Here is a 72,089-nt window from a genome sequence, read left to right as displayed (position 1 = left end):
GACACAAATGTAAATACACTTTAAATGAGAAAGCTGTTTTCCCATTGAGAAAAACACTTTCATTTTTGTAAAAACTGGATCAATGAAACCATTATGCCTGAAGGTTCACACTGCCAGAAGATCTCTTGCGTCCTTCAACATTCTTTGATCCCTCCACTAATTCCCTCCACTTTAAGCTCTTTTTGTGTAACTGATCACAATAAGTGCTTCTGAGTCCAGCAGCTTTGAAAATAGCTGACATTTTTGTTTGTTTATTTGTTTGTGTATGTTTCCCTGCATGTTTCATGACTTGAAGCACTTTTCCACCATTGGGCCGAACAGTTCTTGTTGTGGAACCGTGCCGTTTCAATCCGATGCTTTTGGAAAAGGCAGCCCAGAATGGTTCTCTGTCCTGAAAACCATTAGCTAACCATGCTGATAATTCCAGGCCAGGAACGGTTTGTAATATAACAATAACGAACCCTACTCAAATGGAAATGCTAGTTGAACTGTTACTCACCATACACCTTCGCCTGACATTATTATAAATTTGAGTAGTAATTAAATGAAAATGCTTTTAACCCTAAATCAAACTTTAACAGAACTGAGACCAATACAATGTTGCTTTACTTACTGCTTTGCAAATGTTGTATCTTTCTAGCCAGAGATCAAAAGGGATGTGATGTCAAAGGCACAGCACGGTCGATTTTCAGGGCATGACCATTCACCACATGGTGTCGCTTATCCGGCATTTGGCACATCAGGTCCAAATGTGGATGAAAAAATTTCAGCACTAACGGCAGTTTCCTGTGAGATCATGTTTAATTACAGTTGGGTCCAAAATTACAGTGGTGGTGACATTTTTTTACTTATTTGTCATCAAAACAATGTCTTTTCTGGAAATAACGAGATATTATGTCATAAAAACTACATCTTTTCAAGTAATAATGAGATATTGTGTCAAAAAAATGACATCTTTTCTTGTAAAAATGAAATGGGTATGTTATAAAAATGACTTAAGTTTTCTCGTAATAACCACATTAAGTTATTACAGTTTGTACTGCATTTGTAATTTAACACTTTGTGCACTTGTCGATGGTACAGTTGCTGCTCTGCAGCCTATACATACAGTATATGTAGCCATATATATATATATATATATATATATATATATATATATATATATGGGTAGTTGACAAATATGCAGTAAAAATGTTTTTTTTTTTTTTTTTTTTTTTTGTAAAGCACAATTTTTGAAAAAAAAAATAAATACATCCATTTATGTAGTGTAAAGTCTGATATTTAAGAAAATATAAGGGGTCACTAACTTTGTCAGTTCTTTCACTGGTTTTTTAACATTTTCACTGAACTGCACTGTAAATGTGTCATATGGTGTGACATAACAAAAATGAAGAAAATTAATTCAAGGATGTTTCAGCCTTTTGTGTGAGTTAATGACCTTGCTATTCTTAGCTAATATGTCATTAGCAGTTAGCAAGACACATTTGCACAATTTTCCATAATTTTGCAGTTTAACATAGTTTTTAGTAAAAAAAAAAAAAATATATATATATATATATATGTAATTTAGGGGTGTCACACCAAAGGTAAACACTTTTAGAGCTTTGAAACAAGTTAAATTTTTGAACAATTTAGAGACAAAAACTTACCATGTGCACATGTCCTGGCCTTAACAGGGGGCTTCAGAAACATGACCTTGAATGGGGTTATTGCCCGATTTAACATGAGGATATGGTGTCACACCAGAGGACGTGGTTTTCAGTGACAAAATGTATCAATTCCTACGCTTTTAGAAATATATGGATGAAAAAACAAATTGCCATTTACTAAAATAGACACTTGTAAAATTATGCCAGTGGTATTTATCAACATTTTTAAGCTTTTCTTTTTAATTGATAAAAGTCAGAATTTATTGAACCTTGCTTGAGACAGTCACATCATAGGACAATTTTGAGATTTGGCTCAAAAAATAAAAAAAAATCTAATGACAATGCAGTTTGTATAATAACAGGTCGATGTAAAGCAAATACATTTTCAATCATTTAATGCATTTTTAAATGATGACAATACTATTTATTATTTTTTATCTTGTGTGACAGTGAAAATGCCATGTCATGTCAACAACCCATATATATATATATATATATATATATATATATATATATATATATATATATATATATATATATATTAAATGAATTCAACATATGGTAACCACTGCACAGTTATTTGAAATTATTTATCTTTATTTTCTTCTGTTTACGACATAAAGACATTTTACAACGTGAAATTAAACAATAACACAAAAAAATATGACTTTTGCTTTTATGAATTCAATGTTGAACAGTAATTCTCAAAAAAATTCTCAACAAAAAAAACAAACTTTTAAAATTTGTGCATTTCAGTTTTTATAACAAAATTCAATCAAACTGAACTGAGTAATCTTTAATACAATAAAAATAAAATAAATAGGCTAAAATATTTTTTGCATGTGTAAGTTTAGTTTCAGCATATGCATAGAAATATTGATGTACAATATAGCTTTAATTTAACAGTTTTGAATGAAAAAGTTTTTTCATTGCAGACTTTAAGTGGCAAATAAAATGTCAACCAAAAACAAAATTGTATTTTATTATTGTCATTATATTGCCTCTGTAGTTTTATTTGTTTCAATGCATGACAAAGCAATTGATTGCATATATATTATATATTCATTGTTTAAAGAATAATTGATGTTAGACATGTTAGACAGTTCACGACACATTTAATTTATTTATCATATGCTATAATTTTTTAATATGATCTGTTTGATAAGTGTCTGATGAAATTCTTGCATAATTATCTGATTGTCATTAAAATAGCTACTTTTACAATTTTACACTATCACAGCTTTTTTAAGGTCAGTTTGTGTTAGAATGTTGTCAAAACTCCCAAGGGTTACATAAAGTCTATTCAAATATTATTGTAATTTGATTAATTATATTAAATTCAATATAAAATAAATATTATATTCTTGTCCTTTTTGCAAGCTCTCCAAAACTTGCAGACATGGTTCAGAAAACAAAGGCCATGTCCAGCTTACTTTTTTAATATTTTCCTCTGAAACCTCGCGGTTCTGGAGAAAAATCCCAAAATCCATGCTGACTTTAAAAAATGTTACAAAATAAAACAGTTTTACGTGTAGGATTCATTTACTGCTGATTAGCCTACACTATACTCTAAGAACAGGTGTGCTGGGACATAAAAAGTAACATGTTAATTGTCAGATGCTCAAAGCATGTCACTAAAATGATAGAAGATGTAGTTTTTATGACATGACATCTTGTTATTGCAAGAAAAGATGTCGTTTTTATCACATAATATCTCATTATTACTAGAAAAGATGTCGTTTTTATGACATATCTTGTTATTACAAGAAAATATGTTGTTTTTATGACATAACATCTTGTTATTACAAGAAAAGATGTTGTTTTCATGTCATAATATCTTGGTATTTCACTTGGAGTGAAAAAAATAAAATAATAATAAAAAATAATAAAAAATAGCTGCATTGCGCCACAATAGAAAACACTTGAGACCACTAGTGAACTTATATGATGCATTCTTACTTAATTTTATAATAATAATAATAATCATTACAAAATATATTATCTATATAACAATTTGAGTGAAAAGTTTCAGAATTTATCAATACTTGATTTGTCCCCCTTTTCCTTTAATGACAGTATTTACTCGAGCTGTCTTGTACTCCACAAGTTTATGCAAATCCTTTTTCCTCAAAAAAAAGATTTGAGAATGTTTCAAAGAGCATTTTGTGTGCTTCAATAAAAATGCATATTTTAACCATATGTCCTAACCCAAATTACAACCCTAAAAAGAATCAGTTGACGGTCGGTAAAACTTTAATCTTACAGGGAAAATGCAACCTGAAAATTGAACTCATCGTTGATTATGTGAACATGATTACTTCTAGGTTGCCATGGAACCAGTACTGATGTCTCAGATGCTGCTCACATAAATCTCAATCAGTAGCTCTGAACGAAAAGGGAAACATGTTAGAATTAATGTCTAATGGGAGGTAGCGCTTGTATGTAACTTGGCAGAATGGGGTCGATGACAGGGTACCAGAATGTGATGAGGAGGAGGGCGTGGCTGGGCCGTGATGGAGCACAGCTGGCCCTGAATCAGCTGATCAGCGGGAGAGTGAGTTAAGGGGCAGCCGGAGATGCCGGTTCGAGAGAGAGAGACGCACACGGCCATGTTGCATGTGTGTCTGTGTTTGTTTATGTTTGTTAAAGTTGAGTTTTGCATAAAAACTTCATGTCGACTGTTTAGTTGGTTCCTGCCTCCTCCTTGCCCATCCTTATACTGTTACAGTGGTGCCGAAACCCGGGAGGGAGGAGGGATGTGCTGTCGCGGAGTCCTTTCCGCTGCCATCCACCAGGGGAGCAGCCGTGGCCATCTACCTGGGGACGGTGGGGTCGCTGCCGGCCGCCGAGAGCCAGAGGAACCGTGGACATCTGCCGAGAAGGGGAGGAGTGGTTCTATCTGCCAGGGGCCGGAGCACTCGCTGACGTCTGCTGGGGGAGGAGGGAGCTGGCGTCCGCCAGAGAACGGAGGAGCAGTTGAGGACTGGGCGACAGCGCGTCCGGGAGCCAGCGAGCAAGTTCTTCTCTCTCTCTCTCTCTCTCTCTCTCTCTCTCTCTCTCTCTCTCTCTCTGTGTGTCTCTGCTCGCCCTTTCCCTCTCCCCATACCTTCCTTCGTCTCTCCCCCAGGTTCACAGGAGGTGGGGTGGACCACCAGCTGACAGAATGGCCGGAAGGGCAGCGTCTCCCCCCAGAGATGGGGGGGAGTTAGTCAGACCAGTGGCGCCCCAACCTGAATCGGGCGGGGGAGGAGTGTGATGAGGAAGAAGGCGTGGCCGGGCCGTGATGGAGCACAGCTGGCGCTGAATCAGCTGATCAGCAGGAGAGCGAGATAAGGGGCAGCCGGAGACACCGGTTCGAGAGAGAGAGACGTACGCAGCTGCGTTGCATGTGTGTCTGTGTTTGTTTATGTTTAAGTTGAGTTTTGCATTAAAACTTTATGTTGACTGTTCAGCTGGTTCCCGCCTCCTTGCTGCCCATCCTTAGTCTGTTACACGGAACATTCGGTAGCAACATGTCGAGTTCCAATATCACAAATTTGATTACTATTAATTAGTGGACTATAAACCTTAGTGAGCAGAATCTTAAATATGTCTTTTTCATTTTAAGTCATAACATTTGTCTAGTCCACAGTGTTCAAAAATCCTAATTCTTTCTGTTCACTTCCAGATTTAATTAAAAAAAGTCCAAGATTTTCAGCATGGACTTTTGGACTCATGTTAAATTGGAACATTGTAAAATGCACTATTTGCTATCATTATTTGTATGCAGTAACAGCCATAATTTGCTACTTTCATGCCTGACTGTCTTTCCCATGTGAAAAAAAATGTGCTTTAGGATTCCCTAAACTCAAGAAGAAATTGGGTTTTAAGAAATTATGATGGGAACAGTAATACAATGCTTAGCACACTAGATCCTCAAAGGCCTGAACACAAAAGAGGGAACAAACCTAAGAAGATAGACACACAAACTCATTAGCTTAGTGGCCCCCAGTCGAAGAGCATAATATGGTGAGCAATTCTCTGTTCGCCCGTCGCCTACTATCACTTATTTGTAGTACTTCAAAGCCACAGCTGTCTCCAGGAGTCATTCTGAATTCTACGTCCTGCTGGCTGTGTTTGGGGAATGAGAGGAATCACTAGTTTAACATACTCTCTCTACTTGCAAATCATGAATTGTGGCTCAACTCACCAAACAAGTGCAGAAGTGCATCACTCAGTTCCATTTCAAAGAGAGCCCAGAATGAAAGATTATTATGCATGGATAGATCTGTAGTTTGTATGCATGCAAGTTTTTCGTGAAATGTGCATGAATATTGACTGGGACTTGATACACACTGTCATGAACCCCAGAGAGCAAAGGCAAAGAGATCAGTTCATCAACTATTTAGCACTACAAAGCAAATGTCAGGGTTATTCTACATTTCAGAACAGGAAGATGTGAGGCTTTAACTTTTCACTTGTTTCGTTTGATTAGTTTTGGGGCATGTCGCCGGAAATAAACCCAATATGCTTTTGATCACTCCAGAAAAGACCTGAGCAAAAATTTTGAAGACCTATTACTACAAAGTGACTTACGCAAATATGCTTTCTTTGTAGTGCAAATTATGCCCTTGTTCACAAATTCCCTTTTGACTTATCACAGCAGAACAGATTGTCCTCTTGCTCCAACCTAGTGCGCTAGTTTTCAAGTCAACTGTGACCACTCAGAGGATGTCTAATCTATTGGTGAAAATATTTAGGTAAATAATTGCTTATTACTGGAGGACCAACAACTGCTACCTGTGTCAGTTTAAACTGCCCACTCTCTCTATTTATTATCTCTTTACTCCTCTTCACCATTTCTCACAGCTATACAGCTAAGCTGTTGGTTGAGTGGTTGATTTAAAATGCAGCAGTGATCACAAAGCATCCCAGTGTGAAATACTTTCCCTTTAGATAAAACCATTGATTCTGTGTTAATACTTATAGCTGCTATGATCTTGCGTCATACTACTTCCTCAGACTAACAATGCATAGAAAGAGTGTCCTCTGTTGGCACTTCCTGTTGAAGGGTTGTGAAGAGGCATCAATAATTTTCTAAACCAATGCAAAGTAATTTTTTTTTTTTTTTTTTGTTACAGTAATTTTTCCCCAGGGGAAAAAGTCAGTTTGTTATTAGCATGGTAACAGCATTTACAAAGAGCTAACACTATCTCTACAGGAGTCCTGAGTTTGCATTCATTATGCAGCCTTGTTTCTGAACACAGAGTCAAAGTCCCAATCACTGCAAGCAGATGCCTTAAGTAGCTCCACTTTGGCAACTGCAGTCTGTCGAGGCCCTTGGGAAGCTTGTCTCTTGATGCGTCCCAAGTTCATAAGAAGTGCTTCACCGAAGCAGAGCTGTCGATTGAGCATGTATGCATAACATTTGCACACTAATAGTGATACACTGTTGACTGATTGCAGTTTATAGCTTTTCAGTTTACTGCCATCCATGGTCTGCAAATATATGGCAGCTGTTCGGGATATATTTTTATAATATATTTAAATATTATATTTATAGTGAAAGAGATAATAGAATGCCAGGTGGTGGTTTACAAAGACAATGTTGCTATTTTTAATATCTTTGTATTTGCTTTGCTTTGCAAGGAGATAGGAAGGAGCAAACTGTGATAACTGTGTCTGCTCCCCCTCCCTGTCATTCTCTTTTATTTATTATTTTATATACACTGGCGGCCAAAAGTTTGGAAAAATTTACAGATTTTGCTCTTATGGAAAAAAATTGGTACTTTTATTCACCAAAGTGGTATTCAACTGATCACAATGTATAGTCACAGCTTCATTGAATTCTACCCACTCAACACCAGTTTCATGTACAACAGTAAAGAAAAGACTCAGGGGTGCAGGCATTATGGGAAGAATTGCAAATAAAAAGCCACTTTTGAAACAGAAAAAACAAAAAGAAAAGGTTAGAGTGAGCAAAGAAACACAGACAATGAACAACAGATAATTGGAAAAGAGTGTTATGGATCTTAACCCCATTGAGCTTTTGTGGGATCAGCTAGACTATAAGGTGCATGAGAAGTGCCCGACAAGACAGCCACATCTATGGCAAGTGCTACAGGAAGTGTGGGGTGAAATGTCACCTGACACCGTTTACATACACTAAGTTAACTGTGCCTTTAAGCAGCTTGGAAAATTCCAGAAAATGATGTCAAGCCTTTAGGCAATTAGCTAATTAGCTTCTGATAGGCTAATTGGAGTCAATTGGAGGTGTACCTGTGGATGTATTATAAGACCTACCTTCAAAATCAGTGCCTCTTTGCTTGACATCATGGGAAAATCAAAAGAAATCAGCCAAGATCTCCAGAAAAAATTGTGGACCTCCACAAGTCTGGTTCATCCTTGGGAGCAATTTCTGAACACCTGAAGGTACCACATTCATCTGTTCAAACAATAGTACACAAGTATAAACACCATAGGACCATGCAGCCATCATACCGCTCAGGAAGGAGACGCATTCTGTCTCCTAGAGATGAACATAGTTTGGTGTGAATAGTGCCAATCAATTCCAGAACAACAGCAAAGGACCTTGTGAAGATGCTGGAAGAAAACAGGTAGACAAGTATCTATATCCACAGTAAAACGAGACCTATATCGACATAGCCTGAAAGGCTGCTCAACAAGGAAGAAGCTACTGCTCCAAAATCACCATAATAAAGCCAGACTACAGTTTGCAAGTGCACAGAGATCTTACTTTTTGGAGAAATGTCTTCTGGACTGATGAAACAAAAATGTAATTGTTTGGCCATAATGACCATTGTTATGTTTGGAGGAAAAAGGGTGAGGCTTGTAAGCCGAAGAACACCATCCCAACCATGAAGCATGGGGGTGGCAGCATCATGTTGTGGAGATGATTTGCTGCAGGAGTTACTGGTGCACTTAACAAAATCCTTCCATCATCATGAGGAAGGAAAATTATGTGGATTTAATGAAGTAACATCTCAAGACATCAGTCAGAAAGTTAAAATTCAGTCACAAATGGGTCTTCCAAACGGACAATACCCCCAAAGTTGTGGCAAAATGGCTAAAGGACAACAAAGTCAAGGTAATGGAGTGGTCATCACAAAGCCCTAACCTCATTCCGATAGAAAATTTGTGGGCAGAACTGAAAAAGCGTGTGCGTGCAAGGAGGCCTAAAAACCTGTCTCTGTTACACCAGTTCTGTCTGGAGGAATTGGCCAAAATTCCAGCAACTTATTGTCAAAAGCTTGTGAAAGGCTACCCAAAACATTTGACCCAAGTTAAACAATTTAAAGGCAATGCTACCAAATACTAACAAAGTGTATGTAAACTTCTGACCCACTGGGAATGTCATGAAAGAAATAAAAGCTGAAATAAATAATTCTCTCTACTATTATTCTGACATTTCACATTCTTAAAATAAAGTAGTGATCCTAACTGACCTAAGACAGGGAATGTTTTCTGCAATTAAATGTCAGGAATTGTGAAAAGCTGAGTTTAAATGTATTTGGCTAAGGTGTTTGTAAACTTCTGACTTCAGCTGTGTGTGTGTATATATATATATATATATATATATATATATATATATATATATATATATATATATATATATTATTAGTCACACCTCCATCAGACTCTCAGCCTCATTCCACTATATTATTAGTATATATATATATATATATATATATATTATTAGTCACACCTCCATCAGACTCTCAGCCTCATTCCACTCTCCGCCCCCTCTCACCAGAGTTCTAATTACACATGTCTGGACACAATCAACTAGGCAACCACAGTCTCTATATATACTCACATCGTGCTTACCCTCAGTGTCTAGTCTCAACAAGGACTTCTAAAACTGTGCTGCTCTCCTGCAGTGTTCCTTCTTCTTCTTCTAAAGATTACCCACTCAAGATCCTCGTCGAGTGTGGTATTATACCTCACAGTGTTTGTTATTCCACTGCTCTGATCTGCTACACCATTGCATTGAAGTTCATCTATCTGTTTATCTGTTGTCTCCTGCGAGTGTGCATTGTTTATTATCCATCTTGCAATCTGCTGTATCTTCAATAAAATTCCCAGCAATTGGGGTCATCATCTTCATCTTTGTACGCTTCCTGACAGAAGACTAGACCGAAAGACATGAATCCAGCGGAATCAGGAATCCAGCAGGCCACAGACACGCTTGAAGCCCTGTTTCAGCAGATGCGCCGATCACTCACAGCTCACCCACAGCCTCCACAAGACATGCCCAAGGTGAGCAGTTTAAAGCTCATACCTCCAATGATACCTCAGGGAAACTCTCCACTATTCCAATGTCACCATCCTCACCCAGTGATCGTTCATCCTGTCCCATAGCGACTCCTGCTAATTATTCCGGATTGGCTGAGGAATGTCTTGGCTTTCTACTACAGTGCTCACTGGCCATCGAGATGCAACTGCACTGGTTCTTCACTGAACAATTGAAAGCCTTCATCATTTCCCTTTTGTCCAGGCAAGCATTATAGTGGGCCACAACCATCTGAGAACAGAGGCCCGGTAAACCAATCCATTGATTCCTTTATGGCACATTTCCGGGAAATCTTCGCTTGTCCTGTTGTACATCTACTCCGACAGGGTAAACAAACCATTATGGATTACGCTCTCACCTTCTGCACCCTCACTGCTGCCAGCAGATAGAACGAAGCTGCGCTCCTTACATCATATCGACAGGGTCTCAACCCTGCTCTGAGAATGCAGCATTCTGGGTACGACGATAAGATGGGGCTCGAACACTTCATTCAGCTCTCCATCCAGGTTTCCAACCGCATGCAGGCGTGCCTTAGTTAACCCAATTCACCTCTGACAGAGTCTCATACTTCCCCATTCACTACTCCCCACTCCTCTGAACCCTCAAGGAACCTATGCAGCTCGGTTCCTCCCATCTTTCTCAGGCAGAGCATCAGAGGCATATCGAGTGACATCTCTGCCTATATTGTGGAGCCTCTGATCATCTGGTGCCCGATCAGTACACCCCTGTGATTCACTCACCATTAAGTACTAACATATTGATTTCCTCTGCAGACACTTCTGTCATGGTAGAGGCCCTTGTCGACTATGGTTCAGTGGGAAATTTCATCTCCCGAACACTCTGCACTCTGCACCAAAAATAATCAGTACCCTTCATACTGAATGCCTTCCACTTCTCGTCCATGAAGGCTCCACCTCCGACATTGTTCTTGGCAGGCCCTGGCTGGTTCAGCACTCCCCTGTCCTGGACCTCCGGTGAGATCCAAGCATGGGGAAATCGATGTTTTTCTCTCCCTCTGCATTGTCAAGCTACTCCACACCCCTCTCCCTCCTCAGTCACTCTGTCTGTCTGCACCAACTCCATCGAGAGTCCAACCACAAACCACCCCAGTTCCATACCTCCTGAGTACAGCCACTTGAGCATTTGTTTTCAGTCCCCAATGAGCCTCTCCGCTACCTCCTCACCACGCCTGAGACTGTGCTATCGACTTAATGCTGGGCGCACCAATAACCGGGGAAGGGTCTATCCATTGTCCTTACCTGAACAAAAGGCCATGGAGGAGTATATCGATGAAGCACTCCAACAGGGTTACATTCGTCCATCCACTTCCCCCACGGCTTCCAGTTTCTTCTTTGTGGCTAAGAAAGACAGTGGATTGAGGCCCTGTATTGACAATCGCTCACTCAATGACATCACAATGAAATATCTGATATTTTCTCCTCTTGGTACCTGCTGCTCTAGAGACCCTGAGAGGTGCTACCATCTTCAAGAAGCTTGACCTAAGGAGTGCATATAATATCATTCGCATCTGAGAGGGGGACAGGTGGAAGACTGCCTTCATCACCCCTACAGGCCACTATGAATATCGGGTGATGCCGTATGGGCTGGCCAACGCCCCCCTTCAGTCTTCCAAGATTTCAAGAATGAGATCTTTCATGAGTATCTCCACTGATTTGTCATTATCTACATTGATAATATTCTTCCAGTCTAGCAGATCACTCCCACCATGTAAAATTAGTCCTTCAATGTCTCCGTAAGCACCAACTATTCCTCAAGGTGGAGAAATGCTTTCAGTTCAATTCCTGGGCTATACCATCGGTCCCGAGGGTGTGCAGTGTACAAAATCCCAAACTTCCCTTCATTGTTGAAGTCAATGCCTCCACCACCAGTTCAGTATTATATATCTCTAAGTGTTTGTTATTCCACTGCTCTGATCTGCTACACCATTGCATTGAAGTTCATCTATTTGTTTATCTGCTGTCTCCTGAGCATTGTTTATTATCCATCTTGAAATCTGCTGTATCTTCAATAAAAGTCCCAGCAATTGGGTTCATCATCTTCATTGGTGTGTACGCTTCCTGACACACACACACACACACACATATATATATATATATATATATATATATATATATAAGCATATTATTCATCATAATTGTGGACTAATATTAACAATAATAGCGGTGAATTGCTTGGCACTCAGCCAACAGTAATGAGTTTACAGTAACTCACAGTAACCAAAAAGATTAGCTAAATAAAACATTTTTTGTACATGGTCACAATAATTATGAGGAGAATGCAAAACATTTTGTTGAAAAACACCTGTTGATGTTGCCTACAATGTTACAGCACTGACCTTGAGCCTAAGTTTTGAATAATAATAACAATAATCTGTTTAATGTCATGCATTTGTTAGGCTTTACATTTCACATTCGTAACAGATGAATAAAGGGATAAATTGATCATTTTTGCATTAAAAATATGGTCTCTGCCTCCATCTAGTGGTTATAATGCTTAAATTCTCATTTTGTCATTAAAACAGGAATTATCCAAATGCAGGTTTTCTATTGAGATATACGTTTTTAAAGAACCACTTAAAACTTTAAATTGTGTGTGTGTGTGTGTGTGTGTGTGTGTGTGTGTGTGTGTGTCTAGATATATAGATATATTAATCAGTTTAAATTGTTTTTATTTTTATTTTTATTTTTTTTATTGTCTGAACAAGCTGAAAAAATGGCTTTGTGGATCAGTCACAATCAACCTCATCGCAAAGTTTCAGTGATAGATCAAGTAGAAGTAGATCCTTGAGGTAACAATTTCAGGTTACCACTTCTTTCAGCGTGTTTGGCATTTGGTGGGTATTTGATGCTTAATTTGTCTTGTTAGTTTTCATGTAAAGAGTAGTTTTGAGCTGTTAATAGTTAAGGACAAGAAGCACTTTGTTCTTCATGATATGAACATTTATTACAGAAATGTACGTGATGAAGCAAGTAAAATTTAACCATATTAAGTCATGTCAATAAAGAAAACAGTATGCATGGCAGAAGTTATGGAACCTTATTTCAGTCAAGACATTAAAATAATTAAATATTTCAAAATAATTAAATATAATAAAACTCAAAAAGCCAGGCAACTGCATTTATTACAGTGTAATGGGATTTTTTTTTTTTTTAATCCCTCTGAATTATCTTGGTCACCACTGTGTTTCTCTGCCTTCAACCCAAGTAGCTGGGATAGGCTCCTACTGGCAGATATAGAAAATGGATGTATGATTTATCATCTTCAACACTAAAGACACTATATGCTCAAAAGTAATTGGTTGAATATAGTCTTCTATTGAATTTGGCCTAATAATAATTAGCCTATAACAATAATGATATATTTTATAAAAAGTCCTTTTTATTTTTAAAATCAACTTCTTGCTAATGCAATAAATCTGTGAACATCATGCAACAGCTCCACCTATGTGATGGTCGTCTGGTTAAGATTTAGTAAATAGAATAAACAAAGATTTCTTGTGCAAGCTATGTAAATCCATTGCAAAAATTACAAATATAAGACCTTTAGCTTCAATGCAGACAAGAACAATATGAGGTTTTTCAGTCTGGTGAGAAAGAATTAATCAGAAATGCAGTGATTCACCATGGTTTCCAAAACAATCCCTGCATCTCAATGTGCACACTAACCGCCCTAAATATTATATGAGACAAGAATTAGTATGTCTCAAATAGTAGTATGTTTAGAAAAGGGTTCCAAAGTAGCCCAGATGGTCTACTATTTCCAGTAGATTTGTGAAGTGTGGATCCGTGCATGCTTTTTTGGCTAATATTGCCCACAATCCCTTGCTCGAAGGAAGAGGAGAATGTGCCCTTTAAGTGGACTCGGAAATATCGTAATTACGAGTTCCGAGCACATGAATGACCCAGTGAAGTCGGAAGTTCAAGTGGGAAGCTCGGAATTTTAGATGATACCTGAGTTGCCGAGATGGGAGGAGTCGTAAACTTTCAATACTGTGGAGGAGAGTACGGTTTCTCTAGTGAATGACAGGTTTTATAAATTTTTCTAAATACAGGTAATTGTTCAGTCATATTCATTTGTGTATATCAGCAACAATTTGATGCATTTTGTGCATTTTTACACCGTGAAAATAGCTTGTACTTGACAAAAATTCCATTATCGTCAGCAGGCTAACTGAGTAATGTAGTATGCTGCCAAAATAAAAGTTCCATAAAAAATATACATGAATGAATCTGGCGTCGTCCATGTTTCCTTTTCTTTCTGACAACAAAGCACGTGAACATGATGTACTCGTAATTACAATTTCAGAAGTGGGAAGTAGGATAATTCCAATAGCATGTGAAGGCAGGTTCGCTTCAGAACTACAGCTGTGAAAAGTGAAAAACTACAAACATGGTGGTGACGATGCCGCTTAATTAGTTCTTAAATGTTTTCACATCTTAAGTGTCATATAAGTTTAATAATTAAATGCTGTGAAAAGAAATTTTGTTCACACGGTAGGAACAGAAACATTAATCAAATTAACACAATTGTATGTTCTTTCTTTATTTTTGCCATTTACTGTATCACACTGAAATATAGCAGAGATTCCCTTTCAATGGACTGTTGAATGATGTAACCGTATGTGATGCTTCAAAAGACAAATACAATAAATAAAATGATCCAGCACAATGCCATGCAATTTTTCTGTCTTTCTGAATTGGTTATAACATTCAAGATATGATAGATAAAACTACATTTTATACTTTATATGATTATGATTAATAAGATCCTATTGTTAACTTGTTAAAAAATATTTACGTTTTACGTATTCAATTTAATCTGCAACACATTGTGAACTTCACACATTCAATGGCGATAGTGATAGCGAAATATATCATTTTGGCTTGCATTGAATACTACATGAATCATATGAACTGTAAAATCATCGGATCTCCACGGCTTCTGGCCACCCGAAAATTTTTATTCCAGGACCTAACAGTAGCAAGGGAGCAGCTACAATCTCTGCTACTTCTAGCATTGAACATGAATATGCTATGGATACTGACAATACCGATAAATGAGGAGGGCCTTGAATGTATGCCCTGAGTTCCCTATCTGTCACTCACTCGACGTTGTGTCGATGTAGTGACACTAGGGGTCACTCTTGGGAGCCCGAGACACCTCTGGTCTTTGATAAAAGGCCAATGAAAATTGGCGAGTGGTATTTGCATGCCACTCCCCCGGACATACGGGTATTAAAGGAACTGGTATGCAACCACTCATTCAGATTTTCTCTTCGGAGCCGAACGGTCATGCTCACTGAGCTGAATTCCTACGACTGTTCATTCACCTCTGCTGGATCTGACGGCGCATTTCAGTGGCTTCTCCCCCCTCTGTACTGGTGCACTGCAGAGAATGCCCCTGGGCACTTCGGCAGAAATAACAGAGTATATTTCTCTAAAAGAGTATATTTCTCTAAAAGAGCGGCACACACAGAACGTCTTTTTAAAGACGCGTCTTTCTAAAGATGCTTTTCCGATTGTGTGTTATTCCTGGTTGCGCTCGTTATCTCTCGCCTTCTGACGGTCATGATCAATGTCTTTCGTGTCTGTGGATGGTCATGTTCTCATTGCGAGGACATTTCCCTGGCAACGTTGTGGTTGCGGCTCGTCTTCGTAAGAAAGCAAGTCACCCCAGAGGCTCTCCGCCTCGGTCCTTTTACCCATGGGTATGAGGCCAGCGCGGCTAGCACTGGGGGCGATTTGGGGACCCCAATGGGACCGCCTTTGCCGGGTATCCCCCTGCGGACCTCCCATTCCCCAGCACGCTCAAGATCCCGCACCCCGTCTACTCATCGCCATCCCCCTGTAGTGACTGCACCGGCTCCGCCGCAGCCCGCCCCTTCAGCCCGGCCCCGGCGTGGAGCCCACCGCAGGAAGCAGACGCCACCCATCTCGTGGCCGCCCAAACCCGTGAAAGGCTTCAAAGCGCCCTTGAGACGGGCGACCCAGGGACAACGAAACCTGCTGCTCTGGAGCTGGTAAGCAGATCTCTCCATCTTTTTGTTACCTTTTGCATTTAATTGTGCTGCATGCCCAAGTGGCTGCAGTACTCAAGAGCTCAGCAAGAGTGGTTTCCTTGTTCCCTGGGTCACGTATCCGGTGTGCACGGCTGTCATCACGACCACCGTCCACCACCCTATTTGGCAGGTTTGGCGCTCCAGCGGCGATCTCCTGCCCCTGAGCGCCCAGCTGTGGCACAAATCCGCCCCCGATGTGACAGTCTCCATGGGTCACGAGGACAGGCCTCTTCCTCCCCTGTCCTGGGCTGTTCCGGGGGTGGTCATAAGGAGCCAGGTAAGTGCTTCAATGTCCTTAGACTCAGCACGGCCATGACGTGGTGTGGCACCTCGAGCTACGCCCCGCTGCAAGGTCCCAACTGCTGGTACGTCTGATGATGTTGTCCCATTGGTCCCCCTTGCGCGGAACTTGGACGCAAGGCTTGCGCTTTCCAATCCGTCGCGAGGGCTGGTCCGGACCGTCCGAATTACTTCACCGGGCATCCGCCCAGGTTCAGCGGTGTCCACTTCACCTTGGTGAAGGACGAAAACGCTGCTACCTTGCGGAAGGGCGCGATAGAACCTGTCCCTCCAGCCAAGATGAAGAAGGGGTCTTTCAGCCCCTACTTCATCGTACCAAAAAAGGCGGTAGGTTGCGGCCAATCTTGGACCTGTGAGTACTGAACTAGGCTTTACACAGACTCCTGTTCAAGATGCTGACGCAAAAACGCATTCTGGCGAGTGTCCAGAATCAAGATTGGTTCGCTGCGGTAGACCTGATGGATGCGTACTTCCACGTCTCGATCCTTCCTCGACACAGACCCTTCCTGCAGTTTGCATCTGGCATCAGGCGTATCAGTACAAAGTCTCCCTTTTGGCCTGTCCCTGTCTCCTCGCATCTTTACAAAGGTCGCAGAGGCTGCCCTTGCCCCGTTAAGGGAGGTAAGCATTCGCATTCTCAACTATCTCGACGACTGGCTAATCCTAGCTCATTCCTGAGACATTTTGTACGCACACAGGGACCTGGTGCTCTCACACCTCAGCCGACTAGGGCTTTGGGTCAACTGGGAAAAGAGCAAGCTCTTCCCCATTCAGAGTATCTCTTTTCTCGGTTTGGAGTTGGACTCAATCTTCTTGACGGCGCGCCTTACGAACGAGCGCACCCAGTCAGAGCTGGCCTGTTTGAAGTCGTTGAAACAGAAAACAGCGGTTCCACTGAAACTTTTTCAGAGGCTCCTGGGTCATATGGCATCCTCGGCGGTGGCCACCCCGCTCGGGTTGATGCATATGAGGCCACTTCAGCACTGGCTCCAGACTCTAGTCCCGAGATGGGCATGGTGCCACGGGACACATCGTGTGGTCATCGCGCTGGTCTCTCACCGTCTTTTCAGCCCTTGGACCGACCTCTCGTTTCTACGGGCAGGCGTTCCTCTAGAACTGGTCTCCAGGCATGTCGTGGTCACGACAGACACCTCCAAAACTGGCTGGGGTGCTGTTTGCTATGGGCATGCAGCCGCCGGCCTCTGGACGGGTCCGCGACTGCATTGGCACATCAACTGCCTCGAGTTGTTGGCAATTCTGCTCGCCCTGTGGAGGTTTCGGCCGTTGATCCAGGGCAAGCACGTGTTAGTTCAGACAGACAGCATGACAACGGTAGCATATGTCATCCGCCAAGGCGGTCTGCGCTCTCGTTGTATGTCACAACTCGCCCGCCGTCTCCTCCTCTGGAGTCAGCAGCACTTTAAGTCGCTGCAAGCCACTCACATCCCGGGCAACCTCAACACTACAGCGGACGCGCTGTCACGACAGGTTACCCTCAGGCGAGAGTGGAGACTCCACCCTCAGGTGGTCCAGCTGACTCGGAGTCGATTCGATATGCACAGGTGCACCTGTTCACCTCCCAGGAATCCTCCCCACTGCCCGCTCTGGTACGCCCTCACCGAGACCCCCTCGGCATAAACGTGCTGGCACACAGCTGGCCCCCTGGCATGAGCAAATATGCGTTTTCCCCCAGTGAGCCTGCTTGCACACACCCTGTGCAAGGTCAGGGAGGACGAGGAGCAGGTCGTCCTGGTAGCACCCTACTGGCCCGCCCAGGTGTGGTTCTCGGACCTCACGCACCTCGCAACAGCCCCCCCGGCAAATTCCCCTGAGGAAGGATCTTCTTTCTCAGGGACGGGGCACCATCTGGTATCCACGCCCAGACATCTGGAATCTCCATGTCTGGCCCCTGGACGGGACGTGGTGGTAGACATGATCACTCAGGCTAGGGCCCCCTCTACGAGGCGCCTGTATGCCTTTAAGTGGCATCTGTTTGCTAAGTGGTGTTCTTCCCATCGGGAAGACCCCCAGAGATGCGCAGTCAGATCAGTGCTTTCCTTCCTGCAGGAGAGGTTGGAAGGGAGGCTGTCCCCTTCCACCTTGAAGGTGTACGTTGCCGCCATAGCAGCACACCACGACGCAGTCAATGGTAAGTCCTTAGGGAAGCACGACCTGATCATCAGGTTCCTAAGAGGCGCCAGGAGGCTGAATCCCTCCAGACCGCACCTCGTTCCCTCATCGGACCTCTCTGTAGTTCTTCAGGGTCTACAGAGAGCCCCCTTTGAGCCTTTGCAGTCAGCCGAGCTTAAGGCACTCTTCTTGAAGACTGCCCTCCTGACTGCACTCACTTCCATCAAGAGGGTAGGTGACCTGCAAGCGATCTCTGTCAGCGAAACGTGCCTGGAGTTTGGTCTGGGTTACTCTCACGTGATCCTGAGACTCCGACCGGGTTATGTGCCTAAGGTTCCCACCACCCCTTTAGGGACCAGGTGGTGAACCTGCAAGTGCTGCCCCAGGAGGAGGCAGACCCAGCCCTGTCGTCGCTGTATCCGGTGCTTTACGCATCTATTTGGATCACACGCAGAGATTTAGAATCTCTGAGCAGCTCTTTGTCTGCTTTGGTGCACAGCGGAAAGGAAGCGCTGTCTCCAAGCAGAGGATCGCCCACTGGCTCATTGACGCCATAACTATGGCATATGTTGCCCAGGACATGCCGCCCCCGGTAGGGCTACAAGCCCATTCTACCAGGGGTATAGCGGCTCCCTGGGCCCTGGCCAGGGGTGCCTCTCTAACAGACATTTGCAGAGCAGCAGGCTGGGCAACATTCAACACCTGTGCAAGGTTCTACAACCTCCGGGTGGAACCGGTTTCATCCCAGGCAGTGGCATGCAACACAAGCGGATAAGCCCGGGATAGCCGGCCGGGTGTATCGCTTGCACATAGCGCTTTCCACCTCCCTTGGAGCTGAAGATGTGCGCCATTAATTCCCAGTAGTGTTCACAAACTTTATTCCCTGGTTGACTTCCTCTGAGCCCTATGGCAGTCGAGTGTTCAGAGAGATTCGCTGCTGGCCCAGTACACGCGCTAACTAAGAGCCCTGTTCTGGGGTAGGTGCTCCACATGTGGCGGTTCCCTGTAAGGCTAACCCCATGCAATTATATATCTTCCACTAATTTGTTTCCCTGTTGGCAAACTGCGTCTTCCTTGGGCAGAGCCCCTCTGCCCCAGTCTCCATGTTTGTAGTAACTCCTCCCCCATTGGGCAGGATCTACCTTGAAGACTCTCCACATGGTTGGAAAGACCATGTGGCGTATTTTTCCACTTAAATACCCCCCCCCCCCCCCCTTTGGGCAAGGTGTGGTCTCCGCTGACTTCCCCTTGGGAGGGACACCCCCCGACTAGACCTGGCGGCCCAGTCGGATAATCCCCCTTCTTTTTTAGGGAGTGGAAAAAAAGAAGGGGAAAAGAGGCCACGACTGGGTTAAGCCTGTCTCTATCTTTTGGGTAGTCGACTTGTCCCCAAAAAGGGCCATTCGACACTCATAACTATGTTGGAGGAGGTTACGTGTCGACCTGGTGTGCTGGCTATGAGGCACACAGTAGTCTGCCCACCACACACCGCCAGTTCACGTAACACAGTTCAGCCAATTGTGGCATTTTGTATAGGGACCCCTAGTGTCACTACATTGACACAATGTCACGTGAGTGACAGATAGGGAACATCATGGTTACTTGTGTAACCTCCGTTCCCTGATGGAGGGAACGAGACGTTGTGTCCCTCCTGCCACAACGCTGAACTACCCGCTGAAATGGCCGGACCTTATATCGGCTCCTCAGCATAAAACCTGAATGAGTGGTTGCATACCAGCTCCTTTTATACCCGTATGTCCGGGGGCGTGGCATGCAAATACCACTCGCCAATTTTCATTAGCCTTTTATCAAAGACCAGAGGAGTCTCGGGCTCCCAAGAGTGACCCCTAGTGTCACTACATCGACACAACGTCTCATTCCCTCCATCAGGGAACGGAGGTTACACAAGTAACCATGGCGATTTCCAACACAACTCTCCTGGAAGCTATATATTCCCTAGCTGCCAAATTTGATGCACAAGATTGGAAACTGGCTAGCATTGAAAGTAATATCAGTGAGAACAGCCTCTTGGTAGTGAATGTGTCAAAGGCAGTAGAATTCAACAGCAGAGATCAAGGATTGCAAGTCGAAAGTAAAACTGATCGACAAACAACTTCTGCCTTTGTTTCACATGCAGATCTGGCAACTCGAACGTCGGAGCTTGAATGCTATAAAAGGTGATGGAATCTCCGAGTGATTGGCAAATCATCTCACTTCTAGTTGAAATTGCACCACATCTGCAGCACAAATTTGATGAAATTGTTGACATAGTTCACCGCGTTGGTCCAAAGAATATGGAAAGATCCAGGCAGGTGATCTGACGTTCCACCAAGTTCACTGATGTTTGCAAGGCCAGGGGAGTCAACTTCATCAAAGATCTCTCCAAGGAAAATCGAGAGGCTCGCGCTGTTCTGTTGCCCAAGATTAGTGAGACTAGTGCTGCGGGGAATAAAGCGTACTATTGTGGTCCTTATAGCTATATTTATGGTGCCCGAGTTGTCCTGGACGCCGATTCCAAAATATCTTAACTCATTTGATATGTTGAAGGAGAAATGTACGTGGGGATGAGTCTGAGTCACGAGTCCAATTTTAATGGACTTGGACTTGTCACAGACTCGGATGCATTTTTATTCGGACTTGACACGGACTCGAGCCATTGGGACTTGGGATTTTTTCAGATCCAGCCGAGTCCAGGACATTTGTGATGCAATGAAAAAAATTAATAAATAAATAACAAAACAGAAAATAATGAACACATCTCTGTCTGCATGCAGCTGTATTAGCCCCTGAAGTCGTAGACGTAGCCAGAGTTGTTTCACTGTGTTTAAGCAAACACACACACACATACACGTACGCACGTGCACAGGCACACTCATCAGTCAACCAATACGTTTGATTGTTATTACAGAGACTACTGTATAACATCGACTACCGAGGTGGCTGGCATGACAAAAACATAAAGATGGGTATGTATCCAATTTAATAGAAACTAAACAAGGCAGTTTCACATGACACTGGACCTGACAACTGGTAAAATTGTGTCTGGCATTTGTGCAGCTAAATGCTCGCATTGCGGTTTCATCGTGGTTAAAAATTTAAAATCAAGAACTTCACTGAGTCAAGTCACCCACATCATGTCTCTCACAGTTTATAGAAATAAAAATACCAAAAAATAGTATTAATATTGGATATTAAGTCTTTTAGGTGTAATATATTTACACATGTAGGCTTCTGTAGCCTCTTGTGATCCATGCAGTGTTGTCAGCTTGAACTGGTCCATAATAGCCTGATGAATTAACTGTGTAACATTTTAAATAGTCGGGGGGGGGGGGATGCATTATTGCTAAAGCAGACAGGAACTCTAAACAGATAAACAGCACCTATTTATTATTGATTGACTATTTTCAAAGCATTGACAAGCTGCTTAAAATACATTCTTTTACAGCATTTGTCCACCATTCACAACATTCAGTGATGCACAATAAAATATTAGGATATTTTGGGCAGTGAAATGTTTTGTTTATAATTTAATTACAGACTATAAAATAAATGTATTAGTCGATGACAGAGTTTGTGTATGAAGCTAAACTTCATATTACGAGATGAATTTAGTTGGTTATGGTGTTTTTATTTTACATTTTTATTTTATATTATTGTTATTGTAAACCACTGGGTAACATATGCACGTCTTTTATTAGCCTACATCTCTGACACTTTAGAAGGATAATTTTATTAAATTTATGACTCAAAATTATTATTCTCCATGTTTTTGTGGTTAAAGAAGAGCTCAATTAAATTTTCTTTGGTTGGTATTTAAAGATTTCAGACTGACTGCAGACCAACGTGACTGACGCTCAAGCAAATTTCAGTTATTATTATTTTTTTTATCTTCTGCAGCATCAGGGATTTAGGTACATGAACAGCACACAGAACTGCCCTGCATTGTGCGATTGCCCACAAATTAACTAGAAAATCATGTTCGTGACGACATGGCCCTAATATTATCAGTGGGCTTTTCCAGTGTTTTTGGATGTAGCTTTTGCAGTCAAATCATGAGGCCTAACTTCTCAGCGGGTGCTAATTACTACTGTGTTGACTCATTTGTATGTGTTTTCCCAAATCAGTCCCATATCAATCTATTCAGAAAGAAATCTCAGTATAGACTATTATTTCTTTAGATAGGGATAATTTTAAATAAAACTAAATTAAATTGAATTGACAAATTGAAAATGAAGAAGAAATTAAAACTATATTAAAATTCAAAACATAATAACCTTGGTTGTAATGACTAACGCAGCTTTAATTTCTTTAGTCTATGTTTGAGTGGAGGGAAAAACAGTTTTGAACAGTTTTGTCTTCATACACTTAAAGCATATGCTTTCATTCTGAAACCACTTTGAAGTTTGTTCAGCAGGATACTAATCATAAAATGTATATATGAAAGGCAACAGAGGTGTTTTTGTTACATTTATATTGACAAACTGTTTTTCTAAGTTGTGAAGTTTAAAATAATCTTAAAATACTGATGTTGAGTTTACGGTTACAATTTTAATTCAGATTCTTGAACAAATTCATTCGGACTCGTCTCAGACTCGGCCTGTCATGGACTCGGTTTTGAGTCCAACATGACCCCTTTTGAACTCGAACTCAACTCAGACTCAGTTGTTTAAAGATTCGGACTTGACTCGGACTTGACTAAAGTGGACTCGAACCCAACACTAACATATATATATATATATATATATATATATATATATATATATATATATATATATTCAATTTGATTTTTCCTTCCTGTAAAGATCTATTTGTTTTTATTTCTTCTTTTTCTTATATCAGTTTTGTTGTATGTTCTCGGTAAAATCTTTTCCTTGTCTTTCTTTAAATACAAGGGGTCTTCGTAATGCTGTCAAAACAAAAGCTGTTTTTCTGTATTGTAAAAGCACAGGTTCTCATTGCACATTCTTGCAAGAAACACATTCCAACCCAGATGATGTTGTGTTCTGGTCAAGTCAGTGGGGGGTTAAAATAGTGTTTAGCTATGCTTCTACTCAGTCTGCGGGGGTAGCAATTTTATTCAACAACCTACCTGGGAAGATTATTAAGACAAGGACAGACTGTTATGGTCATTGTGCTTCAGTTATTTGAAAGGGTTCTGTTTATTTTCTTTAATGTATAAGGCTACAATAGAACGAAAGTTATTTTTTGGAAATCTCTGCACTCTTATCTGAATTGAAGCTTTTATATCCAACTGATAATGTTATTATTGGAGGTGATTTCAATATGGTTATGGATGAGGCTTTAGACCGTTTTCCTCCTAGATTTAATGATCCACATCCTAATCCCAGCTTCTTAAACTTCTGTTTGAACACAAATATGGTGAACATCTGGAGAACTTGCAATCCATTCTTAAAACAATTTTCTTGGTTCAAACCAAATGGAAATTGTAAATCCAGAATTAGCTGCTGGTTGACTTCTTCCAGTTTACTTGACTTCATTAAGGATACTTCTATCTCTGCTGCACCTTTAACAGATCACTGCTGTATTTCTTTGTCCTTTCATTCAAGCAAAAGAAAACCTCATAATAATGGTAACTGGAAATTTAATTCTGATTGATAAAAACATGAAGATTTCTGCTTACATATAAGATCTATGATACAAGAACGTCCTGGTTACTTGCGTAACCTCCGTTCCCTGATGGAGGGAATGAGACATTGTGTCGATGTAGTGACACTAGGGGTCACTCTTGGGAGCCCGAAACACCTCTGGTCTTTAATAAAAGGCGAGTGGTATTTGCATGCCACTCCCCCAGACATATGGGTATAAAAGGAGCTGGCGTGCAACCACTCATTCAGGTTTTATGCTGAGGAGCCGAGACAAGGTCCGGCCATTTCAGCGGGTAGTTCAGTGTTGTGGCAGGAGGGACACAACATCTCGTTCCCTCCATCAGGGAACAGAGGTTACGCAAGTAACCAGGATGTTCCCTGTCTGTCACTCACTCGACGTTGTGTCGATGTAGTGACACTAGGGGTCCCTATTCAAAACGCCACAACTGGCTGAACTGTGTTACGTGAACTGGCGGTGTGTGACGGGCAGACAACTGTGTGCCTTGCAGCCAACAAACCAGGCTGACATGTAACCTCCCCCAACATAGTTATGAGTGTCGAACGGCCCTTTGGGGACCCAAAAGATAGAGACAGGCTAACCCAGTTGTGGCCTCTTTTCCCCTTCTTTTTTTCCACTCCCTAAAAAACAAGGGGGAATATCCGACTGGGCCGCCAGGTCTAGTCGGGAGGTATCCCTCCCAAGGGGAGGACACCACGGAGTCCCTGAGAAAGAAGGTCCTTCCTCAGGGGAATTCGCCAGGGGGGCTGTCGCGAGGAGCGTGAGGTCCGAGAACCATGTCCGGGTGGGCCAGTAGGGTGCTACCAGGATGACCTGCTCCTCATCCTCCCTGACCTTGCAAAAAGTCTGTGCAAGTAGGCTCACTGGGGGAAACGCATATTTGCGTAGGCCAGGAGGCCAGCTGTGTGCCAGCGCGTGTATGCCAAGAGGTGCCTCGGTCAGGGCGTACCAGACCGGGCAATGGGAGGATTCTTGGGAGGCGAACAGGTCTACCTGTGCCTGTCCAAATCGACTCCAAATCAGCTGGACCACCTGAGGGTGGAGTCACCACTCTCCTCTGAGGGTAACCTGCCGTGACAGCGCGTCCGCTGCAGTGTTGAGGTCGCCCGGGATGTGAGTGGCTCGCAGCGACTTGAAGTGCCGCTGACTCCAGAGGAGGAGACGGCGGTGAGTTGTGACATACAACGAGAGCGCAGACCGCCTTAGTGGTTGACATATGCTACCATTGCCATGTTGTCTGTCCGAACTAACACGTGCTTGCCCTGGATCAACAGCCGGAACCTCCGCAAGTGAGTAGAATTGCCAACAACTCGAGGCAGTTGATGTGCCAATGCAGCCGCAGGCCCGTCCATAAGCCGGCGGCTGTGTGCCCGTTGCAAACAGTGCCCCAGCCCATTTTGGAGGTGTCTGTCATGACCACGATGCACCTGGAGACCTGCTCTAGGGGAACACCTGCCCGTAGAAACAAGAGATCGGTCCAAGGGCTGAAGAGATGGTGACAGACCGGCGTAATGGCCATGCAATGTGTCCCGTGGCGCCATGCCCATCTCGGGACTCGAGTCTGAAACCAGTGATGATGCGGTCTCATATTGATCAACCCGAGCGGGGTGGCCACCGCTGAGGATGCCATATGCCCCAGGAGCCTCTGAAAAAGTTTCAGTGAAACCATTGTTTTCTGTTTGAACGCATTCAAACAGGTCAGCACCGACTGTGCGCGCTCGTTTGTGAGGCATGCTGTCAATGAGACTGAGTCCAACTCCAAACCGAGAAAAGAGATGCTCTGAACCAGGAGGAGCTTGCTCTTTTCCCTGTTGACCCGAAGCCCTAATCGGCTGAGGTGCGAGAGCACCAAGTCACTGTGTGCACCCAACATGTCCCGAGAGTGAGCTAGGATTAGCCAATCGTCAAGATAGTTGAGAATGTGAATGCCCACTTCCCTTAACTGGGCAAGAGCAGCCTCTGCGATCTTCGTGAACAAGCACAGGCTGAAAGGGAGGACCTTGTACTGATACTCCTGACCCTTGAATGCAAACCGCAGGAAAGGTCTGTGTCGAGGTAGAATTGAGACGTGAAAGGACGCGTCCTTCAGGTCTACCGCCTCGAACCAATCTTGATGCCGGATGCTCGCCAGAATGCGTTTTTGCGTCAGCATCTTGAACGGGAGTCCAAGTTCAGTACTCGCAGGTCCAAGGTTGGCCGCAACCCACCGCCTTTTTTTGGTACGATGAATTAGGGGCTGTTCTATCGCAACGGTGTGTATAGAGGGACAGGTTCTATCGCACCCTTCCGTAGGAGGGTGGCGATCTCCGCGCGCAAGGTAGCAGCGTTTTCGTCCTTCACCAAGGTGAAGTGGATACCGCTGAACCTGGGCGGACGCCTGGCGAACTGAATCGCATAGCCGAGTCGGACTGTCCGGACCAGCCATCGTGACTGATTGGAAAGTGCAAGCCACGCATCCAAGTTCCGGCAGGTGGGGCCTCGCGGCGGGGCGGAGCTCGAGGTGCCACACCATGTCGTGGCCGTGCTGAGTCTAGGGACATCGAAGCACTTACCTGGCTCCTTGTAACCACCACTGGAACAGCCTGGTATGGGGAGGAAGAGGCCTGTCCTCGCAACCCGTGGAGACTGTCACTTCGGGGGCAGATGTGTGCCACAGCTGAGCACACTTGGGCATGTGGCAAAATCAAATGAAAAGGCAACAAAAGATTCTCCACCCGGCCCTCCACCGGGGGATGGAGTGGTCTTACTACCAGCTCCAATGCAGTGGGTGTCGTCGACCCTGGGTCACTCATCTCAGGAGCGCTTTGACGACCTTCGTGGGTTCTTGGCGGCCAGCCGTGAGACGGGTGGCGTCTGCTTCCGGCGGTGGGCTCCACGCTGGGGCCGGGCCGAAGGGGCGGAGCCGGTGCAGTCACCACGGGGGGACGCCCTTGGCGACGAGCAGACAGGGTGCGGGATCTTGAGCCGTGCCGGGGCAGGATATGCCAGATAGCCACCATCTGCTGCTTCACCATCGAGAACTGCTGAGCAAAGTCCTCGATGGTGTCGCCGAATAGGCCAGCCTGGGAGATGGGGGCAGCAAGGAACCGTGTCTTGTCGGCCTCACCCATCTCGACCAGGTTGAGCCAAAGGTGGCACTCCTGGACCACTAATGTGGACATTGTCCGCCCGAGAGACCGCGCTGTGACCTTCGTTGCTCGGAGAGCGAGGTCGGTCGCCAAACACAGTTCCTGCATCAGATCTGGGGCGGAACTACACTCGTGCAGTTCTTTTAGCACCTTGGCTTGGTGGACCTGCAGGAGAGCCATGGCGTGCAGGGCAGAGGCGGCTTGTCCAGCAGCACTGTAGGCTTTGGCCGTCAGGGACAACATGAACCTACAGGGCTTGGACGGGAGCCTTGGGCATCCGCGCCAAGTGGTGGCGCTCTGCGGGCATTGGTGCACCGCGAGCGCCTTATCCACCGGGGGAATCACCGTATAGCCCCTGGCCGCCCCCCCATCGAGGGTAGTGAGGGTGGGGGAACTGAGAAATCAGGACCGGACAGTAAAAGGTGCCTCCCACGATACTGTCAGCTCCTCGTGCACTTACGGGAAGAAAGGCACTGGAGCGGTGCCCAGGAACCAATCATCGAGCCACGAGGGTTCAGGGGAGAGCAGAGGGTTCCACTCTAGCCCGACGCTCGCGGCCGCCCGGGAAAGCATGTCCATCTTCTCTGCATCAGCCTGTGACTGGGCAATTGTCCCCGAAGGGGGGAGCCTAGCTGAGGCTTCTGCGTCCGACTGGACAAGCCTGCTCTCCGATTCTGTGCTCGAGAGCTCATCAGCTTCGCGGGCTCTGAACAAGAGGTCGAACTCGCCATGAGACGAGCCGGTGGACTCATCCGGAAGCCCAATCGGGGCAGACAAGCGTGCTGGGGAATGGAAGGTCTGCGGGGGGATACCCGGCAGAAGCGGTCCCATTGGGGTCCCCAAATTGCCCCAGTGCTAGCTGCGCTGGCCTCAAACCCGTAGTTAGAAGGACCGAGGCGGTGAGCCACTGGGGTTACGAAAGCAAGCCGCGACCGCAACATTGCCATGGTCAAGTTCTCGCAGTGAGAACATGAACCATCCACGAACGCTTCCTCCGTGTGGGTCATGCCCAGACATGAAAGACAGCGATCGTGACCATCTGAAGTTGAGAGGTAACGACCGCAACCAGGAATAACACACAATCGGAAAGGCATCTTTAAAAAGACGCATCTTTAAAAAGACGCGAAATATACTCTTTCAGGAAAATATACTCTCTTTTTTCTGCCGAAGCGCCCAGGGGCGTTCTCTGCAGTGCACCAGTGCAGAGGAGGGAGAAGCTGCTGAAATGCGCCATCAGATCCAGCAGAGGTGAATGAACAGTCGTGAGAATTCAGCTCAATGAGCATGACCGTTAGGCTCCGAAGAGAAAATCTGAATGAGTGGTTGCATACCAGCTCCTTTTATACCCGTATGGACGGGGGAGTGTCATGCAAATACCACTCGCCAGTTTTCATTGGCCTTTATCAAAGACCAGAGGTGATTCGGGCTCCCAAGAGTGACCCTTAGTGTCACTACATTGACACAACGTCGAGTGAGTGACAGATAGGGAAATAAAATTAAATAATGATTTTGCTTCATATACATGAAATGGGAGTATCTAAATCCATTTTGGCCAAACTTTGAGTAAAACTAGAGCACAATTGGAATTTGAATTGACTAGAGATATTAATTATTATTGTAATAGGAATGTAATGGATGAAGAAACCATATCTAAAATTCTATTCCTCCAATCCAGACTTGATGGTGGAAGAGAAAGGTGAAAAAAGTACTTCTTATTTTTGTAGACTTGAAAAGAAAAAAGGACTGCTCTGCCTTTTTTTTTATGGAGATCATGATAACACCACAAATAGATGATAATTTTAGAGACTTATGTGAAATGGATTTCACGTTAGAGGAACTTGATGAGGCTGTATGCAAATTATCATTAGGGGAATCCCCAAGCCCTGGTGGCCTCACATCTGATTTTTATAAATTTTTAGGGAGGATCTAATGGAACTACTATTTCAAGTCTTTCTTGAATGTATTCAGGATAATTCACTAACCTCAACTATGAAACAAGGACTGATCGTTCTAATACCCAAACCAGACAAAGATGTTAGATTAATAGATAATCTTCACCCTATTACCTTACTTAACAGTGACTATAAACTCTTTGCCCACATTTAGATTCAAGAAGGGGTTAGTCCAAATTATCAGTGAATCACAGTCCAGTTTTTTGAAAGGAAGATCAATACATAATAATATTAGACTAGTCTTAGACATCATAGATTATCATGAATGGATTGAAGATGATGGGTATATTTTATTTTTAGATTTTATAAAAGCTTTTGATACAACTGAACACAATTTCATTTTCCAGTGTCTTGAGAAGTATGGATTTGGTAACAAATTTCTCTCCTTTATAAAAATGCTGTATAAAAACATTAATAGCTCTATCTCACTGTCACATGGGATGTCCCAGAGATTTGAAATCCTATGGGGAATTAGGCAAGGATGTCCAATCTTCCCCTTTCTCTTTATCTTAGCTGTAGAAATGCTTGCTATCTTGGTAAATAAGGACAGCAGTATTAAGAAGCTTAGTACATTTAGTAAACAAATTGGAATTAGTCAGTTAGCAGATGACACTATGCTTTTTTTAAAGGACAGATATCAAATTGCAAAGGCTATTTGTTTGATAAAATTCTTCTCCAGAGCATCTGGTCTACAACTAAATATAAACAAATGTGAATTAACAGCAATTCACGGTTGTGACTACAATTCTTTGTATAATATTCCTGTCAAAACTTCTGTAAAATATTTAGATGTGATTATATAACTAAAGATACTGATCACAGCATTCAAGAAAACTTTGTAAACAAATTCCTAAAAGCAAAAACTATTCTCAATAGTTGGCTACAAAGAGATATTTCAATATTTGGAAAATCTTTGTTGACTAAAGTAGAATTACTCTCTAGATTCATTTATCCTGCATCTTCTTTAGCTATCCCATCCCATCTGGTTAAAAAATGTAATCATGCAAATTTTAAGTTAATTTGGAAAAACAAATCTCATTATGTAAACAAAAATGATTTGATATGAAACTATGAAGTGGTGGGTTTAAAGGTAATTGATTTAGAGATAATGAATGGAGTTTTAAAGACTCAGTTGTTGAGGTTCTATCTTCGTAACACCAGTAGGGTATGATTCACTGTCTCTTCTTCAGTGTTTGAGAAGCTGGGAGGTGTGGTATTTTTGTTAAAGTGTGATTTTGAGATTTCAAAGCTACCTTTAAGACTCTTCAAATTTCATCAGCAAGTGCTCTTAAATTGGAAATTAGCATTCTCACACTATTTTAGCCCTCACAAAACTTGTATTTGGAATAATCGTTTTATTGTACACCATAACAAATCCTTGTTTTATAGAAATTGGTTTAAGTACAACATTTATTCTATATTGGAAATGATGGAAAACCATGGGAAAATTCTCAGCTACAATAATTTTTGTTTAAAACATGGCTTTGTATGCCATCCTAAGGAATTTTACACAGTTGTAAATGCAATTCTTCAAAACCTGGTTGTTTTACTCAAAGGTATTCTTTCATATTCTTCTGTGACACCTTCTCTACCAGCTTTATATATAGGGAATTATAGCATTGAGGATCAAAGATGTGACAATGTGTACTTCAGAAATTATTTTATTGATAGACTTCACCCAAGTCAGCTTAGACATCACTATGTCTTTAAAGACTTTGAGATGGATGAAATACATAAGATAAGAATGAATTATCTTTCCCAATTTTCCTGAAGATGAAAGAACTCCATTTAAAATTTTGAATGACTTTTATCCATCCATAGAATTCCTTAGGTTAAGATTCAACATTGACGAAAACTCCAGTCAATTTTGTGGGAACGATATTGAAACCACTGTATAATAATAATAATTATTATTATTATTATTTTTATTATTATTATTACATATATATATATATATGTTCAATAAAGTTGAACCAAGTACAGTTTCAAGTAAGAAAGCCATCACACTTGTGAAAATGTTAAATCTGAGTGCTTTGTGATGTGTTTACCCCATTATTGCCCATTATTTCCCCATTATTGTGTGGTTGTTGTTTTTATTTATTTAATTTTTTTAATGTTTTCTCCTTTTCCTTAGCTTGCTTTTATTTTTTAATTTATTAAGTATTCCCTGAAGATCTGCATGTCTACTTGGAATTTATTGTACTTATTTTTTTTGAATGTCTGCCTTGTTTAATTTTGTCTTCTCAATTGCCTGTTTTGTTTGTAAATTTGTCAATTAAAAAAAAAAAACTCTTTAGATACACACACAAAAGTGTGCACTTTTCCATAATAAAAAAAAATGTAGATACTCTAAGGGCATAGTATAAGTAGGTCAATCGAGTAGGATTTATTTGGATAAAGGGGCGGTCACACTAGGCTTTGAGAACACCATTTTTTTTCTGACAACTCTACGAACCAGGATATGATGTCACATGGGAGGGCTTCTGGTAATGAATCATAAATAACAAATAATTTTTGATTAAAATATATTGTCTACTCACTTGCCTGCAACCATAAATCTAGCAGCTTTGAAATATGTTTCCTTTGAATTGAGCCAAGTGGTCAGCGTGTGACATTTCGGTCGCCTTTTGTCGTACAAATTCATGGTTCAGAGTTCACCAAGCTTGAATTTTGGTATGCAGCGTAATACCATTTTTTTCCGCATGAGCTTGTGTTTCTGCTCTGCTGCATTCAGATGCATCTGAATGGGAGTGAATGGAGTGTGAAGTGTAGTGTGATTGCCCCTTAATACATGACTCAGAAGGCATAGATAAACCAACATTATTAGTGACTATGAAGTCACTAATAAAAAAAACAAAAAGATTTTATATATATATATATATATATATATATATATATATATATATATATATATATAATTTTTTTTTGTTTTTTGTTTTTTGTTTTTTTTTGGTCTGAAGAGTTGGTTGTTGTCCAGCATCTTCAGAGCAACTGAAGGGCCAAACAGTTCTTGTCGGTTCACAGAAACCTGTGGGTTACGCCATCCATGTATTCCTGATAGGAAAGAAAACGGTTGCACAGTCCATACAGTTCATTGGAGTTCACAGAGGCTTTATCGTCTGGACAGAGATTGAGGCACATCTGGGCATAAAACTTCTAGCTAAAACTAAAACTACATTCATCACACATAAACATTTCAAGTTATTGGAAGGCACAGCATTAACCGTAACACAATCCTTTGTTGTTCTTTGGTCATAACACAAAATTAGAGTAGAACCTGACATTGGTTACTAGGAACAAAATGTTAGAGGAAAGGAGGGTTAAAGGTTAAAAGGATTATCCTTGGAAATGATTGGGGTTAACCTGTGGGATGGGCTCAGAATGGTGTGTAAAACGCGGCTGTACGAGGGTGAGTCCAGTCTGGCCTGTAGGTGTTGAATGTACCTGTACATGGCGTGTGCAATAATTGTGATGATGATCCAACCACTAAGGAGGAGTAAGAGGGCAACCAAACTGATAGGGTGTTCTCGATAAGATGATGATCTGCTTATGTGACTAGGAAATATAGTGGTCAAGCCAGTCGGTTTGAGACTGAACTTCACTAATTTCATCCCTTCAGCCTGAAGCTGCTGTTGAAGGGTGTCATCAACGGTGAGGCTGTGACCTCTAAATGCATCCATGATCTAAATTTCTGCGTCATGTTTGTCGACGCTGAGATGGAGGACAATATCGTCAATGTGCACGGTGGCTCCTTGGGGAACCATTAAGAACACCGTTTGGTTTGGTAGCCTTAGTTTAGTGGCTGTATCATGGCAGTCGTATGACTTCGGTGGCTGGCGTTAATGAGCCAGCGATTGCCTGCTCACTCTACCCTTGTCTCTGTTCCTTCATCTTTGATGGACATGCTACCTTGACACTTGTTCATGGAATTCGGCTCTTAGGCCACAGAGGTAGTTAGTCACCTCTCTAACAAAGGGATTGCGTTTGGACAAACCCAATGAATGTCCTTTGTCTTGGTACACATGTTAAGGTTAGGGATAAGGTATAGCGAGAGGTCCTCATCATGGTAGGTGAGTGTTGGTGGTGTTTTGTGGTGAATGTGTGTATTACCTCTCTGAAAACCAACATTAAATACGGACTTTAGTCTATATATATTCTGCCTATGATGGTAGATTGAGGATAAATCCTATTCTGAGGTTCTGAGGATTTACATGGATTGGAATTTCAATGCCAAAACTATATGCCAGGTGTATCTGTGAAGGTTGCACAATGGAGATAGTAGCAGATCTAAGGATTTGTTCGACAAGGTCTAGGGAGATCAGGTAAGCTGGAATCCTTCCACCACTCAGACTGTTGACTGAGGAGCTAATTTCCCTGAGGAGGTCCTGCATTAGATCTCTAACTATATGCACATAAGTTGTCTTCTCTGACAAAGTCCCTAAAGTGTGCAAAGTGTTATTGATAAGAATGGAGTGCAAATTTACAGTGACTATAGTACCCTGAAGGGTTTTATTCAGGCCCTGTAATTGTTCTTATTGGAGTCGTCATCTCTGCTGGATTTTTGGACAATGGCAACTTGTCCATCTGAAGCTGGCGAACTGTTTTCTGGACCAAGTGGTCTCGATATGTCAATCTGAGCCCACGTGACCACGACGGCAGTCAATGAGCGGAGACAATCGGTTAAGTAGGTCCTGGCCAACTAACAGTGGTTCCATATAAATGGGACATATGTAAACAGGGTCTATTAGCATCATCCCTTGAAAGGTAATGTCGATCCACACCTGTTTTGTGATAGATGTAATCTTGCGTGTAGCTTGTGATGCTTACTCTGCAGTTCTGTCTGTAACAGTTTGCCAAGGGAGAGCTTTGCTCTAGCCACCTCTGCGAAGGTGTTGGAACCCATTAGACTTATTTCGGAACCAGTGACGAGTAGTGCGTGGGAGCTGAATGACCCATATATCAGGCGTTGCCCTTACGGTACAGATCGCCCAAGAAGGTCAGAAAGGAGGGTGTGGCATGTTAGGAGTGACTGTTTTGGGGAGCAACTTGGACCCTGTTCCCCTTATCCCGATCTACAAAGTAAACTTTGGCGTTAACAGGAGGGGGTACATCGTCTAGTCATACTGACGAGGTTTCAGTGCCGTATTCCTTTGAGGAGTTTGGCGGACCTGGTGAACAACGGAGCATGTCAAGCTTCGTTACTAACTCAGTCAAGCGTCTCCTTATATCCTCCATTTCCTCTCTCAAACCTTGCCTACCCACTCACCTTCTTGTTTGGGTTTTCGTTCGAACCGCGCCTTTCCTTTCAGCCAGCGAATGATTTGTTGATTAGGCCTGCCATGACCCAGGGGGTGTGTCTGTTTACCACCCCCCTGGTTCTGTTGCCTACCCTGCTGGCGGGGTGATCGGCGCCTCTGGGGTCCTGTTCTAGCATTCACCTTAATGCGAGGCATTTCGTTGCCTTCAAGCGCTAGGTCTGCATATTCTGAGGCTTGGATCCCCAGGGCTCTGGCGTCACCTTTGTGCCCTCGGGCAGGGCGCACGTGTGTCTCCCATGCCAGTTGCGTGTACCTTCTGATTTCCTGCATGGTGGGGTTGCCCGTTCTGCAGTGCATCGTGACGTCATATCGCATGCACTCATGGAGGTTGTGAAGGAAAAGAGACTTGAAAGCTCGTTCCTCTTCCAGACATGGTTCGTTACTTCCTTGGAAGTACGCGATTCTCAGGCATCTGTAATACTCACGCGGAGGCTCGTGCCTCTTCTGGGTGATGGAGAAAGCAGCTATGGTAGCGGAGGCTTCGTCGATATACAGCAAATACTCCTCGCATAGGGCTTTACACAGAGCTGAGTAGCGGTTTCGTGTACCAGTCGGTAGCATTTCCATGAACACATGGACACTCCTTACCATGGTCTTCCATATAAGCTTGAGTTTTTCACGCGACGAAGCATAAGGCAAGTCAACCAGGCAGTACTCAATTTCCCTAAGATAATTGTCGATGTTTGAATCTCGATTATTTGGGTCAAAGCGTTCTATATCCCCTGCGAGGGACTCGAGTTGTCGGATGCGCAAGCCTTGGTGTCAGTATGACCATGGGTCGTCCGAGTCATCCGAAACACCATAGTCACTCGGATCGCTATAGTGATGAGGACAACTTCCTCCCCTTCGTGGTGGGGAAGGAGTCTAGTCGACACGTGGGGGTGGACCCCGGGTTGCGTACAACTCCCTGGCTAATGGGATCTTCAAGCCACTTACACCACACTGGGCTTGAAAATAATTGTCCCCCCTCCGTGGTGTGGAATCAGTCGTTTGATACGCACGGTGGCGTGATTGAAAACTGACTGAGGAGGGCAACTGTAAGGAGGGGCACCTGCATCCAACCAGCGGGCCGCTGGAGGAGCTTGAAAGGTGTCTTGGAGGATGAAGTCAGAGACTGTACCACTAGGGGCAGCTCAGCTCCTAGCGTGTGTCCCTGGGTTTCTCAGGGGCATATTTCTACGCGTAGCGCTAAAGAGGGGGCCCTCTTCTATGTCAGATGTTGTGCTGTGTGTTTCAGCTGCACTTACCTGATCTGACTCTACTTTTAGCTGGGCAGCTTGAAGCTGCCTGCGCAGGGTTTCGATTTCCTCCTGCATCCGGGCATTATCTTCCTGTGCCTGGACTTTCTCAGCTTAGGTGCAACTAACATCTTGATGCAGACTGAGATTTTCCCTCTGCACCGCTTGGTAGCTGCTCTGCAGCTGGGCGAGCTGGGCCTGGTACTCTGCAGTTGCAGTTGGGTTCTGCGGTGATGGAGAAGGAACATTTGGCCCACTAGGTCCGGGATTGTGCTCTTTGGCTTCCTGACCGGGTTGTTGACATAATCAACCAGTTCCTGCAATGCTTCATCACAACGACTAATATTGTAGCTGTTAAGGTTATCTCTCTCCTCTACGGAGAGATGGAGGACAGCAGCATCCACATCTTGCAGTGCTGGGTTGACTGACCGCTGTGGAGCTTCAGCTCCAGTCACATGGGGCGATTGGTGACTCATTTTACTGGGACAGTAAAAATTCTTGCAACACAGTGGCTCTGATAGCTTGTTGTTTTACAGTTTCTATAATGCTGACACAAACGCACAGGTGAGAGGCTTCGACCTGTGGCTTATGGGCTACTGTTATGTAATGTGCGAATTTCACTGCGTTCTCTCTTTGGTGGACATCAATGAAGTGACTTGGCACCTCTCTGTAACATCTAGATGAAAGCGTTAGGAGTTAAATAACAACAACAGCAGGTTTTAAGCAGACTATCGTAAATGTACCAACCTCTAATTCACTCTTAAGAGCACTTTCACACCACACTGGCTTATGTTTGGCAAGTTGTGAGAAGTCAATTGTCAAACAGAACCAAACTTTGAAGTAATGATTCAAGTTATTACTTTGGATTCTTATGCATACACACTGTGACAAAGTAGGATGCCTCACACGGGGCACGAATTATTATGTAGGGCTTTACTGGTTGTTTAGATCAGTGTTACCATCAGAAATAATTGATAATTATTTCTTTAGTTATTAATTAATATTTAAATGAATTAATTGAATCTAACTCATTAAAACCTCATATGGGGCTCCATTAAATGTAGTGCGCTACGTTTAGGAGCGGGTTTGCTTATTAGCAATAATTAATAATTATCAAAGATAATTATTAAAATTATTAAAATCAATAGAACATTGATGAGAATCAATATTAGCTTTTTTCATCCTTTAAATCAACAATTATCAAAGATAATCACCAATCATTAACATCTATGATACATTAATTAAAATTAACACTAGCTTATTGATCCTTCAAAATCAACAATCGTCAAAGATAATTATCAATTATCAAAAATCAATAGAATATTAATAAGGATTAACATTGACGGGGCACCACCCTGGAATCAGGGACTAATAACCAGATAGTATAACAGTCTCAATATTAGATTGTTTTCTTAGGAAAATCGACATCCGAAGAATATCAATTTTCGGGAAAAAAAACAATGAATGAAGGCTTGAATCCGAGCACTGACATCCTGTCAGCATGACACAGGTGTATGCAAAACAAACCAAAACACTTCTCTTTGTAATATAACAAAATTTATTTATGCAGTAATATCAATTAATAATTAATACAATGCAGTCAATAAACTTCTGACTTACAACTACAAACTAAACAGTGATATGATTAGATATGGAAACTAAAATAATCCTATAACACATAAGGTGTGTGTGTGTGAGAGTGTGTGTGTGTGTGTTTATGGAGGGACATGCACAAAATGGCGGACGTGACTCTCGTGTAGAGTATGTCACGCGAGACTTCCGGCCAGGGAATATGGCCGCGAATGTGGGCGGAGAGAAACCAGTCAATGGTAGCTTAGGGACAAAGCTGAGCTTTATCACGAAGCTATCTACTAGACAAAAATGTGTGCCAGAATGTTTGTGAAAGGTCACGTGTGTGTGTGTGTGTGTGTGTGTGTGTGTGTGTGGTTAGTACAAGAGAGAGAGAATTAAGTGACATCCCCAAAGCCAATTTCGCAATCGTGGGAGAGAAAGCAGCTGTTAGTTTATCACTCAGAGACGCGGTGGATGGCTCGTAAACCGTCCCGCGTTCTTTGATTCTTTAATGGATAAACTCAGTTTGCCGGTCTCACCCGCGATGGCGGAAATGCACAATAGCCCAATGTGGTTGGACTACAATACAGCGAATCAAATTCGTAATAATTAATATCCTGAGTATTAATAATGAGCGGACATGGCGGTCCGTAAACTGTACAAGCAATAACCTTGATACACAAGAATAACACACTATAATATTCTATCTCTGCCCAGACGTAAACCTCTTACTTGAATCGCATGAGGATGCAGAATGTGTGTTCATCCGTCCTTTAACTCAGACTCGGTTCCTCGAGGCTTGGGTGATGACGGGAGGCCATTTCCTCGCTCTGTCGGCGGGCAGTACGGCTGCTGATTCTCGGCGGGCTGGCAGAGAAATCAGCGATGTTGACTTGATTGAAGAGGGAAGAGAAATCTTTTCTCTTCACTTTTGCAGGCAAATGGATGAAGATGCGGATTGCACGGTGGTCTCCTTCGGATCCGTTAGAGTGTTCGGTGGAACACAGAGTAATCTCAACTTGTCCAGCGAGATGGAGATTGTATGGCCACAGTTTCAAGATGGACGTTACTTCCTTGTGCCACAAGGCTGCACCTGAGAGCAGCGATCAAACACACGACGAGCAAATCCCTGCTGGAAGCAAATACCGGAAGCATTTCAGAGGTATTTTTACTCCTGATAATGTCATGGTTGAGGTGCGTTCTGTCATGTGCCTCATCCAATAGGAGTTGAGAGTTTGATCCTTTAGTGAGCAAGGCTTCATGGGATTTGTAGTCTGTTTTGGACTCCCTTTGTTTGATTTTGGCATGGTTATTATCATAAGATTTATGACTTGGTATGTGGGGGCCTGAGTTAGGTTTTACGACTGTGTTAGGCCTGCCTTTGTCTTCTATCTGAACACCTGAGGCCCAACAAATATTAACTGATATGGCAAATTTACTGTATGCTGGGTCACTTTCATGTTGACAGGAACCTTGTGCTTTCTGTTTGTTTGTTTGTTTGTTTGTTTGTTTGTTTGTATTTGTAATGTTTTTGATGAGGCCAGAAAATTGAATTAATTTTCAACCAAAAAACAACCAATTTAGCGGCAAAACCAAATACAACTATATAAATATATAATTAATTAATTAAGTTGTATTTGGTTTTGCCGCTAAATTGTTTGTCCAGTGTGATAAAATTGTAAAATCTTTTAAAAATCTTTTAAAACACGTGTCAAGTTCATAGAAATTTTATATTTAGGGTACAATGGGGCTAAAGGCACACATTAAGGAAAATTTGCTTTTTCTGGTCACAAAATGCATCAAGATCGAACAAACTGAACATTTGACTGAATATTAATGGATCAATATATTTTGTGTGAAAACAAATAAAAAGGCCCACACACTTGGGGTAAAAGGCCCCCAAGGCATTTATAGTGATATTGTATAGATACCGGGGCAATAGTTGTGGTGTAAAATTATTCAACAAATGGAAATAATTTTGAAACAGCAAGATACTTTTTGAGTAACAAATTAAGATAATGCTTATTCAAAATAACTTCAGAAAAGGATGCACCATTTCCTGTTCATTTATTACATCTTAAAAATTCAATAAATAAATGAATCTCCAATGTGATTGAATCAGTCAATGTGAGCCCACTTTAAACATTTTTCATAACAAATAACTTTCCCCCACTTAGGAAAAATTAATGTGTTTATGGGGGGCTTTCACTTTTTGGACAGTTATTGACAAACTTTTTATTTAATCACCTTAAACAAAACTGAAAATAACAAATAAGTATTTTGTCTGAAAATAAATTTGATAATTTCAGGGATTTTCATTAGCTACATTAATTTGCAAAATATTTAAAAATGATTAAATATTTGATCAAATTGCCTCAAAGACATTACACATAATTATCTCATGGATCAGGAAAGTTTTGAAAATTTTACTGATGTAGTTTTGTCAATATTTAGTGTTTATGGGAGAAAATAAAATCAAAAGTGCCTTTTACTTCGGCAGGCCTTTAACACTGTTGTACGCTATGTCCATGTTGCTGACATAAATCTTTGACAAATTTTTATATCATTTTCTACAAAATGACTGAATGACTTTTAACATGTCAAATGCTGTAACCATCAAGTTAGAGGTATTTAAATACTATGAATAATTAAAAGAAAGAAAGAAAGAAAAAAAAAAGAAAATCAAATGTATTTTTCTCCACTTGACCTTAACAAAATATGCTTTTTCATAAAAATTAAAAAACCTATCAGATATTTAAACATTATTTTTTATTTATTTATAAATGTATTAGATTCCAGCCTGTTGGTTGCACCACCTGACTTCGGTTAGATGGATAAATGTGTTTAAAATATAAATAATATTTTAAAACAAATTATTATTATTATTTTTTTTTTTTAAGAAATAGTAATATGTGTGTGGGGGGGGGGGGGGGGACTTTTTTTAGGTTACAAACTGGTAATTACAAGGGTATTATGCTATAAATGTGGTTTATGAGGACATTTCTAGTGTCCCCATAATTCAAATCGCTTACAAAACATACTAAACTATGTTTTATTGAAAATGTAAAAATGCAGAAAGTTTTTTTGTGAGGGTTAGGTTTAGGGGTAGGGTTAGGGGATAGAATCTATAGTTCGTACAGTATAAAAATCATTATGTCTATGAAGAGTCCTCATAAGGATAGCCGCACCAGCATGTGTGTGTGTGTGTGTGTGTGTGTGTGTGTGTGTGTGTGTGTTGTGTGTGTGTGTGTGTGTGTGTGTGTGTGTGTGTGTGTGTGTGTGTGTGTGTGTTACAGTTTTTCTCAATCACTTTGGCTCAATTCTCGAATGAGAATAATTTTTTTCAAAACAATAAGTTCAAATCTCTGAACTATTAGTTTCTTGTTCACACCAGATTTGAATTTCTTATTCATTTAAATTGCACGTGTTTTGGCTCATGTGTGCAAAAGAGTAAGTACAACTGTCTACAATTTGCACATTAACTAAATGCACATGGCTTGCTGATCAAAAGTAATGAGTTGATTCTCAGTGAAATTGTCATACACTTCACAACTTCTAAACATTCTTTCATCGTGTGAGCCATCACATGCAAAATGATCCATTCAGTTATCAAAATCTGTCAGACATACATGTATATTCCATAAATATCTATGACATGGAAAGTTTGTGATGTCTGCTAAATCTCTGGCCAGACCAACAAGAGTGACAGGATGTCCACCAAGAAGATGGAAACTTGTAGTGTTACGTACTGTGATGAGGTACAATTTTTTTTGTTTTGTTTTGTTTTTTGTTTTTTTTTATAGAACTACTGCAGGTTTTTTCATTGTTGCAGGTTTTTTTTTTTTTTTTTTTTTTTGCATATATGTCATTTTGTGGCAATTTTCTGTTCACTATATATGAATTTACATGTAAGAAATGTGTAAAAATGGACATGCAAATGTGAATTTTCCATTTACATGTAACACATGGCTACAAAAATAAATGTACTGTATACATGCAAATGTACAAATCCTTTTTCTGTGTACTGCAGTACTGTACAGTATTGACTTTTCCCAGTAAACATTTACCTACTGTTGAAATCGGTATCTAAAAAGCTCAGTGTGATACACAATAGCATTCAGCTAGATAAAACTGACATTCTTGTCTAGTACAGTAAGCAGTCAGTGTCAACAAGAAAATAGAACAAAAATGAAATTTGTATATAACAAACATTTCCAGGGTTGACTGCCATGGTGAAAAAACATCTAAACATTTTGACCAGTACGGCTCACACGATGACAAAAAAACTTCTCATTTTGGTGGCAATGGCCAATTTACTGACACAAGTTATTGTAAAGTTTTGAAACATGAATTAAATGTTCTGGGCGAGTTACTATATTTTGCAGACATGCAATAGAGTTGTGATGTCCCATAAAACAGTTGTGACAATTGTACTTACAGTTTAGAGAATGTTAAGACGAGCCAAAGCGACTGAGAAAAACTGTAAGAGTTTCAGCGCTTAATGATACTTTTATATATTATTTATTGATTTACTGAATCCGGACAGTTACACCACTTTTTACACACACTGGATATACTTTTAGCCTCAGATAAATTATAAAATGACTTTGAAATTGAAAACGTGTTCATCGTAGTAGTGGTGTATTCAAGTAATTGTTTTGTGTAAATTGCATTCTTACTGTATTTATGAATAACTTAATTGATCCGGACAATTATATATATGTATATACAGTATCTCACAGAAGTGAGTACACCCCTCACATTTTAGTAAATATTTTATTATATCTTTTCATGTGACAACACTGAAGAAATGACACTTTGCTACAATGTAAAGTAGTGAGTGTACAGCTTGTATAAAAGTGTAAATTTGCTGTCCCCTCAAAATGACTCAACACACAGCCATTAATGTCTAAACCGCTGGCAACAAAAGTGAATACACGCCAAAGTGAAAATGTCCAAATTGGGCCCAAAGTGTCAATATTTTGTGTGGCCACCATTATTTTCCAGCACTGCCTTAACCCTCTTGGGCATGGAGTTCACCAGAGCTTCACAGGTTGCCACTGCAGTCCTCTTCCACTCCTCCATGACGACATCACGGAGCTGGTGGATGTTAGAGACCTTGCGCTCCTCCACCTTCCGTTTGAGGATGCCCCACAGATGCTCAATAGGGTTTAGGTCTGGAGACATGCTTGGCCAGTCCATCACCTTTACCCTCAGCTTCTTTAGCAAGGCAGTTGTTGTCTTGGAGGTGTGTTTGGGGTCGTTATCATGTTGGAATACTGCCCTGTGGCCCAGTCTCCGAAGGGAGGGGATCATGCTCTGCTTCAGTATGTCACAGTACATGTTGGCATTCATGGTTCCCTTAATGAACTGTAGCTCCCCAGTGCCGGCAGCACTCATGCAGCCCCAGACCATGACACTTCCACCACCATGCTTGACTGTAGGCAAGACACACTTGTCTTTGTGCTCCTCACCTGATTGCCGCCACACACGCTTGACACCATCTGAACCAAATAAGTTTATCTTGGTCTCATCAGACCATAGGACATGGTTCCAGTAATCCATGTCCTTAGTCTGCTTGTCTTCAGCAAACTGTTTGTGGGCTTTCTTGTGCATCATCTTTAGAAGAGGCTTCCTTCTGGGACGACAGCCATGCAGACCAATTTGATGCAGTGTGCGGCGTATGGTCTGAGCACTGACAGGCTGACCCCCCACCCCTTCAACCTCTGCAGCAATGCTGGCAGCACTCATACGTCTATTTCCCAAAGACAACCTCTGGATATGACGCTGAGCACGTGCACTCAACTTCTTTGGTCGACCATGGCGAGGCCTGTTCTGAGTGGAGCCTGTCCTGTTAAACCGCTGTATGGTCTTGGCCACCGTGCTGCAGCTCAGTTTCAGGGTCTTGGCAATCTTCTTATAGCCTAGGCCATCTTTATATAGAGCAACAATTCTTTTTTTCAGATCCTCAGAGAGTTCTTTGCCATGAGGTGCCATGTTGAACTTCCAGTGACCAGTATGAGAGAGTGAGAGCGATAACACCAAATTTAACACACCTGCTCCCCATTCACACCTGAGACCTTGTAACACTAACGAATCACATGACACCGGGGAGGGAAAATGCCTAATTGTTCCCAATTTGGACATTTTCACTTAGGGGTGTACTCACTTTTGTTGCCAGCGGTTTAGACATTAATGGCTGTGTGTTGAGTTATTTTGAGGGGACAGCAAATTTACACTGTTATACAAGCTGTACACTCACTACTTTACATTGTAGCGAAGTGTCATTTCTTCAGTGTTGTCACATGAAAAGATATAATAAAATATTTACTAAAATGTGAGGGGTGTACTCACTTCTGTGAGATACTGTATATATATATATATATATATATATATATATATATATATATATATATATATATATATATATATATACAAACGTAATTTACTGGTGTGTTTGACTGTCGCTGTCCATGGTGCTGGAATTCTGCTTCAGCATACCACTTGTGCTGTTTGTTGAGGTCATGTTTTACCCTCTTGGTGAAAAACGCTTGAATAACCAAAACGTTGCTGTACTAGCATTGAAACAGCAGATGGCACAAGAGTCTTGGAAACAGGACTTAATATAATTGACTTATTATGTCAAGTGCTGGTCTGCAGATAATGTCATAGGTGTGAGAGCTATAATCAGTTCAAGCGCTCACCCAATAGACAATAACAATCACTGTGTTTTCATTTGTGCGATTTCCTTCAACTTGATTACATTTACACTTGGAAAACAGTATAAAATCCTTCGACAGCGGCAATTATTGATAATATAAACTTTTGAATGGCCAGCTGTGACTGATCTCTACCAGGCTTCAACCATGCTTATCTTTGAGGACAAAATCAATGATAAGTCATTTGATTGTATTTCAGTGCCAGATGTCACGATGCACCCACTTCAACCATGGACTGACCAGACAATATGCATCGCCTGCAGTAAATCAGCACAATATATGCATGTTCACTCTTCCTTCAAGATCGTCATTAAATTGACAGCATTCAGTCATGAATTATATAGCTACAGTCCAAGGTTAAACATTAGGCTTGTCAGTTCTTAAACATAAGATCTGTGTATGATATGAAGCTCCTAGTGGTTGACACCAGAGAAGAAGACTGAATATGATAGCAGAAGTACATTACCATATTCATCTTTTTGTGTTTGGTAATGCCAATACATATAACTGTTGTTTCTCACCATTACACAGTTCAGTCTTCTCTTCTTTGATTCCAAACATGATAGATAGATAGATAGATAGATAGATAGATAGATAGATAGATAGATAGATAGATAGATAGATAGATAGAAATATTTACTTATGGTGTTTTCTAATAAAAAAAAAATTAGACTTGAGAGAGTATAGAGTATGAATCAGGTTTGCAAAGTATATACCCCCTTTGACATTCTCAGCAACATTTACACAATTTGTTTCTCTCTCTCTCTCTCTCTCTCTCTCTCTCTCTCTCTCTCTCTCTCTCTCTCTCTCTCTCTCTCTCTCTGACGTTATAAGAGGGTGTAATATTAGTCTTACTATGGCACACTGGTCATCGCCATTATAGCTGGGGTCTGACACCCCCATCATGATCAATACCATTACCTGCGTCGATCGTCTCATCCTCTCCTGATTGGCTGAGCGCATCTAGAGGAAGGCCCACCTTCAGATCTTAGTGTAACATTTCCTTCAACGATATATCTATTACGCAATTGAACCATAAGGACGAAGAAGGTGCTTTAAAAGGTAAGGGTTTTTTTTTTTTTAATTATTATTATTGTTTATTTATTTATTATGATAAAACATCTACACCAGGCTGAAATGAAAGCGTTTTATGTGAACGTGCTGTGATATCGCACGACGTGTGAAAATACCATCGGAGAGCTCGTGTAAGGACATCCAAAAAATGCGCGTGTGCGCGAGCTGTCGATGGAAAACGAGCATTTGCGTTCTGGTGTGATCAAATTAAAACATTGCTTTCTAAATGTATATGCAACCTGATGCTGAAACAGGCAATTGTTGCGTTTTGTAATTTAATTTAACCCAAGTCATTGTTCAGCGATTTTCCTGTGAGAGGTGACACCATATTGTATAGGCTATAAGAAGTGCAAGAAAAAGAACCGTCTTCTTTGTATTTAAAAAAATATAAAAATGTATGAATAATCATAATAGCTATTAGAAACATTTCCAGGATTGTGTAGACACATATTGCAGTGCTTTTAATACATCGATGCGTTTATTAGCTGTACAACATGTGTATTTATAGACAGTACAGTAATCAAAAAAGGTATGTGCCTTTTTTATGTAATTACACAAGCCTAAAATATGTCTCTTGCGAATCTACTATAAATTAAGAACCCATAGGTGCTCACCGTAAAATAAGAGTAGAGTTTTTAAACATGAACCCTTTCGAAACCGTGTTGGAAACACTGACATCTGTGCATGGATTGGCGAATAACGGTTAAAGCTTGAGGGAAATTAGACTACTTATTGTTCTACTGACAGGAGCGCGTATATATACACGCGCGCGCGCGCACCACGTCTCTGTGTTGCTTTCGAATTCAGTTTATTCCACGTTCATCGTATACAATGTAACATTCTTTGATCTGTTTTCACACTGCTCTCTTGGACGCAGAGGGGTCAAGATGGATGTTTTTATGAAGGGGTTTTCTAAAGCTAAAGAAGGTATGGCTGTGGCTGCAGAGAAAACGAAGGAAGGCGTTGCGGTCGCTGCTGAGAAGACCAAGGAAGGCGTGATGTTCGTGGGTAAGACACGATGCATATAATGCTCTTTTTTCAATTCATGCATATCACGAATCAAGTGCGAGCTCGGTGCGTGTGGGAGGGACCACAAAGCATAAAGCCTACGGGACAGCAGGGGGTTGCTATCTGTTTCACTAGTTTTTCTTAGAGCATCGTTATAGGTTCAGGCATGATTGTGTAATTTTGTGATTGGTTGGGATATTGGGTGGGGTTTTCCAGGCCACTTACGTTTATCATATGTATTTCTTGAAGAGCCATGGAATCTTGAGTAGTAGTTCTCAACGGCTTTTGCTTCAGAATTTATTTATTTATTGTACATCAAGTGGCAACCCAATATAGCACAAAACTGTACAAAAGTAAACCAAAATAAAATATTAAAATTTTTTATTACCATGAGCAGCATAGGCCCAGCTATATGCAAAATTATTAACATTACTTATTAAGGAGTATTAATTAGTATGTAAGTGCATACACCTAAACAAATTGAATAAATGCATGAATTAGTATTAGCCAGATTTCCAAGTGATTGATGAGTTTGTACAGAAAATTACTTTAATTTGATCGGACACAAGAAAAGATATTTAAAATGTTTCCCCTCTTTTGTAAAAGTTGATAAGCCTGTTTATTTTGCTATCTTCGCTGTGCATTTTATTATTTGCATTCATTCCCCCTGCTGTTCATGATCCGATCAAAAAAGACCTGCGACGCACACCTGATCTTGAATGTATTTTGAGGGTGTGCTTTAGTGTATAGCCCTTTTATTCATTATTCCTTTATTTATTAAAACTGGGGCTGCCAATCAATTACAATTGCAATTAACTGCATATCAGTATTTTGTGTAAAAGGCCCTCAAATAAAGATAATGCAGTATATAAATAATAGAATAATTATACATAAAATATATAATAAATATGAGGCCCATAATTTAGATTCAAATACATTACATCATGTATATATATTGTGTCGCCAGACAATGAAAGCATTTAGACAAAATGAAAATTGGGTTTAAAAGTAAAAATATTGTTTGTTTTATTTCCATATCATTGAACACAACCCTGTTATTGGCCTATTTCCCTCTGCGCTACTTTAAATTGTTGGTCAATGTACTCATATGTCAGACAGACGCTTTTGGAGCATCTCATTTTGGTTGTGTTGTAATTCTCTAGTTTTCAGTGTCTCTGGTTGTACGTGCTGTGTTTTTAGGACCTTGGTCAAGTTAAGCGCGGTTTGAAATGTGTCTTAACAACTCTGCTTTCTGTTGTGCTCGGTCCAGCTGTCTTTGAGTGCAAGAGTGCATCAACTGTGGAAGGCTGCTCTTGTTGTTCTAGTTGGTTTGTCTAGCCGCGTTGCCTGTACAGGTTACGCTGACTGCCCCCTACTGCCACAGCTTCGCAAAAAACATCAAGGTGATACATCAAGCTTGAATTGCTCCGATGGTTGGAACATTCCTTATTACAGAATTTACTTAAGGGTCTGGGGCATAATTAATTGATTGGTCTGTAACTCGATATTTTTCATATAATTAGTCACACTAAATTAATGCGTTAAATCGACAGCCCTAATTAAAACCCATATACTTTTTTTAATGGGTTTTTTTGACTGCAGGGTGATGTGACATACTATACTTTTAAATAACATTTTTATATTTCTTGTATAATTATTAGACATGATGTTTTCATGACCTCATTAAGTATTAATATAGAGACAACAGGGAATATTTTGTACTTTCATAAATGTGTTGGTCACACCACAGGACTATTTAAATTAACAAAAAAAAAAAGAATGCTTTAAAGTCATTCAAATTTGTTTAAAACTCAAGAGAAATGGTCACCAGTCACAGTACCTAAAATACTGTATACACTTTCCCTTATATATTCATTATATAATAATTCAAAATCTTAATGTTGGAAAAAAACAAAAAAACAGTTAATGTGAATTTTATTTGCCATCCACCCATTTCATTAACACCATTGGCAGTGAACTATTGCGCAAATTTATGGGGTGTAAGAGCGCTCTAGATCACTGGACTTTATTGCCAATATTCATTACAGTACAATACATATGACCTTGGTGTACCAACCAAAATTTCCTATAAACACATGCCCAAACAATAGTTATATATTAATTAGAGGGAATTTCTTAGTTTGTCTTTGTTCTCTTTTATAGCTTACTAAAACGGCCTGCTTATTCATCCATAGATTTTACATATGTAAAATTAAAAGAACTCAAGATGCTGGACTGGGATTTGTTACAGAATAACATAACAAACTATACATAGAGAAAAGACACCTTATTAATATACGCGTTATTGGAGAGAGAAACCATAGCACCAGCATGAGATCGTTGATTTTGGAGCAGCTCCAACATCTCTCTGATCTCCTGTCGGGTTAAAAAAAGCCTTACGGACCACATGTCACACAATTCCATGAGCTCACAGGCCTCTATGTGTACAGCACAGATGACAAAGTGCTCTCAGAATGTAAACACAAAACAATGACTGTCAAAATTCTATTAAAACTGAGCTGACAGAAGGGAAATACAGTAAACAGTATATCTTTTTAAGGATGTCTAAAAAATATTATAGGTGAGTCTGCTTGATGCCCTGCGCTTTGATCAGTAAGATGAGAAGTTGATCTTGTTTGTCGAGTTGCTGTAATTGAGCCTTTGGAGACTAAGAGGGCGCTTTTGTTTAAAGGGAGTTTTTATTTTTTATTTTTTTTTTATTGTCTTTATTTGTGCATCTTGCTCATGTTGATATCCAGATTTGAATGAATTTCTTTCTTCTGTGGAACACAAAAGGAGATGCTAGGCAGAATTTTAGGCAACTGACATCCTCAGTCCCCATTCATTATTATTTCTGAGAAAGAGCAGTGACAACATTCTTAAAATTTTCTCCTCTTGTGTTTCACGGAGGAAAGTAAAGTCAAACAACATGAGGGGGAATAAATTATGACAGAATTAACGTACCCTTTAAGTACATAAGTTCTGCCCAGCATATCATCCCTAGCGACAAATTTCATTCATACTCTGTTTTGACGTTGAAATGAATGAATAATAGAATCCCTCCACATAAAATCTCACATCTGTGCCACCAGCATCCCAGGGAGAGACAATTAGCCCAGATCTTTCCAGCTCATCTGTGGTTGCTTTACGAACACATAGCAGATCTTCCTGTCGGTGGCTTTTTATGCTTTGAACAGTTGCTGTCGTTTCCTTTCAGTGAACACAAAGTTGCTGTGCTTACACTGGACAACCATGGTGCCCTGAGTAGCTATGTTTGAATGGCCTTCTGGGATTGTGTGTTACTGTGTGGAGGAGGGGTGACAGTTTGCTGATAGGTTCTCCTTCCTCCTTGGACAGCAGCTGCACCATCATGCACTTTCTCATGCACATGTACCACCAAGCCATCTGAGGAAGAAGTAGCTGTATTCTGTCACAGTGGCTCATTCTGTCCCATCAATATTACACCACTCGCATTTTCCGTCCATTTCACATTTATTTCCCAAATGGTTTCCAATGCGTGCAGTCTCATTATTGTTTTGAGCTGGATATTCCCGCCTGTACATTTAGTGGGGCTTGCTAAGGCAAGCATCAATATTACTATTGCTCATTTGAACAAACCCCTAACCATAAGTTATACATTTTGAAACGTTACTTGCCCTGTACTGTTTGTGTTACAGACATGAATGATACCTTGAATTATGTGGTTTGTTGAGGAAACGTGTGCTATTACTTTTCTAAACGGTCAGACTTAACGTTTGTCACCTGGCAGACAGTAAAATGGGCCATAAAATCCAATCTGGTCTCATAGAATCACATTACTATACCAATATTTAGAGGTTGGCAATATGACCAAAATCTTGTATCACGATATAAGTAATTTTATATCACAATAACGATATATATCATGATATAGTACATTTTTGAGGAAAAATCAATACGAATTGGCTTATGTATTTAAAAACAATTTTGTAATGTCTGTTTTTGGGTAATTCTGTCAGTGAATTAAATACTTTAAAATATTTCCTCTTGTAATGTTCTCTTATAATGATCTTGACAATAGTCAAAGTACAAAAAATAAAAGAGAAAGAAACAACTTGGTTTTAAATCATTCTTACCTAATGCTAAATTTCACATTATACCACATTTCAGTCTATGTTGTTGACCAATATTATTTTAAACTTCCCTCCAGAAACGAGAGGTCCTCCAAAAGCAATACAACAGAGAATAATACATAAGTAAAAAAAAAAAAAAAAAATGCAATGAAAATAAATGCTTCTTGCAGAAAATATAAAAACTTATGTAAACACTACTTGCAGAAAACACATTTAAAATAAATATAAACACAAAATATATAGCTGAATCAATGCAGAGCGCATCTTTTGGCTTTCATATATTTTTTGCGTGCTTCATTTTGAGGTTAAACAAATTGCTTGTATTATGAGTGATTATCGTTGTGCAACACAGTTTTTATATTATATTTTTCTGCTCCATGTTGGGTTTTGTTAACCAACACCACATATTTCGCACCTGATTTAATAACAAGCGCTTCTTCATTTTCTTGACTTGTTTGGGAGTCGTCCCGTTCTGTGGAGATGTTTTTCTCAGGGTTTTTCCTGGGTCAAAAATGATTAAGTAGCACGTGTGAGCACTCTCCTGTAAATATCAGGAATCTTGCTGAACTTGTGCGCACTTGCAAGCTCCAGAGAAAGTGCACACGACACATGAAACACAGATGTGCTAATCAGATGAGAAGCATATTAAGTTCTATGAAATGCAAAACGTGAGATGAATGTCCCGACGCAAAGGCTGTTCCAAAAGGTAGGTATAATTATGCTGCCTCTTAAAATATCTTGTTTTAGCCAAATTTTAAGGTAGCATCATATGTATCCTTCCCCAGGTAGGCGATCCCAGTGATCTCGGTGGAAAAATAAATCCAAGATGGTGGACGAAGCGAAAGAAATTGATTATAAATATACTTATAATCCATTTAATACTGAAAAGTATCAATAATTAACAGTTTCATATGACACAAAACCGACTATTTTAACCAAAATGTGTGTGTGCCGTGCATATTTAGGCTCATTAGTGGATCGTGTCGTTTCTCTCGCCTCACCTGTATTGAAATCAGTTGCAGGTGGAGTCCCATGTGCTGTGCGTGAGGAGCGCTATTTGAATGATGCATGAAGCTGCTGTCTTTCTAGAGTGTTCCAAATCACTCTCTTATGAGGCATTATTTCAGTAAGGAGGCTGCCATAGAAGACAGCTGCCTATGTAGGCAGGAGACAGCGAAGTAGCTAACTAAGTTTTGGAACATACCCTTAGAGCCAGTGTCTTGGGCTAGTAAGCATCCACCTAGAAACTACCCAGAACACCCTTGCAACTGCAAGGCAACACACTAAAAACTTCTCAAAACATCTTAGCAACCACATGCAGCTCCTGGCAGCCACCAACAACATCCTAGCACAATGGTTCTCAAAGTGTGGGGCGCGCCCCAAATCTAATTTACTTTCACACATTCCACACAGCTGCGAGTGTGTAAATAAAGACGTTCACATGTGCATGGCAGTTTCAAATGGGTGAAAAGGTGAATTAACACTTCAGTTTAGGTCTGTTCTTCACACAACACTTTTGTATGACTTCAGAAGAATTGAAATATAAGGCACAAGTGTTATGGACGACTTTTATGATGCTTTTCGAGCTTGGACAGCCACAATCACAATCCTTTCATCCCTTAATCTTGTGTTTCATGGATGAAAAAAGTCCTACTTGTTTTGAACAACGAGGGTGAGTAAATGGCTGAAAATGTAATTTTTAGGTAAATTAAAATACAGTATATTATATTGCTCCTGCACAGGGCCAAATTAACCACGTCCAGGGGGGCACCATGCAATGGCATTTTTTAAAGTGTCTTAGGTCCGTTTTTATTTCAGTGGTTATTAAAGTTTTTCAGTACCATTACTCAAAATAAATTAAAGGTGTAAATTATTGTCCAGAGGTTCGGGCCACAACCGAAACAACACATAGACAGTGCTGTCATGTGGGACCTGTTACTTTTCTCTTACTTTTCTCAGTGAAAGTTTTTCTTGTTTCAAAGGGGGACATGACCAAAAAATTTAAAGAACCACTGCTCTAGGATAAATAAAAATCTCGTACATTTGGTAACAGTAGATCGAAAGTTCTGCTGCTGAAATCAGTTTGTGCGTACTCAAATTTAAATGACTGCCCCCAGTGTCCAAAGCTGGAAGTGTTTTTGAGGTGAAATGTCCACAGATTGGCACTAAAAGCAAGTAGTAAAGTGAGTTGTTTTTAGTTGAGAATGTTGTCAACCGGAACACATATTTTATTAACCCTACACTCAAACCCCAACCCTAAAACTAACATCAAGGGAGTAAAAATTTAATTTTTAGAGCAAAAATGAAACCTCACAATGGTGCTCACATTATTTATGTGAACGCAAATGCTTCCTGGTTTCTATTGCATCTAGAACCTGTGGATGCGTCTCAATCACCTCCCTAGTTCAGTAGTCAGGGCACTGATCAGGGAGTCAGCCTTTTTTTGGCTGGCTCATTCGCAAAATCGTTCCAGGGAACTGAAACGTTCTCTCCCTAAAAAATCCCACAATGCATCTTAAAAACCAGGGAGCATCGTTGCTCACTTCCCTTACCGGAAACGTTGTGATGTCTTCTGAAGTCTCTTAAGTCATTAGAAGATGAGCACAAGTATAAATATATAATGCCAAAGTCTTATTTTCACTTTAAAAGAGATGTTGTTTGTCTGTCATCCACAATGAAAGTGAAACCAACTTTTAAATATTAGAGTTGTTAAAAGAAGGTTTAAAATACACTCCTTTCTATTTTTATTTCTTTATTTATGTAATTTATCTGTTATAATAACACTGTACATTTGAATATCTTCAGCAAAAAAGAGCGATAGTGTCCATTTATACACAATGTTGCTGATTAATAACAGCTGCACTTGAATGCGCGAGCTCGTAATCGTGTTGCAGGTGATTGAGTCACAAGTGTCCCAATGTTCAGTGGATGAACACCCTTGTCAGTTCCCGAATTCATGTTACGATATACTGATTCATGGCATAGTGAGCTAAGGAGCTGATTGAGACACACCCTGTATCCCAGAGGTTGTGCGCAAAGTGCAATCAGTAGTGTCATGTGGAAAGGTGCACACACTTGAATTGTTGCAAAAATGTCTGATGGGGATGACACTTGTCAGTAATTCAGGAGAATTGGGTTGATTTCTGGGTACTTAAACATTCGGAAGCACCATGTTGATTTCCTGTTTGATCATGTTATAACCAAATAAAGCAAATATAATCACCCTTTTTAATCAAAAAGTATTCTTCTTGTACACTGTGCATTTTTGACCAGACCTTACTTCCTTCAAGAAGTAAATTTGTGGTTTAATCACTGAAGTATTGTAGATAAAACACACCAGCAGTAATAAGTCCAAAGCTATGGATTAATGACTCCAGTTAAAACATCTTCTCTCACTCACCCTCTTTCTCTTAATCCTTCTTCTTTCTTCTATTAAACATGCTGAGACTGATAGTAACTCCTTTCCTAGTAGACACTTGTGAGTTTTTGTTCACTCACGCAGGGTGGTTACAGTGATAAGTCTGAGATACAGCTTCTATTAGTTCTAATGATTTTTCAGTTAACCTTTAAATTAAGCTACTCTGGCTGTTCCAGCCTTGTATTTCACATTGTCTTTACACTTACTGCCTGTCTTTATCATGTACTTGCTTACAGCCTTATCACGTTTCCTTCTGAAGACTAATTTAATTGTGTTTCAATATCGTCTTAGGATGTGCAAATGATTTTATATTATTCTTTATTGTGCTTTCAGGCAACAAGACCAAAGACAGTGTTGCAACAGGTAAGGTGATTCTGCAGTGTCTTGTAAATAATGAATACGTCTCATTTAATGTGTTCAAAGGGCATGTGTGCAGCCACAAAGTGGAACCGGGACAAATAGTTCTGAGCCTGGCTGATATTTCAGAAGTAAATTTTCAAGGACTGTGTTGGACAGATGGGATTTGCCATTGTCCTCCTCATCTCAATATCTCTAAACTTTGTCACAAACTCAGTTCTTTATCACTGTACTTAAAGCATGTCTAGACCTATGTAATGCATTGTAAAGAGCATATTAATGCACTATGATGCATTCACATTGACTCGTAAATAACTGTAACCACAGTTCTGTGCTGTACTTTTAAGAATATAATGCATTAAAACACATGATCAGCAATTAAGTTCATGTGTTATAGCATGTCTTCGTGTGCTATAATAGGAAACAGGAAAACAAGAAAATTCATATAACATATTTCTGCTGCTATTGCATGAACACAATATCTCCGAACCCCTTACCAAATTCAGTAACACTACTTGAAACCTTTATAATAAATTACAAAGAGATTCTTAATGCACTTTAATGCAATCATAATGGCCTATAATCAGTTAAATGTTCTCAGAAATAAATGTAACTCCATTCACAATACACTGAAAAGTGGTAACTTGCAATTGTTATGTCAGTGATCTGTTTCTACTTAATTTCTACTTATATGAACACATAAAAAACTACTTTATTGGTGAAACTTAATTTGTCAGGTAAACATTTTACTAACATATGATATAGCTAATAATGTACAAGGGCGTCAATAATGTATTTTAATGCATTATGCTCTTTAAAGTTACAGTGCATTGCAGTGTGTATTATATGGGACTATATGCATTATACTACAATAAGTATAGCTTTATAATGCATTATATATGCAGACTAATTTAAAAGCTGTAAAGCACTGCCCAAAATACTTATTTCCCAATTATTGCCATTTCTTTTTTCTGTTTTTTAAACATTGAATCCGTGATTGATGTGTCTGTGTTGAAATTGGTTGTGTCAGTGATTAAAATGTGTTTTAATTTATCTCTGGTCAGTGGCGGAGAAGACAAAGGAACAGGCCTCTCAGCTGGGTGGAGCTGTGATGTCTGGGGCAGGAAATATCGCTGCAGCCACCGGCCTGGTGAAGAAGGACGAGTTCCCCACTGACATGAATGTATGTCCTTTTATCTGACAAAACTCATTTTATTGCACTTTTTTCAAAAGGTTGATAAAACCTCTGTTAAAAGTGACAATATGCAGAGCTATTTCTACCTCATCTGACAATTAAATATTACTTTCATTGGTGTAACCAAACCAGTTTGATTCAGTCATATTAAATAATGTTTTTTGAAGAAAAAAAAACAGTTACCAGTAATTAAGAAGCACATTTTCAAGTTCTCAGGCAGAACATTGGACAGATATTTTGTTATCTGGGAATTATCGCAATGTATATGACCCCCAGATATAGTTATGGTTTATTGCATTAGAATTAAATGCTACTTGGAAGAATATCATTGGATGTCATAGCAGAAAAAAGGACTGGAGATCTATGAGAGAGTGGTACACCTCACACACATTCACCTCCACATCAATACACATGACACATAATGGTGGGCCACTCATCCCACAGGGAATATCATGTCTTGTCTTTCTGTTCCATTGAGCCCAACTCCCCTTCCCCCCATCCGTCTCTCTCTCTCTCTCTCTCTCTCTCTCTCTCTCTCTCTCTCTCTCTCTCTTTCTTTCTCTCGACCTTGCCCAAGGTCGCAAAGCACTTTGCGAGGTACTTAAAAATGCTCTATGGGAGGAGAAGTCAGCCAGTCTTCAAACTTTGGCAGTTTTACTTAAAGATAATTCACCCAAAAATAAAAATGAAAATTCTGTTATCATTTAGTCGCACAAATGCTGTTCTAAACCAATTTGACTTTCTTTCTTTCATGCAATACGAAAATGACAACAGAATTTTCCTTTTTGGGTGAACAATGCCTTAAAGTTTCTGCAAATTGGTAGTTTCAAAGCACTCAGGGTTAATATAGTATGAACAGAATTTGCAGTAGTAGTAGTGACAGATTTTCAGGTGTGGTCTTCCTCTGATTTTCCCCAACAGGCTTAAAAATTTGTTTTGTCCCTTGTGGTGACTCGGTAATCTTATAAATCACTTAGAGATAGAATCAACATAAGAAGCTTGCAGCATATGTGCTTGTAGTATTTACAGTTGTGTGTGTGAAGCCTGCTGTACATTGTGAGCTAAGAAAAGAAACATGACATCACTGTCATCAATTCTGAAGCTCTAGTCCTTCAGGTAAGATATCATCCCAACAGCTATTGTCATAGCAAGAATAGTGTGTAGATGGCCCGTTGAAGTGTGTAGTTTAATGGTTTTGGAGTATGTGACTAAACAGTATGTGGGTGGTCAGAGATTGTGTGTTTCTGCCTGTGCTGCTGTATGATTTATTTGTTTGTGTGTTTTTGTTCCAGAACATGGTCTATAGTATTAATTTTATGTGGGTCATTCTGACGAAATGGTTTTACATTTTATGTCTGTCTCTATGATTTACTATAAAAGGATACTGAATGCAATTGACAGGTTTAACTTTATTAAGTGCGTAATGCAAAAGAATATATATATATATATTTAAATGTTTGTTTATCATCTGAATACTAGACAATTTGCATGTAATTAAAATGCTTTCACTGTCCTATGCTGTGCTTTTTATAAACAGTACATATACTTTATACTGTATATACATCCATAAATATTATTTCCAATTTATACAGTATATATATATATATATATATATATATATATATATATATATATATATATATGCACATTGGTTAGTTACCTCTGTCATTGATTTTTACAGTGAATATTTTGACTGCAAGAATAACAATAACAGTTAACTTGATCTACATGTCGTTAGATCTAGAGTTCTGCCCGTTCTAAATCAGACACAGAAATAAAGTAGTGCGATTAATTTGACAGTTTTTTGGAGACCAAACACTATTTAAAAACAGTGAATGTCAATACTCAATCCAGAAATAATAATTGCAACATAATGTAAAAGGGTTGGCACTCCTCAGAACATATTTAATTCCTATTTTTTGTCATTTTCACATTAATGAATAAAAAACCACATTGCTGATGTGACAATTGTAAAAGTACCACTTACTGTTCATGATGAGGAGAAAAATCATCGAAAACACTCTAAACCTGTAAAGCCCTGAGACATCTATATGGGATCCATTAAGGCTGCAAGATTGATTGACTGAATGAATGAAATCGTGATGTGGCCTTGCACGATTACTACACCACAAAAGGCTTTGGATCTGAATGAAACAGTTTCCATCCATACATTGCTTCAGTAAGCGATGCGTGAAAGTTGGGCTCCCTCTAGCTGTTAGCTCTAGCAGCACATGTTGAGCAGTGCAGATTATTTTTTCATATTAATATATACATTGTCTTGCCTCATCTTGCCGGACAGCGAAAGACACATTTGATGGGTCCTGGTTACCTTCTCTCCCCCTCTGTGCAAAACAGATGAATGTCAAACCATACTCACAAGCACATGAGTGATTAATACAGGGCTGATAGATGAACACTACTGTCTTTTCTGTGTTTCCTGTAGCACTTCACAGTTGAATTTAAGACTGCACTGCATGGGGGCCTGGGTAGCTCAGCGAGTATTGACGCTGACTACTACCCCTGGAGTCGCGTGCTTACTGACTCCAGTCAGGTCTCCTAAGCAACCAAATTGGCCCGGTTGCTAGGGAGGGTAGATTCACATGGGGTAACCTCCTCGTGGTCACGATTAGTGGTTCTCGCTATCAATGGGGCGTGTGGTAAGTTGTGCATGGATCGCTGAGAGTAGCATGAGCCTCCACATGTGGAGTCTCCGCAGTGCCATGCACAATGAGCCACATGAAAAGATGCACAGATTGATGGTCTCAGAAACGGAGGCAACTGAGTCTTGTCCTCCGCCACCCGGACTGAGGTGAGTAACTGCGCCACCACAAGGACCTACTAAGTAGTGGGAATTGGGCATTCCAAATTGGAAGAAAAGGGGATAAAATAAAACAAATTAAGAACAAAGACTGCACTTGATGATGTTGTTTTGTGATGTGATGGTTAATTCTAGCTCTGAGACTAAATTCGCATCCGAAGGTGATTTGAACAGAGGCATTAAACTCTTGCAATGTCTCATGATGGAGGACAGCAGAGTAGATGCATTATAACAGTGATTAAAACTGACTGGAACTACCTGTGCATTCAACAGTTTGAACCATACGCATTCCAGCCAATCAGCATTGATTATTCGAACAGACCATGGTATAAATGTATATATATATATATATATATATATATATATATATATATATATATATATATATATATACATACACACACTACCGGTCAAAAGTTTTGAAACACTTACTCATTCTTTATTATATATATATATATATATATATATATATATATATATATATATATATATATATATATATATATATATATTGTTTTGTTTTTTGTTTTGTTTTTTTCACATTTTAGAATAATAATAAAGTCATCAAAACTATGGAATAACATAAATGGAACTATGGGAATTATGATGTGACTAAACAAAATCCACAATCCACAATCAAAACTGTGTTATATTTTAGCATCTTCAAAGTAGTCACCCTTTGCCTAGAATTTGCAGACATGTACTCAGTGTTTTCTCAACCAACTTCTTGAGGTATTACGCTGGGATGCTTTTTAAACAGTATTGAAGGAGTTCCCATCTATGTTGGGCACTTATTGGCTGCTTTTTTTATTATTTGGTCCAAGTCATCAATTTCAAAAACTTTTTTATTTTTAATTAAATTTTAGTTTTATAATTAAATAAATTAATATGGTGGCACAATTATATTTTTGTCTACAAAACCAGTTTCAAACATTTAAGCATACGCCTTCAGAACAAAAGATTTTTAAGATCATGAGAAACATTTCAGTCAAGTGTTTCAAAACTTTTGACCAGTAGTGTATATATATACAGTTTTGGGGAGTAACGGAATACATGTAACGGGATTACGTATTTAAAATACAAAATATAAGTAACTGTATTCCACTACAGTTACAATTTAAATCATTGGTAATTTGAATACAGTTACACTAAAAAAGTATTTTGATTACTGAAGAGATTACTTTGCATTTTATTGTCATTTGTTTCATTTAATATTTAGTCCTTTCAGATGGAAAACATTTATACATATAAATGATACGATCCAAAGTGCATTTGAACAGCGGTGAAACACTTTCTTACGATGTGTTACATTCATACGAGCAGACAGAGAAGTAAGTTTGAAGTAAGTTTGGAGCAGAAGAAATAGAAATAAACCTTGTGTAAAGTGTCAGCTTTACGCTAAGCTAAAATACTATTTCTAGCCATTTTACATGCACGTTACCAGACACGATCATATTTTTTTTATCAAGAAAATTCACGTTGGGGTCACCATAATGTGGTTCTCACTCTCAGTGGGGCGTGGTGAGTTGTGCGTGGATGCCGCGGAGAATAGCGTGAAGCCTCCACAAGCGCTATGTCTCCACGGTAACGTGCTCAACAAGCCACGTGATAAGATGCGCAGATTGACGGTCTCAGACGTGGAGGCAACTGAGATTCGTCCTCCACCACCCGGATTTAGGCAAGTCACTACGCCACCACGAGGACTTAGAGCGCATTGGGAATTGGGCGTTACAAATTGGGGAGAAAAGGAGAGAGGAAAAAAATGAAAATTCACACTGGATTATAATTTCTTTTTTTCTAGTAAGACCTTTGATATTAAGGCAAAAATCTTATTCTTGATAATATTTTTTTATTGTTTTCCTGTAAAAATATCTAAAAATCCTTAAAACAAGATCAATTTTATTTATCTTGTTTTAGAAACAACACTGCATAAGATATTTATGTTTTTCAGAGAATGTATTTTTAACTTGTGTATTTTGTCTTACTGTACTGGCAGAGTTTTTATAGTCAAAACAAGTGAAAAAAATCTACCAGTGCTGAAGAAGTAATCCAAAGTTTAGAATACGTTACTGACCTTGAGTAATCTAATGAAATACGTTACAAATTACATTTTACAGCATGTATTCTGTAATCTGTAGTGGAATACATTTCAAAAGTAACCTTCCCAACCCTGTATAATATATATATATAATCTTCCTAAGTTTAAACATGAATATGAACTTGTTTTCTTTGCATTATTCGAGGTCTGAAAACACTGCATCTTTTTGTTGTTATTTTGACCAGTTGTCGTGTAGGGCTAGTAACAGTTAATAACTATTAGTACTTTTCAAGGGTGTAACTACAAATTTTTTTTTTTTTTTTTTTTTTTTTTTAGAGAGTTCTGCCATAACTGTCAGATTAAGCGTGGAGAACCCAGACGTGGACAGTCAAAAACACAAAGTATTTTATTAAGGGTAAAAAAACAAAGCACAATAACAAGATGCAAAAAACAAAAAACATAAGTCACAGACAGCTGCAAACAGGGCAGTAAACCAAAACTCCCATTAGAGGGCAAAACCGAGGAAAGCAAAACAGGGAACAGGAAACAAAACAAGGCAGAGAACAGACCAGGGGGATGCTGGTGGGGCAAACCAGAGGGACCGACAAAGCAGAAAGGCAAGGAACTGACCAGGGGGCCCTGGCGGGACTGACCAAACGGGGGCCAGCAGAGCAGAAAGACAAGGAACAGACCAAGTTGGTTCCAGCAAGACTGAAGACCATGGAGTGCTGGTGAGGCTGGAGGGCAAGAGACCATGGGAGGGTGGGAGGGGAAACCTAAGAGAGTGGCTCCAGAATTCAGATGAAGTCTGGCAGCATCAGAGCAGGAAGAAGGTCAGCGGCTCTGTGGGGATGAGGTCAGGCAGGATCAGAGTGGGTAAAGGGTCTTGCAGCTCTAGAGCAGAAGCAGGGACAGGTGGTAACCAAGGGAGGGTGGATGAGGGAAGCCATTGGGACGGGCACCTCCAGGAGGCTGCAACAGCGAGTTTGAGTGACTTCAGGAGTGCTACAGCGGCAAGGATGTGCACCTCCAGGGGAGCTGCGGCAATGATGGGCATCTCCAGGGGGACTGCAGAGAGGACGAGCACCTCCAGGGGGCTGCAGCAAACAGGGTGGGCACCTCCAGGGGGGCTGCAGTGAGGACGGGCCCCTCCAAGGGGGCTGCAGTGAGGATGGGCGCCTATAGGAGAACTGCAGTGGTCCTCCTTCTTCTGCGAAGCTTGGCTCGTAGTGTACCTGAGCTAAGGTGTGGCATGGACAAAGAGGAGGAGTTATGCAGTGTGGAGGTCCTTGCCCTGAGCAGGTCATAAAGGACTAGAAGAAGAAAACATAGAGGAAGACTCCAGCACAAGACAAGATACAGAAGGAGAATATAGAGAGAGGAAAATCAGGAGGGCAATCGAGGAGGGCAGGTGGAGCAATTGAACAAATAACAAGGCTTACGGGGGGTGGAGTCAAGACACGAGACAGAGCACATGGAGAAGAAAAACACACAAAGGACCAAAACAAAAACTAGAACATAGGTGACAGGATCCCGACACTACATAAAAACTTGACAAGAGTGTTGGGAACCTGACAGTAACCTTTTCAAATGAAATTATATATATGAAAATAAATTAAAAAATCATACAAGCGTTCAAGTACCAATGACAAAGTTTCTTAAGAATGACCCATATGGCTGTTTGTAGGGCTTGTAGTTTGATTGACATGAAGGTTTTGAGTGGTTATGTTATTACAATTATAGATGACTGACATATTACTTAATTGACTGTGATAGCCCAGTTTAAAAATAAACCTCTTTGTGACCCAGAACTGTAAAGAAAATCTATGTAGGTAATGAGAATCTCTCTCTCTCTCTCTCTCTCTCTCTCTCTCTCTCTCTCTCTCTCTCTGTGGCATGCCATAAAATGGAGGTTGATAAAATATTTATTATGCACATCTGAACATATAACGTGTAACAGAAGCGCACTAGCAGATGCATCACTAATATACTGTACAGACAGTAAACAGCACAACCAGACAGGTGCCAAAATTACCCTCTCCATGATAGTGCTGTTTTAAATAATTGTGATCCTATTAGTGTAATACATGCCTAATTTTTGTTTCATAGTGCTAATGCAGGTTTGTATAATGGAAGGTGGCCAAATGTGTCTGCATTTTTGGTTTTTGAAAACAATATGTGCTTTCATTTGTGCATTCACAGCCTGAGTTTGGTCAGGAGGCCACTGAGGAGCCAATGGGAGAAGCTCTGATGGACCCAGAGGGACAAACATATGACGAAACCCAGCAGGTGAGAACATCACTGCTCACAGCATACAACTCTATGAACAGTGGTCTACTGATATGGGTTTTTTAATGGTGTAACATTCTAAATTCAATTCATTGTAACAATCATCGGTGTTATATAGTGGGATGTTATCATTCCAAATTTGCAGCATTCTATTTATATTTTAGTACACTCCTCTCTGAAATACTTAATTCTGATTGGACAATTGCAGCATTCTATGGTCAAAAAAAATAAAATAATGCAAAACTAAGATCAGAAGATTTATATTAGTATAGCTGATAAGATCCTATGAAACAAGAAAAAGGCAGAGAAGGAAATGAATCATCTGGATGACTGGTTACACTTTACATTAATGTTTCATTTGTTAAGGGTTTATAAAGGTGTTTGATAATGAATATTAAGTCAATTGCAAATGCATTATAAATCATTTATATACAGTTATAACAACATGATATGGGTGGTTTTATAGGCTGATGGTGTAATATCAAAATAGTCAAATTAATTAAAAAATCAGCCTTACAGTCACTATCTACAAGATGCAAAAACACACACACCCCGTTATTTTATGATAGCACATGTCTAGTACTACAACACTTTTGTAACAATACTATACTCTGCTCTGCTCTACTATACTATACTATACTATTATACTAATACTATTAACTCCACCTTCAGTAGTCTTGAATAAATGTTGACTTACAGTATAAATTCCTCCAGCGTTTTAAATATGTTTGGTTACAATCATAGGTGTTATTTATGGGGATGTTCGTATTGCATATTTGCATTCTATATATATTTTAGTATACTCCACTATGAAATACGTAATTTTAATTGGCCAATTGCAGCATTTTATGGTCAAATATTTTTGTATAAGGACCATTTGACTGTATGATATAATAAAAATAATAATAAAATAATTTTAACTCTAATCAATATTTCATGTCCATTTATTTATTAATTTGGCAAGTAGTTGAGTAATAAACAGGGTAATGCACAGTCAGCCGATTATTATCACATAATACACCCCTTCAGGGTGATACAGGATCCTGGCTGAGTAACATTATCCCTTACATAATAATGTATACATGTTTTAAATTATTTTTATAAAATTTTCAATTATGTCTATTTTCCCCAGCATTATAATATCTAATCTAACCCCTGAGATTTATTATCACATTCATTTCTTAAACGTGTCATCGGTAGACACAGACATGGTGGGATTCCTTGTGTAGTGTATTTCTGTTTCCTCCTCTTCCTCTATTCCCCTTCCCCCTCCTTCTGTTTGCCTGCTCATTACCTCACTGCCATGCTGGATCTGCTTGGATGGGAGTGGTGGTGACGTCAAAAACACTGTTGCACTGTGGGTAGTGATGGAGGCTCCCCCTGCCCTGTGGAGGAGAAGAGCTCTTCCAGTCAGTGACGTGCACAGACCTTAGCAGGGACAGGGGCAGATGGATAAAAAAGGGCACTGATTGTTTTTTTGTTTTCTTTTTTGAATGAGTAGTAATTATGAATACTTAATTTCTTTGCTTTTTGAGTATTTAACCATTTTCTTGTATATATATATATATATATATACACTATATTGCCAAAAGTATTCGCTCACCCATCCAAATAATTGAATTCAGGTGTTCCAATCACATCCATGGCCACAGGTGTATAAAATGAAGCACCTAGGCATGCAGACTGCTTCTACAAACATTTGTGAAAGAATGGGCCGCTCTCAGGAGCTCAGTGAATTCCAGCGTGGTACTGTGATAGGATGCCACCTGTGCAACAAGTCCAGTCGTGAAATTTCCTCGCTACTAAATATTCCACAGTCAACTGTCAGTGGTATTATAACAAAGTGGAAGCAATTGGGAATGACAGCAACTCGTAAAAAGCCACGTAAAATGACAGAGCGGGGTCAGCGGATGCTGAGGCGCATAGTGCGCAGAGGTTTCCAACTTTCTGCAGAGTCAATCGCTACAGACCTCCAAAGTTCATGTGGCCTTCAGATTAGCTCAAGAACAGTGTGTAGAGAGCTTCATGGAATGGGTTTCCATAGCCGAGCAGCTGCATCCAAGCCATACATCACCAAGTGCAATGCAAAGTGTCGGATGCAGTGGTGTAAAGCACACCGCCACTGGACTCTAGAGCAGTGGAGACGCGTTCTCTGGAGTGACGAATCACGCTTCTCCATCTGGCAATCTGATGGATGAGTCTGGGTTTGGCGGTTGCCAGGAGAACGGTACTTGTCTGACTGCATTGTGCCAACTGTGAAGTTTGGTGGAGGGGGATTATGGTGTGGGGTTGTTTTTCAGGAGCTGGGCTTGGCCCCTTAGTTCCAGTGAAAGGAACTCTGAATGCTTCAGCATACCAAGAGATTTTGGACAATTCCATGCTCCCAACTTTGTGGGAACAGTTTGGGGATGGCCCCTTCCTGTTCCAACATGACTGTGCACCAGTGCACAAAGCAAGGTCCATAAAGACATGGATGAGCGAGTTTAGTGTGGAAGAACTTGACTGGCCTGCACAGAGTCCTGACCTCAACCCGATAGAGCATCTTTGGGATGAATTAGAGCGAAGACTGCGAGCCAGGTCTTCTCGTCCAACATCAGTGTCTGACCTCACAAATGCGTCAAAAAGAATGGTCAAAAATTCCCATAAACACACTCCTAAACCTTGTGGAAAGCCTTCCCAGAAGAGTTGAAGCTGTTATAGCTGCAAAGGGTGGGCCAACGTCATATTAAACCCTATGGATTAAGAATGGGATGTCACTTAAGTTCATATGCGTCTAAAGGCAGATGAGCGAATACTTTTGGCAATATAGTGTATATATATATATATATATATATATATATATATATACTGTACATATTTTTTTCCATTTTTGCTTTATCACAAATAAAAGCCTATTCTGTTACAGTATATTTTTCACCAAAAACACCATGGTATTACACTTGTTTATTTGTTTATTTTCAGACATGGTCTGTGATAACCCCATGTTTATGACCATGGTATTTTTTAAAGTACCTTGGAGTACCATGAGACTATCATGAAATATGAACATGATCAATCATTCAGTACCATGGCATTGCCCTGGTAACGTGGTGCGTGGTGCGAAGGCGCGATGAGAAAGTGCGAGCACAAGGAGCTCGACTGTGTTCCGCGGATGCTACAGGGTCCTTGAATAATGTATAGCATGCGGGTAAGGGCAGCCAATGGAGTTTCTGGTGCCCCCCTAGGATATGATGGTGCGCCACTAGGGTGTTGGTGCCCTACGCAGACTGCGTAATATGCGTATAGGGAGCGGTGGTACTGTGGAAGCCTAATGTTATTTTTCTGAAAGTGATTAGTCTAATGGCTTATTAGTTTCAACAAAATCAAACTGGCTTTAGCTGAACCTGACAGCTTCTTCAGTTAGCTGCAGAATTCTATAAAATAGAGCAATATTCTATAAAAGACTAATTGAATTTATATAACTGAAAGCGACGTGACCACTCCCATTATAATTAATAAATCTGTCTACACTAGTGGTACGCGATGTCGGAAATTTGGTAGCAATCGAGTATTATTCTTTTGATGAACTTGTAACACAATACATGAAGCGGACTTTTTATCTGACCTGTTACTCATCTGAGGTAACGGCACTTTGATGTTCCGGGGCGAATTCAAAACGGCATTTTTTGCTTCCTTGAAGGACACTGCTGCGGGAGGGGACACCACTCGAAAGCTCGTTCAAAACGAATGTGAGAAAATTAATATTTTCTCAGAGGGCCATTCCACAAGACTGTTAGCGAAGGGTACATTTGTACAGTAATGCCATGTTTCCATCAGAGTACCTACTTGGGGGTCTGCAGTTCGGAGTGAGTATAGGGCATAGGGAGGATCACTTGTGATTGGAATCCGCCCCCGATCTGCTGTAGCACGCACTCTTAAAGGCACCTCTGCTTAATTTTCTTTAATACGCCCGAGATTTACAAAGAAATCTAATAATAACACATTAGAACTGTTATTGTGAGATTATGACGAGATTTAAATTTTGTTTTATTTAACTGTTTTAATTTAATTATTAAAATGTCTCCCCTTTTTCTGGATGACCAAAAGAGCACCTTTATATTTGTGAATGAACTTAGACCCCTGCTGCCCCTGTTCCGTGCATGTCAGTGCTTCCAGTTGATTCTCAATGTCTGTGATCTAGCACACAGGGAAACAAGGCCATCTGATAATGATACTGACATTTAAGACTTTGCGTATCTTGAGATTCTATGCTAATAGAAGTCCAGCATGTTTTGATAATTATATTCATTAAATAAATCGTTGAGAATTCTGTTGCCCGCTTAGCCTAATCTGAAAGCATCAGCTTCTCTCTGCTGGGGAAGAAAGAAACTGCTGCAGAGGACAAAAATAATGAGGAACATTATTAGATGTAGGATGGGTCACGTGACATAAAGGTGCACTGCCTAATAAGTGGACTTAAAAAGGTTTTAAACTCAAAGAAATTAAATGTTATTCTGACAAATATGTTTAAAACAATATACACTCACATTAGATGAAGACTCCAGTCATTTCAGTGGCAGAAAAAAGTTAAATTAGGGTGGTCTCTCCTAATGGTGGCCGGTATGATAAGATCTAAAATACTACTGATTTTGTCACGGTAACTGCTGCATTTACTGGATACTTTAGGCTACAGAATAAATTAATCATGGTTGACTGATTAATTTATGAATGGCATCAATGGCATTGGTAATGGAAAACCTTTGCTTTAGGTGTCCATATAAAGTCCAGTTGTATCAGGTGCATAGGAAGACAAATAATAGTCACCTACATTGAATCAAGTTATAAATAGAACTTGATGTATAAATATAGAATTTCTATTATATTGTTATTTGTAAAATATTAATTTAAAATCAGTATAACTGCTTCACATGTTTCTAACACAAAAAAAAAAATTTATATAAAAAAAAATCTAATGATCAGAATATTTTAATTAGTATAGCTGATAAGATCCTATGTAACAAGTAAAAGACACAAACACAAAAGAATCACTTTACATTAATGTTCCCTTTTTTAAGGGGGTTGTAAAGGCATACATTAAGTCTTCTAAGTAATTTACAAATGCATTATAAATAATTTATAAGCATTTAACAGCATGAATAGAAAGACGACTTTCATGCAATACTTGCCAAAAAGAGACCATTTTAACTTGCATGTTATAAATGCTTAATAAATACACTTATTCATATTTATATTAATCAAAAACAAAAAAATGCCCAACTTCATGATTTTTGCCACATTGCAGCAAAAGTAGACTATTTTGGTGAGATTAAAAAGAGGGATTATGTCATTTTGCAACAGTACACTTTGTGTCTATATTTATTACTGTAATGTCTGCACTTTCTTGTGTTGTCTCTTTCCTTGTCACATTGATGTCAAAAAAATTTTGCTACTCAATTTACCTAGTCCTAGTTACCTATAGTCCTCTGAAAAAAAAAAAAACAATTCTGATCTTCATGCTCATTCACAGCATATTTAATATAATAAAGCCTGATCACCATTATACCATGCTGAACTTTATGTTCATAGGTTTTTAATGTTGGTAGCTCCTTAAAAAATGCTTTCTATACGTCCACTTTACATTAAGGTACATTTTCATAGGTAATTAATGTTGAATAAGTGTTATTAAGAATTTATAATATGTTGAAAAATTATTTACTATTTGGGAGGTATTGCATGAAAGTCATTCTTTTGAGTGCAAAATGCATGTGTATGTGACTTAAAGAGTCATTAATGAATCCTATTATAACCCTTAACAAAGGGAACAGTATTACCAGATACCTCTGCAGCCATGCAGATTTCCTGCTATGTTTTAAAGTAGTGTGTGATGAAAATGTATGCTATGACCCATTTAAAAGTGTAATATTTCTTTTTCTGCTTACAGGAGAACCAAGATTATGAGCAGTAGGCGTAAACATCACATTCCAAGCCCAAGTTCAGCCAGCAGCACAAAAAGTTTCTATCAATAACAAGTACAAACCCTAAACTCATTACAATAATCCCTGTTGCAAAAAAGTACAAAAACACAGATATATATTCCAGTTAATCCTGCCGAAAAATGTTCTTCCTATCAGATATATACTTTTATTATGATATATTGTAAATGTCATGTTCTGACGGTAATGTCTTGGATGTAGCTCTATGCTGACTGCCGGGGTGGGGGTGGGGGGGGGGTGCTCTGTCTCGTTTCCTTGTCTCCCTCCCAATGAAACGAGACCTGTTCCCCATCGTGACTCTTTGTACTTGTGTACCTGCATTTCTATATGTGTAATAGATGTTTCGGATCTTCCAATAGCATATTGGGGATTAAAATATCTTTGGGTAAATATGATATTATATATAGCTGTGTGCAATGCCTGTTTGTGGGATTTTATTTTTCTTCTTTTTTATTTAATATTGAAGTTATTTATTTAAAGTTTTTGAAGTACGAGTTTTATACGTTGTAACTTTATAGTTGCTTGTGATATCATTCCAGTGGATTATTTGTTAGAATTGGGCAATTTGTATCCGTTTGTGTGTATGTATGCGTTTGTGTACTGGAGAAGTTAGTGTAAATGTGTCTTGAAATGTTTATGGATGTCAGGTCAATATGTGCTTTACAATGCTGGAAATGTCAATATTAAGGTTTCTGAGTCATTCAAGACAAGTGAATCCTCTGTAAATAAATAAATAAATAAACACCATCCAATTTCCTCTTATTATATATTATTATAGAGGTCTGTTTACACCACATTAGGGGAAAACCCTATTAGTAGTGTGTACACTACTGGTCAAAAGTTTGGACATACCTCATTCTTTATTACTACTGTTGTCCACACTTTAGAAAAAAAATAATTTAAAATAAGTCTTAAAAACTTTGAAATAACACAAATGGAAGTTTGGGAGTTATAGTATGTTGGGACAAAAATTATTTCATTATTCATTATTAAATACTACTACTACTGATAACAACAACAATAATAATCATGATAATAATAATTACATTAAAAATTTTACTTTTGCAATGAAATTTACATATCAGCTCAATTTATATTTGTTTACAAAACTAATTTTAAGCATTTGTGCATAAGCCTTTAGATCAAAAGGTTATGAGAAACTTTTGAATGATAATATAATAGATTTAATGTGTTTTAAATAGGCTTGCTGACAGATATTGTACCCAGAGAGACAAACACAAGGAGAGACGCCCCATTCCTGCCCTCTCTCCCCTCCCTTAACAACAAGATGTCTGACTGTGTCTCCAGAAGAGAACATAGTGCTCTACACAAATGCTGAGCCAAGCAGAATGGGTGAAGTGCAATGGCAGACACCTCATAGCTGGAATACCTGCATAAGCCTGACACCATTGATGGATTAGTATGTGTAATCATAGGAAATGTGGTGCCCTCTGGGAGCAGAGGGTATTTAAGGGCCCACCACTGGCAGTGTCAATTTCACACAGGGCCAGAAGGACTGTAAGTGTATGTGGTCAGAATCATGGCTTCCTTTAAGAAGTCTCTGGAGGGTCTGAAGAACACCACACAGTCAGCCACTAAAGGTGTTACTGACAGTGCAGGTACTGATGATTATACAGGGCCCATTGGGGCTGTGACTTAAGGTGCCTTTAATTTTCAGTTTAGGAAAGAATATCAGTTTTGACCTCATATGGAATTTTAGTACTACTGAGTGAGCATTTTGACCATCAAAAGAGCTTTTATTAGATTTAATTAATTAATTATAAATGTTTTGTTTTTTATTTAATTCTATGCAAACACTTATAAGTAGAAATCAGATGAGATATTACAATAGAAGAAACAGAAAATAGTTTAAAATGTAACAATTTTTGTTTAAAATATATCAAAAGAAATTAAAAAATATATTATTATTATATATTATTTATATTATTATTATTATTATTTTGAATTGTATAATACTTTTGTTTTTAATTAATATTAGTATTAGTAGTAGTAAAATGTTTTACGGATGCCTTAATGTTGATCGTGTTTTGTTTTGTTTTTGGGGGGGTGGGGGGGGATTTTGTTGCAGTAATTTAGAGACCTTTGTCAATGTGTTGAAAAACATCCAGCATATTTGATCATGTTATTTTGGTGCAGGCAGCACAAGATGCTGTGCACCAGGTGGCAGAATCCTCCAAAGAATCTACCAGTATAGGTAAGAGAGAGCTGCCAACTCACTGAGTCTGTGTTATATACTGTACATCTTTATAGATAAAGATGCACATATGCTTAAGGGTGGATGCACCTGGTTTGTGTGTGTGAATCATTGAGTGTCCACAGTCTCAGCTTTATTGTTTCAGTATTTTTGCCCTAATGTCTAAAATCAATCATTTCAAACCTTATTCAGATGTAAAATTTGAATTTTGAAGCGTTCCAATTTATTTGTTTATGAATTTGAATATACTGCTGGACATTTTATTTTATTATATTGCCATAATGTTTAAAATCAAACATTTGAATTTAGATTTTGAATTCAAAATTAAAATTTGACATTTAAAATATGTAATTATTCATTTATATGTTTGCCGTACCATGTATATCACAATCAGAAACTGTTTTGCTCAAGAATATGCAAATGATCCCTTAAAGGAACTCTCTCCCTGTGTTTATATGTCTGTGTGTGGGTGTATGTATATACACACAGCTGCTGAGGAGGTGTCCAGGCAGACAAAGTCTGCTATAGGCACAACTGCAGGCAAAGCTTCAGACACCATAAAGGAGTTTGGACACAAACTGAGTTCTAAATAAATTCTGCACTGCCCGAACAATCAGACATTCTTTTTTTAAATCAAAATGCCAAAAACTTGCATTTTTTCTTTTTATTTGATTTTATTTGAAGAAACACAGCACATTAATTAGCTGTGAATGTAACAGACAACAAAATGTTTACAATTCATCTGCAGTTCTTATGCAGGTTATTAGAGTACATAAAGATTACATTTTAGTTTAATCGTTCATATTTGTAAATTCTGAAGGCTGTTAAAAAATGCAAATGCTTTGAAATACAATATACATTCCATTTCTCTGTCACTGTGTCTCCTTATATACATCCTACATATACGTTCCTATTCTTTTGGAGTTTGATGCTACTATGCTAGCTGCTGTGATATGAATTTATTGATCAAACACATTAAATTCATAAAAACTCATTTTTAGACTAATAACAAAATAACTTCATTTAAATTAGATGTTCACTAAGGATATATATAATGCAAGAACATCTCCACTCTATTATTAAAGCCAAGAGTGTTTTGACTATACCCCTATATTAATTTTCTCTGCTCCCACGTCACTAGAGGGGGGTATCTGAGAAGGGGTGATGATATGTTGCTATAGCAACATAACACAGATAGACCAGAGTAAAAGAAGTTTCATTCAAAATGGCCTTGGGGCAGATTCAGCTATTCAGTATTGCTGCAGTGGATGTCAAGGGATGATCCTTTTGATGATGAACAATAGTCCCTTAAAGGGGTAGTGCACCCAAAAAATCTGTTTACTTTTACTGTACTCACCTTCATGTTGTTCTACACTCATGTGACTATCTTTCTTCCTTGGAGCACAGAAGGATATTTTAGGCAGAATGACAGCCTCAGTCACCATTTGCTGTCATTGTATTGAAAAAAGATGCAATGCAAGTGAATGGTGACTTAGGCTGTCAGTCCCTAACAGTTGGCCTAATGTCTCGTGTTGTGCTTCATGAGGAAAGAAAGTCATATGGGTTTGTAACAACATGAGGTTGAGTAAT

At 40.0% G+C, this 72,089-nt stretch overlaps 1 protein-coding gene across 1 annotated transcript; it reads left to right on the top strand.

Annotated features, from left to right (window-relative positions):
* The first annotated feature begins 44,853 nt into the window (after window positions 1-44,853).
* LOC127418308 (beta-synuclein-like) lies at window positions 44,854-69,031 on the top strand. The gene is made up of 6 exons (XM_051658849.1): window positions 44,854-45,065; window positions 45,955-46,085; window positions 53,949-53,978; window positions 55,037-55,155; window positions 62,226-62,312; window positions 68,233-69,031. The coding sequence occupies exons 2-6, from the start codon at window positions 45,965-45,967 to the stop codon at window positions 68,254-68,256; spliced, it is 381 nt and encodes a 126-aa protein (XP_051514809.1). The 5' UTR covers window positions 44,854-45,065; window positions 45,955-45,964; the 3' UTR covers window positions 68,257-69,031.
* Window positions 69,032-72,089: the final 3,058 nt, after the last annotated feature.

The sequence above is a fragment of the Myxocyprinus asiaticus genome, chromosome 27, assembly GCF_019703515.2.
Source record: "Myxocyprinus asiaticus isolate MX2 ecotype Aquarium Trade chromosome 27, UBuf_Myxa_2, whole genome shotgun sequence".
Taxonomy (NCBI): domain Eukaryota; kingdom Metazoa; phylum Chordata; class Actinopteri; order Cypriniformes; family Catostomidae; genus Myxocyprinus; species Myxocyprinus asiaticus.
Note: the sequence above shows the minus strand (reverse complement) of the source record. Positions and strands in the feature narration are given on the sequence as shown.

Coding starts and splice junctions, on each gene's coding strand:
- LOC127418308 (XM_051658849.1), top strand. CDS start 45,965: ATGGATGTTTTTATGAAGGGGTTTTCTAAAGCTAAAGAAGGTATGGCT. Junction 55,156..62,225: donor AGTTCCCCACTGACATGAAT/GTATGTCCTTTT, acceptor GTGCATTCACAG/CCTGAGTTTGGTCAGGAGGC. Junction 62,313..68,232: donor CATATGACGAAACCCAGCAG/GTGAGAACATCA, acceptor TTCTGCTTACAG/GAGAACCAAGATTATGAGCA.